At 46.9% G+C, this 69,450-nt stretch overlaps 4 protein-coding genes and 2 long non-coding RNA genes across 6 annotated transcripts; 2 read left to right on the top strand and 4 right to left on the bottom strand.

Moving 5' to 3' along the window:
* Positions 1-11,018: 11,018 nt before the first annotated feature.
* LOC142883416 (cytosolic 5'-nucleotidase 1A-like) lies at positions 11,019-15,576 on the top strand. Its single transcript, XM_076018280.1, has 6 exons — positions 11,019-11,175; positions 12,269-12,436; positions 13,322-13,451; positions 14,219-14,341; positions 14,461-14,645; positions 15,211-15,576. Exons 1-6 carry the CDS (start codon positions 11,044-11,046, stop codon positions 15,574-15,576), a joined length of 1,104 nt encoding a protein of 367 aa, XP_075874395.1. The 5' UTR covers positions 11,019-11,043.
* Positions 14,004-15,400, bottom strand: LOC142883420 (uncharacterized). The gene is made up of 2 exons (XR_012926049.1): positions 15,304-15,400; positions 14,004-14,591 (listed from the first exon to the last, which is right to left on the bottom strand). It is a non-coding gene; the product is annotated as an uncharacterized LOC142883420 (long non-coding RNA).
* A 4,830-nt stretch (positions 15,577-20,406) lies between the features above and the next one.
* LOC142883418 (uncharacterized) lies at positions 20,407-22,942 on the top strand. The gene is made up of 3 exons (XR_012926048.1): positions 20,407-20,652; positions 20,759-21,570; positions 22,411-22,942. It is a non-coding gene; the product is annotated as an uncharacterized LOC142883418 (long non-coding RNA).
* A 5,026-nt stretch (positions 22,943-27,968) lies between these two features.
* Positions 27,969-49,205, bottom strand: LOC142883417 (zinc finger protein DPF3-like). Its single transcript, XM_076018281.1, has 11 exons — positions 49,048-49,205; positions 39,617-39,777; positions 38,262-38,369; positions 34,564-34,691; positions 34,201-34,296; positions 33,398-33,458; positions 32,836-32,877; positions 32,345-32,485; positions 31,639-31,752; positions 30,284-31,183; positions 27,969-29,969 (listed from the first exon to the last, which is right to left on the bottom strand). Exons 1-10 carry the CDS (start codon positions 49,077-49,079, stop codon positions 31,023-31,025), a joined length of 1,044 nt encoding a protein of 347 aa, XP_075874396.1. The 5' UTR covers positions 49,080-49,205; the 3' UTR covers positions 27,969-29,969; positions 30,284-31,022.
* A 231-nt stretch (positions 49,206-49,436) lies between these two features.
* LOC142883415 (zinc finger FYVE domain-containing protein 1-like) lies at positions 49,437-59,726 on the bottom strand. Its single transcript, XM_076018279.1, has 12 exons — positions 59,026-59,726; positions 58,128-58,632; positions 56,903-57,117; positions 56,131-56,237; positions 55,937-56,045; positions 55,720-55,817; positions 55,030-55,147; positions 54,527-54,697; positions 54,122-54,302; positions 53,567-53,680; positions 51,087-52,000; positions 49,437-51,040 (listed from the first exon to the last, which is right to left on the bottom strand). Exons 1-11 carry the CDS (start codon positions 59,572-59,574, stop codon positions 51,768-51,770), a joined length of 2,400 nt encoding a protein of 799 aa, XP_075874394.1. The 5' UTR covers positions 59,575-59,726; the 3' UTR covers positions 49,437-51,040; positions 51,087-51,767.
* A 1,868-nt stretch (positions 59,727-61,594) lies between these two features.
* LOC142883038 (rho-related GTP-binding protein RhoV-like) lies at positions 61,595-62,765 on the bottom strand. The gene is made up of 3 exons (XM_076017612.1): positions 62,506-62,765; positions 62,365-62,423; positions 61,595-62,277 (listed from the first exon to the last, which is right to left on the bottom strand). Exons 1-3 carry the CDS (start codon positions 62,669-62,671, stop codon positions 61,828-61,830), a joined length of 675 nt encoding a protein of 224 aa, XP_075873727.1. The 5' UTR covers positions 62,672-62,765; the 3' UTR covers positions 61,595-61,827.
* Positions 62,766-69,450: the final 6,685 nt, after the last annotated feature.

Genomic DNA, 69,450 nt, shown 5'->3' with positions numbered 1-69,450 from the left:
TGCTAGACTGTAATCGACTGAACCATTGAGAAACATCACAAAGACCTCTGGGGTCGTCCTGTGGCTGTGGTTTCCCAGCTTAACGGATGCATTTTGCTTTGATCTCAGACGGTTCTTACAAAAAAAACAAAACAGACTGCTTTTTAACTTTACCTGCCGGTGGTTTGACTGATCGGCAGGTGATATCCGAACCCCCTGTGTCCCGTTGTTGACCTCATGGCAGGCCTGTGCAAGCCTGAGTGAGTGAAGCTCGAGGGTAAGTCATTTGTATAATACACACAAAGCAACCGTGAAGTTCAAGAACAGCCTGACGGACGAGCCAGGCACACCCTGAGCTCCAACCGTCTCGCTGCTCTCTCCCCTCTTTGTTGCGGCTCGGAATCACTTGCTGTTTCACCTGCTTGTTTGAGGACACAGGGCACACGTTTTCTGGTACGGCGCAAGCACTCCCTTCTTTACCAAACCGAGTGTTTGGCATGGGAATCGGGAGTGGAATCCAAACAAAATCAGTTTGGAATCTTTTTGTTCACATTCTTCTGTCGGAGCTGTTCTGTCCTCTTCTGTCGTATATCAATCAATTTTTATTTGTACAGCCCTCAGCTTTGTACAATCAGGGGAAAAACCAACTTGGTCCACAGAGCAAGTGAGGTGCATCAGTGGCCAGGAAAAGCTCCCCTGTTGGAAGAAACCTAGAGCAGATCCAGACTCCAGAGGGCCGTCATTTGTTGCCGCTATCCATGTAGAATGTATTTGTCCGTGTTTTGGAGGTGTCAGTAAACTGACACCTGAGAGAGAAGGAAATCTTTTTTTTTTTAAGAGTTAAACAGTAACGTCTGGGCCCAGCACCAGATGCTGAGTCATGTTGCATCCGTTGTGCTGGAATGAGGAAGAGTTCGGAGCAAACTCCCATCTTGGTGATAGCATTTCGTAAACGAGGAAAGGGTGAAAAAGTGGACAGAACAACCAGAGAGGAAGTAAAAAAAAACAAAAAAACGCAGCAAAGTGCAATGAAGTGAAAGAAGAAATCAGATAGAAGATCCAGGAAACGCACGAGAGCAACTCGTCCGCCGTGTTTCCCCGCTCAACTGAAGTCCACCTGAAGTGATGCAGCCTAGCGGCATAAAATCGAACATTAACCCACTAACCCAGCCAAGGTTCAAAGATTCTCCACGTGGCAGAGAACTCTCACACAGTGAGGTGAGTGCTGGAGGTGTAGGTTCAATGACTTATCCAACGACATTGTGCTGAAGTTCTGCGACCGCTGCCCGTTTTAAAAAAGAAAATTGGGAGGAGTCGCTCTAAATCAGGGGGAAGGGTCTTTAATGAAAGGGCCTGGTTGGGTTTCATCAGGAAGTGAGGCGATGAATGTAAAGGATTCTGACAGACTTGCCAGACCAGATTTACTGGTCTCCGGTTCACTTCACGCCCACGCTCAGCAACATCTAACATGCACATGCCACACACATGTTTTCGTACCCATGCTCTTTTTTGTTCTCTTCCATGTGCACGCGACGTTTCATTTTCTAAAATTACGAGGGGGGCTTTCGGCCTCAACACAGCTGGAACCTGTTGCTGCCCTCTTATATAGCAAATAGAATGCGCGTGTAAGAGGACACTGCTCTGTGGCTTTTAGCGGCGAGTTCTGTACGTTCCCAGGCCACAGCAATTGGCAGTTTTCGGCGGGACTGTAGTGTGTGATGTGCACGATCGGGCCGGAAACCGTTCACAATTACTGATCCGCACAGCAGCCTGGGCCTTGCTTATGTCTACGCACGCACAGACACACGCACAGTTCTTACAGCTGAACAATTTAGCATGTACTTTTAAAGCCTGACTAACGTTAACACTTTTAGAACACACGTGATAATACAGCATTCAGTAATTTCAGAGTTGACATCATCATCTAAGGCATGATGTCATGGTGTGGAATTCTAATAAAACGTAACCGGAAAAGGTGGGGGAAAAAATAGCAAAATGTTCAGCTGAACACTCAACCAGCAACACGTTTTGGGAACACACCCACCTACAAATCAGACAAGGGGGAGTTTTACCTCAAGGTTTTCACTCGCGCACTTCAGCTCGGCTTGGGTCGGCATGGGTCAGCTCGTGAGCGCTTTCACTGGCCCTGACACGGTACTAACCGTTACCATCTCGGTCCCTGCTCAACTGGGGTTGCAAGCGAGCCGAGCAGGAACCAAAATGTGATGTAAATACAAAGCGAGGCACTAATTGGGTAAGAGTTTTGACGAAGATGATTGCGAGTCCTTCACAAAAACCAAAACTGCCATTTTTTTAATTGCCCTGCTTGCAGAATTTTACATTTTCATCTGTTAAGAACTTAAGAAAAGGCCAAAGGCAAACAAAGAACTCCAGACGCTTTTGTGCTTGGTGGCTGAATACAAAGTTCAAAGGGAGCTGGACACTTTCATCAACCCTTTTGTTTTCCAAATACCTCTGCGACTCTATTACTTTCACTGTTCACTGTTCACTTCCAAACCAGCTGTACCGAGCACTTTCTTGTCACCTGAGAAAAATGCCTCCACCTGATAACAGAGTGAGGAAACTGCCAGAGAAGACCAGACAAGCGAGTCCGGCCTGAGTGCCGAGTCTTCCCTCCTGGCTCCCCTTCTTGTTCCTCTGCCTCGCCGGGATGTTCAAATCTGCCCGGTTGCGAAACGGTCACAGCAATTGCACAACGACCGGACTGACGCGTTTCTCCCTAGAAAGTGGGAGTTTTCACTTTTGTGCCAAGTGCAGATGAAATTGCCGCTGTACGCAGCACATTTTAGCATCTAGTTCCACTGTTACAGCCTTGACCTGCTTTGAGTGACATGTGTGCATTGCGTGTTTATACAGCACGGCTGAGGAGGAAGCGGACCGTAAACAAGCCGCACTGGTTTGTGTTTCTAAGAGCGTGGCTGAACCGACTGCTTATCTCTGACCTACATGTGGGATAATATGGGACATAGGCGCACTGGCGGGCTTATCTTGGGACGACCTTTCGCTCCCGTGCGTGGGAACGATGTGTTGGAGTGGAGAGAGTTTTTTTGTTTTTGTCCGAGCAGTTTCCCGGAAGTGTGTGGCCGGCCGGACGGTCGGGAAGTCTCACTCGCGGCTTTGCTCACTCATCGCACGCCCACTTTTCCGTGTGGCTGACGCTCGGGCACATGGGCGGGAAAAGACGCAGATTCACACAGAACTAGACTCTCTCTCTCCCTCTCTCCCTCTCACACACACACACACTCTCACACACGCGCGCATGTGTGCTGTCCAGAAAAACTTTTGCCGTCTCGCTGCAGACTGACCTGCATTCCAGCGTGGTTGTGTCACCGGGACTCAGCTGAGGCGGTGACTGGCCATCTGACTTTAAGCCTGCTACCAAAACAAACGCTCTTACGTAAGAAATCAGACTTGTTTACATCCTTTCTTTCCCTCCTTTTTCACACCATCTTCCCCAGTGCCTTGTGTTCTCTAGTCCACCGCTCCCACTCCTCGACCCCCCCGACTCTTCCGTCCCCCCCCGGTTCTTATGGCCACCATTTACTAATATAGGTCAGTCTGCTGCCCCCCTTCTCTCTCCGACGCGCACAACTAAAGCCAGTGTTACGTAACAGTGATGATTCAGTCGGAACAGGCTGTATATGTTCCTACAGCTGATTGATGTCACACTATATTTTTTTTTCACTATTGACCTCAGCCAGTCTGACGCATCTGTCCGATCTGGAATCCAAACAAACAGCAGGAGGTGTGAGGGGTTCCTGCCCAGCGCCGCGCCGGAGGTGTTTGCTGTGGCATTGTTTGCGGCCCCTCTGTTGTCGCTCCCTCCCCGCCGAGCACCCTCCACCCTCGCCGCACCTCCTCAGTCTGACAGCTGTCTCGTCTGCCGCCGCCCGCCGGTATCTGAGGTAGATTCGGCAGGGTTAGCGCGGGGCCAGGCGGCCGTGTTATGTCAGCGGAGCGGCCCTTTCAACTCGCCTGACTAATCTCGGGCCTAATCTTAATCCCGTTAGTGTAAACACCGCCGCCATCTGGGGCCAGACAAACCGCGGCGGCAAAATATAATGAACCCATCAAAAGGTCTCCGATCCGACGCTGCGCAGCTCGCCGCCCGTTGGCTGGCGTTGGAACTCTGTGGCCTGGCGTTATGACACCGAGGAAGTGCGGCCGGCCGGTCGGTGGGTAAACAGACTGCCGGCTGGTCAGCTGACCATTAGCTGGCTATGGGGACGGATGAAGTGCGGGTCCTTATGAGTTTTGCAGCGGCAAGCAGCTGCTTCTGTGTGGGCTTGTGGACACTTTAGCCGTGATGATGTAACCACTGCGCTGGTTAATAGATAAGTGCAGGATGAGATGGCAAGGAAAAGGGCCTCAGTTAACTCTATCTATCTATCTATCTATCTATCTATCTATCTATCTATCTATCTATCTGTCTATCTATCTATCTGTCTATCTATCTATCTATCTGTCTATCTATCTATCTATCTATCTATCTATCTGTCTATCTATCTATCTATCTGTCTATCTATCTATCTGTCTATTATCTATCTATCTATCTATCTATCTATCTATCTATCTATCTATCTATCTGTCTATTATCTATCTATCTATCTATCTATCTATCTATCTATCTATCTATCTATTATCTATCTATCTATCTATCTATCTGGACAATAGCCATTGCTGCAGGTCCAATGGATCGTGAGCAGTTGCGGTTGCTTCCGCTTAATGGGCTTCGAAAAAGAAAATCCTGCCTTGCTGATTAAAAGCGTGAATGGATCAATGCCCCAGGGATGTTACACCTATTCGTCCAACTGATTGATTTAGCGTGAGACTGTAGCCACACTGCTAATGCTGTCTTTCTGGCACCGATGGCACCAAGCACATCAGTGTAAGCATGTGACAAAATGTTGATGAGAAATCCACTGATATGAGGACAGTACTTCTCCGTGGACCACCTTGAGCTCATTGTTTTGGCCTTTCCCTCCAAAAGAAAAAAAAAAAAGCATCCATCCAACACTTTGGGACGAGACAGAGATGATGATGATTAGTATTGATGAGCTTAAAGAGGGCCTATAAACAGGCTTTCATCGAGTCACTCTGTCTGTCTCGATATCATGAAGCTGCGAGCTAACCCCGTATGTAGCTGAATTCAGGATGCGATGTTGAACCCATGGAAGCTGTGGGTTCATCCTGCGGAACGAGGCACGTGCGCTCTCGTACAACCAAATGTTGTGATAAAGGGATTAAAAGCAAATGCGGCGTTTATGTCAGTTTTACAAGCCCCGGCTCGCAGGTGGATTTTTAAAACTACTTTGATTCTCCTCGGTACTTGGCGGAGCATTATGTCAAGAGGCAGCTGCCGTCTCAGGACCTGTTGCTGCCGTCGGGGGCTCTCAGGGAGCATTGTAAATCAGAGCCACTGCTGCTCTGGCTGAGCTCCGACCGCTGCCTTTGTCAGCCAGCAGATGTTCCTTTGTTCGGCGCGGCGGTGTAAGGTTGCTTCAGTTGAAGTTGGGACACTTGCTGCATCTTTTGAATTCACCCTCACTCCTCAGTGCCCCCTCACCCCTCAACCTCCAAGCTGGCCGGCTCCTCCCGCCGTTGCTCCTTCAGCCCCCCCGAACCCCCACCCCCCAGCGGACCCTCACGGCACCCCCCCCCCCCCCCCCACCCATGTGATAAGCCAATCTCTAGATGTCCCCTTAAGTGCTTTGCGCTCTTTGTCTCCCCGTCAGTCGGTAATCAGCGCCGCCTCCGCATCACACACAACCATCACCGCCACGCAAGCCCGAGCCAATCAAAAGTCGGCCTAATGAGAGATTACTGCAGTGTGAGAGTGCATGCAGGGCGGATGCGTATGTGGCAACCCGCATTTAAATGCTAAAGAGAGAAATCCACACAGAGGCAGCAACACCCACCCAGTGAGCCTTATCTGATTATCTCTTATCAGATGCTAAATGTTTGCACCTCTCTGCCTCTTCCTGCATTCTTACAATTCCTCTTATTCAGCCTCCGTGCTGGCCGTGAATGGTATTGTTGTGAATGACCACTACTCTGCCGCTTACGTAATATTCATCCCACTTCTACGCGGCAGGCCGGCGTGCGCCTGAAACACAGACGAGAGGGAGAAAACGGAGGTTTTTTTGAAAGTCAAGGAAGCGCAGAAACAGCTCAGACTTCCTGTTTTCGCATTGCGCACGTCGCAGGCAGGAAGTGAGACGAACCGCTGCTCTGCCCCGTTGGCGGGGAATTTTTTTTTTTCTTTGCCTCAACAAAGAAGCATTATTGCAAAGTCAGCCGTCTGCCACTTACATTACGGATTTGGCGCGAGCGAACGGAGGGGCCGATGCCCCTCCCAAAGCCAATAACAACAAATCCAATAAAGTCTCTTCTGGGTGAGGTGGATGCCATTAATGGCCTTCCCTGCCACTTTAGCCAATGACCTTCATACGGCTCCTTTGGCTTTTAGTTTGCCGGCGCTTACCGCAGCAAGGAAAGGACAAACGTGTGAGATGGAAGCGTATGCTTGGGTGTGTGCAATGTGTTTGTCAGTGCGAGCAGAGGATGCAGCTTAGGTTCAGGCAATCGCGCGGAAGAACCCCCCCGAATTAGAACAAAGACTGCGACGGTGGCGAACATGCCTGCGGTGGCTTTGAAGGGCTGATTAAGGTTATAATCGTCAGTCAGCCGCCTTGTTTGAAGCCTCCAGGCTGTGTTGGGGGGGGAGGGGTAATAAGGAGTGCCGGTAGGGGGTTGGTGTTTGGGGGCTGTTCCCCTCTTTGTTCTGCCCCCACCACCCCCAACCGTACTCCACTCATTCATGCCTGCTTTTGTCTCCACCCACAGTCAGCCGCTGAGAGAGCTTCACCCCGCCGTCCCTCCCCTCTTCCTCTTCCCCTCTCTTCTCCTCTTCCTCTTACATCTAAACTAGCCCACAGGTCTTTTTCTTCTTCTCCGGTTGCTATCTGCAACATGACACATTTGCGCCGTGACCCGGTGACTCCGAGCCGTGACGGCGGCTCCTGGCACACAGGGCCCCACTCTACCCTTCCCCTCCGTCTGTTGTTGTCTCTGCAGCATTTCCCGCCACTCTGTAAGCGCGCGAGCGCGGGAGGAAGGGAGGGAGGGAGGGGGAGTGGCGTCGCAGCCGGCTCGAAGAAAGGGCCGGCCCTTTTGGAGCCTCGCGCCAAATGCCGGCGTTATTCAAATCAGGCTGTGTGGGTGCGGCCCAACTGTCTCCGTGTCCTGTTAACCCCCTCAGCGCCTCAGATGAGCACAAAAGACAAAAGGCAACATGAGTGTGAGCCAAGGGATTGGCGGCGCTAATTCACTTGTGCTCACCAGAATTACTGCACGTGCGCTTTTATTTATTTCATTAGATTATATTGATGTTGGTTAAGCAGGCGGGCTGCATGCAAGGCCACTTATTAATTATATAAATAGATTGATAGATAAACGGATGTACTTTATTGATCCCCAAGTGGGAAACCACACTGTTGCAGGGCTAGATAAAGTACAAAAAATACTAAACAGCAATCACAAGAAAGAGTCAAAGTAATTTTAAAAAGAGCAAACAAATGAGCATCTGCATGTGCATTGTTTTGTGTTATTTCTTGTGTTATTCTAGTTTTATGGCAGTGCAATTTTAACACAGTCAAGTCAACGTAATGTCACAAAGTCTTTATACGACCAAACTGTTTCCAAAAACAGATCAACTTTCCAGATCAACTTCTTCTTTCGTGCCTGCGGTTTCTTTTTCATGTCCTCTTTGTCTGAGACCAGCAGACAGAGGAAGCGGCAGGGCGTTCAGGAACAATAAGGCCTGGAGGCTGATCAGTCCTCTACCACGCTCTAGTGGCCGCCAGCAGGAAACACAAGAAACCGCTGAAGGCCTTTATTGCCTCCTGGTAGCGAGAGCCATGAAATTAAAAAGTAAACTCTACTGGGAGAAGAGATCAGAAGTAAATTTTGCAAAAAATTTCATGGGTTCTTATGCTTGTTTTGTTGGGTTCCATTTGCCGATTTCCATCCATCCTTCCATCCATCCATCCATCCTTCCATCCATCCATCTATCTGTTTTCAATACCTGCTTGTTCCTGCAATCATGGTTGCGGGGCTCAGTTGGAGCCTCTCCCAGCTGTCTTAGGGCAAAGGCAGGGTGACACCCAGGACAAGCCGCCAGTTCATCACAGGGCCATGCTGATTTCCCAATATATTCATTAAAAAAACCTGTAACCTAGGATGAGGACAAAACCACCACATTCGATCCTCCTCTGTCTCTGCACTTTAGAGACGCACAATCACTCAGCTGTCAATCGATAAAAGCTCTTGCTCTCCGGAGCCCCTGGGCAGTTGTAGGGGATGGGCGGGGGGTGGGGGGTGGGGGGTAGATGGAGGGGGTGTCTGTGGTCACAGAAAGTACACCAGGAATATTATCCAGACAGATAAATGGCACTTTGCGCTATTGCTTTTGTGTGCCTAATACAGAGGTTTAGAAGGAGAGACAGAACTTGATTTGGTTCCCCGCAAATCTCGTACAAAATGCAAAGGGAAAGGGTGGCAGATTTAATCGCTGATCGTACACATTAAGACTTCAGCTATGATGCCACGTTTCCTCTTTAGTGACCATCGTGGATGCAGCTGTGTTCAGCTTGTGCTTGCTAGCTTGTATCACTGTCATCCTGCATCATCAGTCGCCGAATTGGGACTCTGCCGACTGTCCTGTTGCAGACCTGCTTCTGGTAAAGTGCCTGTTTGTTCTGGTAAATGAGAACACACAACGTTATTTATCGTGTAGTAAATCTCTTTAAAGCAAGAGCAGAGGCTTTCATCTTTGTTGTTTGCTCCTCTCCTTCTTCATCTGCTTAAGTGGGCTTGTAAAATCGTCAATCAATTGGCCTCCAACCACTTGGAGGCTCCTGCGATAATATAAATCATTCACCTATGGTGCCTAAAAAAATCTATTTGAGAGTCAAAATTTGAATTTGAAAAACACCAGAGGTGTTCACCAGGGCTCAGTATCTGGACCTGCGTTATTCATGTAACACATGAGTTAAACTGGATGTAATGAACATCTGGAAGCAGATGATACATTACTGTTACTGCAGACGAACAGATGGCAAGAAATTCCCCTTACCTTTACGATCTGCAAGTTTCCCTCATTAACCATAGACTGGCTATCTGGTATCTCAATGCAGACAAGACCAAATTCGGGGTTTACCCTCAAGCTAATAACGCTCATGACAAGAATCTTGTAATCTCCTCTAAAGTGGTTCACAAATTTAAAGTGTTGTGCTGTTTAAGTTTCTGGATGTGTGGATTGATGGCAAGCTCACCTTTAAATATCTCATGCCAAAGCTGGGGAGTCTTTTAAAAGACAATAACAGTTTTGTTTCTCACATGTTGTAGAGAGACGCCTACAAAGGCAATGCTTTTTTAAATCCCTTTTTTTATCCATTTTATACTGTACATGCATGCCTCAGTTGCAACACCAAAGCCTCTGAACAGTATTTCCCTCTCTGCTCTCTGAAATATTACCGGTGACAGCTACAGGACACATCATTGTGAGCTGTAGGCCAAACTAAGACTTCTCTCTTCCTCTGTAAGGCAGGATGAACGTTTTTTTTTTTTTTGTTGTTGTTGTTGTTGTTTTTTGTTTTTAATTTTAAAGCTATTAGCAGTTTTCTTCTCTCCCTTACATCCCCCTTACTTTTTATTTTTATTTTTTTTTCAATAAGTGCCCCATTTGAACAAATTCTAGTATCTTCAGGATTCTACAGGTGCCACTTGCGTCAGTCAGTCAGAGCGCTGTAATTTAGAGCATCATGCACAAATTCTTAATTTCTGCAGATTTTTTACTGTTATCTGTTCTGCAGTTTGATATTATTCAGTCTATTGTCTTTCTATCCACTCAATTCCGGTCACTGCTTATCCTGCACTCAGGGTTGCAAGCTCCGCACAGAGAAAATCCTGTCGCCACTGTATTCCCCTATTATTTCTTTGGCTGTATCTCAGATGAAGCCTTTGTCTCAATGTAGTCCGAGGACAGATGACTCCTCCCCCGCCCCCTCCCGGCCACCAATCAGATGCGAGACGTGAGTGTCGCGCTCCCCGTCCGTCGCCTAGCAACTGTGGCTGCTGCTCCCGTAATTCAATCCGTCGTAAGATCTTGCAGAGGTTTTTCAAATGGGGAGAGGCAGGCAATATGAAGTCATCATTAGATGCACTGGGGGGGGCTAAACGCGTCAGGACGGACACCATTTCCCACACCGCTGAGCAGAAGTGTGAACGCACCGTGGGTCAGGTGTGATTAGGTTTGAAGTTTACAGCTCACACAATTAAGTACAACTGCCTTTAAAAAAAAACCCAACAACAATAACAACAACAGCTGCTCGTTGTGGCTCTAAATGATCTGGAAATATGCAGTCTGGGGGGAAAATTGACTTTTATGTATAAAGACAATAATCATTGCAATGCTGGTAGGCAGGGTGCATTACAAAGTGTCATGACGCAACAAGAGTGTTGGCCCGACACACACAGGCTGCAGCGACTGACTGACTGACTGTCACAGATGTTAAATCACGTTCCCCCGCTGTCGCTCCAGGGACGTTGATAATGAAGGGGTTAAAAGAAAAGGGGAGTAGAAAGGGAGCTGATGTGAGGTAGCTTGAAGTGGGCATTCAGCGCATGAGATGGAGGGAGAGAGAGAGAGAGAGAGGGAGAGAGTAGTGCTGCAAAAGGCGGCCACGCAGAGCTGAAGGAGGAGTGCGGCGCGTGAGACGATGCTTCAGTTCAGAGGGAGTATTAACAGGTGGGATTTGGTGACTGCATCGCCACTTCATTCATTCTGCCAGGAGCACTTTGCCTCAGATCTTGTCTCCCGACTGCAACGTGGACTGAATTCAAATTGCCAATGATTGAAAACGAGTGAGTGAAGAGTTGTTCCCCCCCCCACCACCACCACTGGGAACTCTTGCCAAAGACTGAGAAGACCACGGCGGCGAAGCCATCCAGGGGAGAGAGTCTGGGAGAAGGGGAGGTAAGATGAGCGTGAACAACAGCCAGACTCTGGCCGTCAGTGGACAGGACCTGTCCAGGAATGGCAGCAGCCGAGCCCCCTGGGAAGATGCTAGAGCAAATTTAAAGCCGTCAAGCCCAAGCAGGAAGCCGAAGCCGGTGAGTAAGCACTGCAGTGCCCTGCCTGTTGCAAGCCCCGCATAGGAGCCGTTCGATCTGGAAGCCGTCCAAGATCGTCTTTATTTTAAATCAAACTCAATCCAACAAAAACTGCTTGGCTTAGAATTTAAATTTGAATTTATGCAAATTGCCAAAGATTTCCCACAGGAACCTGATATTCTATTGCTACTGTGCCTCTCCTGTTTTTTTTTTTTTAGATTATTTCCATCCCAAACTGAGTATGATGTCAAACTCGATATTCATGGAAGTTTGACACATTTTTGTGCGCTCACAACTCACGAGACAAGTGATTCTTTGACTGGCACCACTGACCCTCCAATTTTGGCCAGTGCCCAGTGGAACTGTTCCTGCGTGTGGAGTCTCGTTAAAAAAAAGTTTGTGACGATGAAGAACAGTGAGACTCGCTAAAGAGCCTCAGCCAGCTGGAAACCCTACGAAGAACACAGGGCTCTTGTCTCGCAACAGCTCTCTAGTTCTCTTTCAGGGCCGTCTGCTCGCCACGAGAACGCAATGCATTGCTTTTGGAATTTCTTTGTCCTTACAATTATTATCAAACACCTGCGGGGGCATTTCTATTGACACAAAGTATTCAATTTAAAATTGACATGTTGACAAACAACTATATACCCATATTGGCACCCGTGCAGATGAACATGTTTTAATGTATCCTGCGTCTCTGTCGAAAAAAGTCGGTCCGGGCTGAGAATCAAAAGACCTTGTGCCAAACAATCACCAGGCTGTCCGTCACCCAAGTTACGAGCACGTGTTCCGCTCACCAAAGTGCTGAGTCGGTGCTGCAAATGGTGCCAGCCAGTCTGTTCTAATGGCCTTCACTATTAGAGACTTTTGCAAGGGTAAAGTAATTCATATTCTGCTGCATAGTCACAGGGAGAGGAGCACTTCACAGAAATCTAGTTATTTCTTCATCAGCTTGTAAAGACAAAGAATAACGTGGTGCCGTGTGCTGAAAGAACTCACAGTTCTGAACCTTCCAGGATGACCGTTATCAGCTCGTCTTTGCTGAAGTGCAAAGCAAAAAAGTCAAATGCATGATTTTTCACCTCTCATGTAGCCAAAGCCAGAGAATGCCATTTCCATCGCTGTGTCGGCGCGAGTCCTCTTCAACATGGAGAAGGAGCAGCACATCTATGAGCACCAGGGCATGGAGGAGTACATCAAGTACCAGGTGGAGCATGAAATGCAGCCTTTCACCCCCGGACCAGCATTCTCCTTCGTCAAGGTCAGAGGTTGGAGACACAAATGGTGCATTGAGTTCATATGTTTAGTTGCAAAAAACTGAGCTGTTATTTTGAATGCAAGCGTGTTTGCCATTCAATTTAATCCAACCTATTGAAGTCAGGCTAACACACTCAGATCGTGCGGTTGGAAGTCCAGTCAGTACGGCATTAGTACACCTCACTCGGACCCAGATGGCCATCAGGGAGCTGACCAAGAGGTCGGGTAACAGTAGATGCCAATAATATAGTGCAGATCTTGCAAAAAAAAAAAACAGCAAGAAGTCAGTAGTTGTTGGTCTGTGGCGCTTCACCTTTCAATGGCAGCTCCATCGTAGCAGAGATTTCAATGCTGAAATGTGGCTCATCTAAGAAACATGAGCCCAGCGAGCGCTAAAGGGATTAGCATGGATGCTGCAGCAGCGGCAGCATGCAGAACTGGATGGCACATTGCACATTAAGAGAACACAGGGTGGCAGTGAAGGCTTTTCTCAGTGGAAAATATGTCTTTGGTACGAGTTTGACTGAACTCATGCTCAGGTAGCCTCCAGCTACGGCTACCTTCTCATCAGCTTTGCGTACAGCAGACTGGTGGTCAATCTGATATTCCTCAATTGAACCCTGTCCTGTTACTTGTATAAAAGGACAAGGACGGGCAGGAGCCTCCACCTTAACGGCTTTCTCAAGCTATTACCGCCGCTTCACTGCGCATGCAAACGTGCTGCGAGTCACTGATATGTGTCAGGTCGTGCCATGCGTGGGCGGTGCAATGTGTTATAAGATTTTTTCGCAGCGACCCACCCACACGCGCTTCCATCCCACGGCGCCGATGATAGCGCACTGTCTTTGAAAATAACCCGGGATCTGTTTTTTTTTGGGCGTGTTTCCAGGCGCTGGAGGCCGTGAACACACGACTCAGGGAGATTTACCCCGAGAGCGAGGAGCTGTTTGATGTCGTGCTCGTGACCAACAACCACGCGTACGTTGGATTAAGACTCATCAACACCATCAATCATCACCGTGAGTTACTGACGCACACGCACAGTAAATGCAGTCACTGGTCATACTGTTTTTTTTTAGAAAAATATATATTTTCTCAGGTGTTTGATGATCTTTGATTCTTTTTTCCTCAAACATTATTCACTAAGTTCAACGTGACATGTTTTTTTTTGTTTAATTTTTCATTAGACCTCTGAGCTATGCAGAGTTTGACATTTTGTTTACAGTGTGCTTATGATAAAATTATTATTTAATGCAGTGTATGAGAATTTTTCAGATAAGTCAGGAGAACAACTTGTACTCTTATCTATCAAACTCTCAGGAAGTGGGCATGTTAGTGTTGGTATTCTGTTATAATAATGTGGATCTTTAGCACTGAGGTACAAATGTTGCGTTTGACATACAAAAAAGAGCTATTTACATTGCTGTTTTCACTCATACCAGTTGCTATGCTAGGCTATGTAATAAGTAATGATGTGAGTTTTTAAAAACAAACAGATATAATATAAATAGATGTTCATTCAGGCTCAAGAGACATTTGTCTGTTACATCAAGCAACGGAGGAGGCAGACATGAATAGTGGAAGATTTTTATCATGCAGTCCTTGTATCGCCGCCTCATTAAATCACTGGTGTCACGCTACATTCACTTTCTCCTTTACTCTGGAAGGTCAGTTGGATGTTGATGATGCTTTAAATCTGATATTTTTTTATCCGGTATGTGGCGCAAAATGATCTGCTGATGATCAGCAGCTGCGCCACTGAGCTTTTCTCCCCTCGTGTCTGCAGAGTTGTTCATCGAGCGCTTCTGCATGACAGGCGGAAACAGTCCCATCGGCTACCTGAAGGCCTACAGCACCAACCTTTACCTGTCTGCCGACCCATCCAAGGTCCGAGAGGCCCTGGAAGAAGGTCAGCGCTGCAGACTAGATGAAGGTGCACCACCGCCGTGGCCTGCGAGCATCTCTGTCCTGACCTGCGCCCTCCTCTGTCGCTCTCTCTCTCCCCTTCCTCCTCTTTCTTTTATGCAGGCATAGCAGCGGCCACCATGTTCACTCCAGAGAAGATGACGGAAGTCTCGGAGACTCAGTTGCGCGTCGCCTTCGACGGAGACGCCGTCCTCTTCTCCGATGAGTCCGAGCGAATCTACAAGGCCCACGGACTGGACAAGTTCTTTGAGCATGAGAAGGCCCACGAGAACAAGCCTCTGGATCATGTACAGTATACAACTTGTGGCCATTTCCACCATCTCGATGTCAATGCAACTACTGCATTAATAAAATAAAATCAGAAAATGAAGGGAAAAAATAGAACAGAAAAAAAAACACAATTTTCTTTCCCCTTCCCTACTTTTCCAACTTTAAAGGTCTGTTGTGTAATATTTGGTGTGATTTAGGATTCTTACATTGGTAAAAGCTTCACGTACTGCTCATAAATACACAAATAAAAGTGTATAATCACAGTACAATAAAAGTAATTTGATCTTCGTGGACAAATCCAAATCAGCTGGCAGCGTGTTTCGTGATCAGGGTTTCTGCTCGTATCCTCGAATAAACCAATGAAGAAGAAGGTGGACGAAGTATCAAGGTTCGGGTGAGCTGCAGTGGCGAGAGTCTGGCAGGGAGAGTGAAAGACGCTGCAATCTAAAATGTTACCACTTGATGGCGCTCTCGCTTCCTTCTTCAAAAGCTCCAACTATTGCACACTTGACCGTGAAACTTTTCCCCTTTTATCACTTTTTTCTATTAACATCTGGATTTTAATTCTTTTTTTTTTCCCAGGGGCCTTTGAAGGGATTTCTGGAGGCTTTAGGAAAGCTGCAGAAGAAGTTCTACAGCAAAGGCCAGCGCATGGACTGCCCCATCAGGACCTACCTGGTGACGGCCCGCAGTGCGGCCAGCTCTGGTACCCGAGCCCTGAAAACCCTGCGCTCGTGGGGCCTGGAGATCGACGAGGCACTTTTTCTCGCCGGAGCACCCAAGGGTCCCATGCTGGAGAAGATTCGTCCGCACATTTTCTTCGACGACCAGATGTTTCACGTGGAGGGTGCAGCAGAGATGGGGACGGTAGCATGCCACGTGCCTTATGGGATAGCCCAGAGACTCGGCAAGACAGCAGGACGCGGGGCTCCACCGGCACCAAAGTAGCGTGGATGTCACTGTGCATCGGAGCTTGAAGACAAACATGAGATTTTGGTTTTGGTTTTACCTGCTTGAGGCTGATCAAACTGTACTCGTGACCCCAATAATGTCTCGATGCAAAACTAATTTTGTATGCCGTTATTATTTTCTGCTAAAAGTAGTGAGTTGATTGACTCTTATCTCAGAAAACTATTTCATCCAACAATTGAATCAAAAGTCCCATATACTGTATATATTTTTTTATTTTATTTTAAATGTTTTCATCAATAATATGCCTCCTTCTAAAACTGCAGCCTGCAAACTGTAGTGATGCTGTTTTCAGGAGATTTTTTTTTTCTCAATATTTTATCACGATAAACTGCTCGACTGGGATGAAAAACTCTGCTGCGTTTAGATCTAAAAGTTGCCAGAATAAGAGACTTTCGAAATGACGATGCCATTAGAAATCAGTTACTTTAAATCTCTTAGCTTACAATCAATCTTGTATGTGAGTCAGTTTTTAAAACTCAAGCTACTGTTCTTTCAGTAAAAATGCTGCAGAGGATCAAGACCAAAGAATATCTCATAAGCATTTACTTGGCCTCATATTCAAGTTCATGGCTGAATCATTCAAATTTAGGAAACAAACTACTAAATAATGATATAATTATATTTTCATTTACACTTGTCAACCCTTGTTATTATTTGGCTTGAGTGCAGCCATATCAACCTCTGTTTCTTTCATGTTTACACTCACATCTGCAAAGTCAAACAGCTCTTCGAGAGGAGTGGGACATATTTAACAAAACTGACAGTGACATCTAAGCAATATATATTTAGATGTTGGGTTTTTTGGAAAAACTGAGAACTATTTTTGATACATAGGAAGTCTGAAAGCCACTTAAGGTGAAGCTGTGTGGACAGTCACTTTATGCAGAAGCCTTTTTGGAGTTTAGAGATGTATTATTTCTCTCTGTTGTCTGTTTTGGTCTTGGAGTCAGTCCTGCATGTTGAATGTTGGTGTATGTTTGTATGATGTGCTGAGTTAGTGTATGTGAATGTATCTTGGGTTACATTTTATGCATAATGTGAACCTGCACTATATTTAATGTAATATTTTACACTTTTATTTAAAATCTTAAAATATGCACCATCTGGTCATGGTACTAACTTGTAATTCTCATTTCTGCAGTTTGTCTCTGAAGTGTCGAATGTTTATCTCCTGCTGTTGCCTGTCTGCCATATTAGACCATTGGTGTTTGTTGTTATGACAAACTTGAAGGCCTGAGTCTTGTCAATTCACATGAATGGATTTTTCTGACTGATTTCAACTGAAATAAAAATTAAGATATTCAGCAGGAATGATGGATATTCTCCGTTTTTCATTTAACACATGTCCTCTGTCTTGAAAACTAATATTTCATCTCCGTTTTCAGTGTTGAGCTGTGAAGTGGAAAAAAAAGAAGCAATCAAGATGAAAGCTTGAACTGAGAGCTAAAACATTACAGTTTTAGAAATGCTTGTAGCGACCCGCTGCCTACAACTCAACTCTCTACGACTGCGATGACTGGGATGACTGAGGACCTTCACAAAGATGTGAGTGTTTGTTTGGACTTTATCAAAAATGTTTAGTTACGTCTCATCTATTTTACTTGAACTATTACTGATACCTTCAACATGGCAGCATCAGTCGAAACTGGAATTCCAGCATGATTCTATTTCTATTCTCATTCTTTTGAGGAATTTGAAAGTGTCTCTTGTAAAAAGCCTGTCTTAATACTGACTGGATGTGATGTCTAATTCACACGTTAGAAAAACCTACATTTCTGAAAATGAGCCCAAAATCAGAACTACATAAAATGGATGAACCATCTTGATGTGGAAGTAGAGTTGCTTCCTTCACCAAACAGGTCTTTCATCTGATCTTAATTCTTAAACATGCACTTCCAACAATGTTTCCCCCACAGTAGTGAGATAGCAGCATCAGGTTTTTGTTTTTGTGATTTCAGCTGAGATAGAGAACAGGTTTTTGAAATAATGTTTCGAAACTCATACCGTTCGAATGAAACTTTAATTGAAACTTTTTTTTGATATGCTTGAAAGATTAGTCTTCAATGGTCTTGAAAAGATCTTAAACAAACGTTTAATTTGAAAAACCAACAAACAAAAAACAATTCAGATAAAGTGCCAGATAAAACAAAATATTCATTTTGAGTGTCATATAAAGTCGTTTTAACATTCCGATTGTTAACTTCAATGGGGTTTGTTGGTTCAAAGGAAACGTGGTTATGGCTTTCGGGTGAAAAATGAAGTCACATATCCAACAGCTGCTCCAGCTCCTGCTACCACTGCACCAGAGGTGGCAGACAGGCCAGCTGCACCTGAAGAAAATTAAAAAAAAACAAAAAAAAAAACTTACATATAAAGCACAAAGATCTAAAGGAATTTCAATCCACCAGAAAGTACTGAGTCACACTGTATGGAAGGTTGTTAAATTTCTTGCCAAATTGGCAACAGTAAGTTACTTGAATGTGTGAATGTGGGGCTTCTGCACTGTGTCACCTGACAGAATGACCATCACGTGACAGAAGAATAGTTTTGTTTTGCGAGAATTCTTTTATAGACGCTTTTTTTCTTTGCAGGTCAAAAAAAACAAAACAAAACTTTTTTTTCTTTCAGGCGATACTGTCTAGTATAGGACCAGCATCTGCTCTGTTGTGTCATTGAAAAAATACATTTGAGGGCTCCTCAGAATCTTTTTCATTCATCCATTCATTCATTATTATTACCTGCTGACTGCAGGACGGCTACCAAACTCCCTGCTGCCACCGCTCCTCCGTTGGCAACCGCAGTAGCCGACATCATCTTGGCGGCGACTGATCCTGCTGCAATCCCCGCTGAGGTGAACCCTGCGGCCCCCAGAACAACAGGGGCCGCGACCACAGTACCCACTGTGAAACGGGGATATTTGACTCGGTTACGAGTGTCACAAGGTCGCTTTAAATTCAATTCAATTCAATTTCTCAAACTGGACATGGGCACTTCACTTGCCCGTACTGTTGTATCTTAACATGAGCTAGAAACGTGACACAAAAGACTCACCTGCACCTACTACCATGGCAGCACCAGTAACTACAGAGACACATGGGAGGAAAAGTCGAGTCATTCTATGTTTACCTGTCCGGGTAACTACTGCTGGAAGCAAGTTTATAGTACCGTATTTTCCGCACTATAAGGCGGACTTAAAGCCTTTTTTTTTTTTTTCAAAAAATGACAGTGCGCATTATAATTCAGAGCACCTTATATATGGATTAATTCTGGTTGTGCTTACTGAACAATAGCCAAGTAATGTTTCCGATTTCCATTGGCCAATCATGCCGTTCACTGCAGCTCAGGAGATGTCTGTGAACTCTGCGTTTAAAGGTTTGAAGACCACTGTCTGTTATTGAATCAACCACATGCTGGGGTAAATTGTTCCACACCAGGACAGCAGTGTGGAGAAAGGTTCTGTCCAGTGAGCGTGTGTTGGAGGCTGGGGGCTCAAGAGCATGTTCTGGCGTGGCTGTGCATAGGAGGGTGGTTCGGCGGACCTGTAGCTTGTAATGTAGACAGTTGCTCGGCTATCAGCGGTGAGTTTACTGGCTACTCTCTTTAGTGCTGCCAGCTTCTGGCTGACCCGGAAGATGTTCTTCTTCTTCTGCCGCATTATCCGGGGTCGGGTCGCGGGGGCAGCAGCCTCAGCAGAGATGCCCAGACCTCCCTGGCCCCAGTCACCTCCTCCAGCTCATCCGGTGGGACCCCAAGGCGTTCCCAGGCCAGCCGGGAGACATAGTCCCTCCAGCGTGTCCTGGGTCTTCCCCGAGGCCTCCTCCCGGTGGGACATGCCCGGAACACCTGCCCAGGGAGGCGTCCAGGAGGCATCCGGAACAGGTGCCCGAGCCACCTAAGCTGGCCCCTCTCGATGCGGAGGAGCAGCGGCTCTACTCCGAGCTCCTCACCCTATCCCTCAGGGTACGCCCAGTCATGAGTTGACAGTGGACTATTGGACATGTTTAAAATTTTCCACGACAAGATAAAATCTGTGAAGGTTCGTCGTCATCCAGGTCATAGTAGCACTCAAAAGTTTAAGTTGAGGCAACTGGACTGATATCCGTGAGTCCCTTCTCTACGGCCCAAAACCAGCGGGGTGTCACCCCCGCCGGCAAGCTGCACCCTCTCCCCTCCGCTTTCACCGCTGCGTGTCTGCTGTGCTGACGTCATCTCGCTGAGACGGCGTGGATGAAGTGCGACAGAGTAGGGCGGCGGCCACTGTTCTCATAGATAGACAACTGTTCTTAGTTGTTGGGCACCTTTGGCTGTAGAATCGTTCCGCGTGTCGTTCACGCCAGACTTGAAGCGTTACCTTTCGTGTTTACCGTTCCGGCTTCTTTGATTCAGAACCGTAGTAGAGAACCTGCAGTGGATCGCGACTCGCGTTGGTAACATATTTCTAGCGGTATCATTCTGTTTGTTTGTTTTTACGTGTTACAAACAAGTTTTAGAGTTACCGTGAACGCAGTTAATGAAGTCTGACTGACTGACGGAGTTTTCTCTGACTCTTTTGTCTCGCTTAATGCGCCTTATGATTCGGTGCGCCTTACATATGTCGTAAATTAGAAAACAGACCATTTATTGACTGTGCGCTTTATAATCCAGTGTGCTCTATAGTGCGGAAAATACGGTAGACTAAAATAGATTTTTTTTTTAAAGCAACAGTTTTAGAGAACACACAGCAACACCAAAGTCCCTGGCAATACTTACAGCGATCCATGTTGTCTTTCGCTCTGATGACGCTCACTGGGCTTTTACAGCAGTGCTGGCATCATTTCCGGAGAAACGAAGCTGTAATTAGCGGACTGGACGCTAGGGGGCGCCAATGCGCTTTCTATGTAACGCGCCAAGTTCTTGCTCTTTTAAATTCCCTCGTTACATATTTTCCTCGCAGGCCACCTGGTTTGTTAAACCTTTGAGTTGTGCCTGGTCACATGCTTTGCACCAGTGCTGGGAGTTTAACTTCTGCAGAAGCGAAACTGTGTCATGAGTTGACAGTGGACAATTGGACAGGTTTAAAATTTTCCACGACAAGATAAAATCTGTTAAGGTTCGTAGTCATCCAGGTCATTGTAGCACTCAAAGTTTAAGTTGAGGCAACTGGACTGAGTTCCGTGAGCGCTTTAGACTTAATCAACTTCATCTTCAAGTACAAGAAGATAACATCCCTGACGGTCCAGTCGTCTTAACTGGACCGTCAGGTCAGGAAAACGTCACAATTGACGCATTATGCAAACGCATATCTATTTCCAAGATCAAATGTACAGAAAGCCAATGTGTTGGAGGCTAATACGACCTCAAACAGGTCAATCAAAAAACGAAAATGCAGTGTCGGGTGGATTTAATAAGTTTATGAAACATACACTTCTTTCTTTTTTTCCTCATTAAAATGTGACAATTCTTAATGTTTCTTTAGGATCTTCAGAAGAGGCGTTTAGCGATCCACTCCAATGTTCCTCCAGCACCTGCTGACATTGGTAACAACTGACAGCCCTCCTGCACCTGTGGTGGCAAGTGCATTTAGATCAAGTCAAGTAATGTCACACAACTTTTATAAATTAACAAAAAAAAGAAAATGCTCAGATCAACCTCAGCTTATACTGCTATTGACACATTGTAATTGCAGACGTGTTCTGAATGAGTTGGGTCTCCTTTTCACTGAAACGTAGCACTGGTACTCCTGGCAGGAACCATTTCCATGCTCATGCTGAACTTTGCATACTTTTTTGTGTTACTAGTGTTTATGTCATTTTGTGTAGTTTTTCTATCCAGGCTTCCAGCGGGGCAGACTCATGGAGGGAATTATGATTCAATCTAGAAATCTCAATGAAACAGCCCAAAATTGGTGCTCCACTAAATTTGGAAGGGGAAGAAAATGTGGCTCCAGAGGATGGGACGGACAACAGACATTTCATTTTCAACGTTTCAGAGGTGAATTTATTTTAGATGCACACAAAAGAAGGGTAAAAACAAAAGAGGCACCTTTATAGGCAGACACAATACAAAACACAGACCTTAAGAACAAAAACAAAAACATTGAAACCTAAACACAAACTTTTTAGCATCAGCACAAACATAAAATACAGTTCCCATTCAAATTAAAGCTGCAAGCTGTACTAAAAAGTACGTTTCAGTTACAAAAGTAACTAAAAGTGTGTTTTAGTTACTTTTGTAACTGAAGTTACTTTTGTGACTAAAATGTACTTTTTAGTTACTTTTGTAACGAAAGTTACTTTTTAACTAAAAATTACGTTTTAGTTTGTTGTGGAAAAGAGTAAAGATACCGATGCAGAAATACTGAGTAAATAAACAATTTAATGAACAATAATAAATGATCGGAGCTCTGAGACACAGGCACAGTACAAACAACAGAACAGATGCAACAAGTGCAGGAGCTCAAGTGAATGCGAGTGCGAGTGCCAAGAGATAAGGAGGATGAAGGTCCTTTATACCTTGGACTTTGTACCTTTCCACTAAGTAAATAGGAAAAAATCAGGTTGTAGTACACATATCTTCGTTGTTGTTGTTGAACTCACAGCCGGGATAAGGGCAGTTAAGGTAAAACGTTTCTTGGAACACGTTGACATTAACAAACAGTCTATCTGACCTATCAAAATTACTGTGTGACGTGTCGGGTGTCGGGCAAAAGTAACTCTGTTATTTTTATCTTTTTTTGTACTTTTCAACCTCGGTTCAGATGTCACCACTTTGGGGACTCGGCGTCTCTTATTACCCAAAACTCAAAACCTTTTGTTTACCTGACTTCTGAAGGTAACAGACCAGAGAGCCAATCAGAGGAGGACGTAATCTGAGCGCGCCAGCAAGAACAACTGGATTTTCTTTATCTAAAAAGACTGATCAGGGGAGTCAGTCAGACTTCAGGACCTGATAGCATTTGTTGATGTTAGACTTCAACTCGATCAAGAGAGCTCTGTATACTTGTATTCTGAATTAATTTGTTTACTAAAGACACATTGAAATCAGCATCATTCTAGATTCTTCATTCAACGAACACACGGATCGAGGCGATCCAACACTTCCTTTTGAAATGTTGTATGGGTCCTTCGGTCAAATGTTGCAATTTTTTCTTAATTTGATTAAATATTTCACTGGTTTTGGTGAGTTTTGGAGAACGTTCAGGGGGTCAAAATAGTGCAGATGTCTAATTCACATGTTAGAAAAACCTACATTTCTGAAAATGAGCCCAAAATCAGAACTACATAAAATGGATGAAACATCTTGATGTGGAAGTAGAGTTGCTTTCTTCACCAAACAGGTCTTTCATCTGATCTTAATTCTTAAACATGCACTTCTTACAATGTTTCCCCACAGTAGTGAGATAGCAGCATCAGGTTTTTGTTTTTGTGATTTCAGCTGAGATAGAGAACAGGTTTTTGAAATAATGTTTCGAAACTCATACCGTTCGAATGAAACTTTAATTGAAACTTTTTTTTGATATGCTTGAAAGATTAGTCTTCAATGGTCTTGAATATATGTTAAACAAACATTTAATTTGAAAAACAAACAAACAAAAACAATCCAGATAAAGTGCCAGATAAAACAAAATATTCATTTTGAGTGTAACATAAAGTAATTTTAACATTCTGATTGTTAACTTCAATGGGGTTTGTTGGTTCAAAGGAAACGTGGTTATGATGACTTTCAGGTGAAACTTGAAGCCACATATCCAGCAGCTGCTCCAGCTCCTGCTACCACTGCACCAGAGGCTGCGGACAGGCCAGCTGCACCTAAAGAAAATTTCAAAAAACTTACATATAAAGCACAAAGATCTAAAGGAATTTCAATCCAGCAGAAAGTACTGAGTCACACTGTATGGAAGGTTGTTAGATTTCTTGCCAAATTGGCAACAGTAAGTTACTTGAACGTGTGAATGTGGGGCTTCTGCACTGTGTCAGACACTTTTTTCTTTGCAGGTCAAAAAAAACAAAACAAAACATTTTTTTCTTTCAGGCGATACTGTCTCTAGTATAGAACCAGCATCTGCTCTGTTGTGTCATTGAAAAAAATACCTTCGACGGCTCCTCAGAATCTTAATTTTTCCATTTATTCATCCATTCATTCATTATTACCTGCTGACTGCAGGACGGCTACGCAACTCCCTGCTGCAACCCCTCCTCCGGTGGCAGTCGCAGCAACTGACATCATCTTGGCGGCGACTGATCCTGCTGCAATCCCCGCTGAGGTGAACCCTGCGGCCCCCAGAACAACAGGGGCCGCGACCACAGTACCCACTGTGAAATGGGGATATTTGACTCGGTTACGAGTGTCACAAGGTCACTTTAAATTCAATTAAATTCAATTTCTCAAACTGGACATGGGCACTTCACTTGCCCGTACTGTTGTATCTTAACATGAGCTAGAAACGTGCAGAAGTGACACAAAAGACTCACCTGCACCTGCTACCATGAAAGCACCAGTAACTACAGACACACATGGGAGGAAAAGTCAAGTCATTTTATGTTTACCTGTCTGGGTAACTACTGCTGGAAGCAAGTTTATAGTTGACTAAAGTAGATTTTAAAGCAACAGTTTTAAAGAACACACAGCAACACCAAAGTCTCTGGCAATACTTACCGAGATCCATGTTGTCTTTTGCTCTGACGATCTGATGATGCTCACTGGGCTTTTATAGCAGTGCTGGTGCCCTAGAATGATTTCTGGAGAAACGAAACTGTAATTAACGGACTGGACGCTAGGGGGCGCCAATGTGCTTTCTATGTAACGCGCCAAGTTCTTGCTCTTTTAAATTCCCTCGTTACATATTTTCCTCGCAGGCCACCTGGTTTATAAAACCTTTCAGTTGTGCCTGATTGATTGATTGATTGATTAATACTTTATTTATACCGAAGGAAATTCAAGCACTGTGCTTTGCACCAGTGCTGGGAGTTTAATTTCTGCAGAAGCGAAACTGTGTCATGAGTTGACAGTGGGCTATTGGACATGTTTGAAATTTTCCACAACAAAGTTTAAGTTGAGGCAACTGGACTGATTAACTTACTGATCAACTTCATCTTCAAGTACAAGAAGATAACATTCCTGACGGTCCAGTCGTCTTAACTGGACCGTTAGGTCAGGAAAACGTCACAAAATGACGCATTATGCAAACGCATATCTCTTTCCAAAGTCAAATGTACAGATAGCCAATATGTTGGAGGCGGGTGGATTTAATAAGTTTATTACACATACAGTTCTTTCATTTTTTTCTCATTAAAATGTGACAATTCTTAATGTTTCTTTAGGATCTTCAAAAGAGGCGTTGAGCGATCCCCCCCAATGTTCCTCCAGCACTTACTGGCGTTGGTAACAACTCTCTATGATATGGATCTCTTGGGTCTGTGGAGGATGCATGCTTTGTAGGATGGGTCCTTCATAGGATGCGTTCTTCGTAGGATGCGCCCTTCTTTGGATGCGTCCATCGTAGGATGAGTCCTTTGCAGGCTTTCTCCTTCACAGGATGTGTCCTTCGTAGGATGCGTCCTTCAAATGATGCATCCTTTATAGGATGCGTCCTTCGTAGGATGAGTCTTTCAAAGGATGTGTCCTTTGTAGGATGCATCTTTCGCAGGATGGGTCCTTCAGTCAAATGTTTCAATTTCCTCTTCAATTGATGAAAGTTTTCACCAGTTTCTACCACCATGCAAAATTTGGTGAGCTTTGGAGCATGTTCAGAGGGCCAACTTAGCGCTCAATAAGGACAGAATAATATTAAGAAGAAACGGAGGCCGTGTCCTTCGCAGGATGAGTCCTTCATAGGCTGTCTCCTTCACAGGATGTGTCCTTCAAAAGATGCGTCGTTCGTAGGATGGGTCCTCCGTAGGCTGGGTCCTTAGGTCGGAAGTTGCAATTTTCTCTTCATTTGACGCTGCTTGCAGCTTTAATTTGAATGTATTTTTAATCTCTACTATGGTTTCCCAGCAGCTGCTTCTCAATGTTCGTCACACCCAGCATCTCTACCATACCCGTGGTGATCCCATCCTTGCCCTCGACTGCACAAGTCACCTCTTCACCTCTTCAGGTGACAGCAGCTAATCTCACATCACCACCCCTGCACAGGATTCCAATGCCAAAAACTGAATCCTCCTTGTCTCAGAACCCAGGATGGGAGTTGGGCCTCATGGCGGCAATTCCCCATTAGCCAGTTAAAGCCGGAGGGTGTTCAGCAGTCTGGTGGAGATCTTTAAAGACACCACCAGAGAAATGAGCAGGAGAGAACCATCTGCAGGCAGATCAAGGTGAAGGAATGTCCCAAGATTGTGAAGTAGCCATATAACAGTTTGTTTTTTTCATCCAACTATTATTTGTCCAAAGACGAGATGATGTTACAGCACTAGAGAAGCAAAGCCAGTTGACAAGGAAAATCCATTATTCGGGACTGAGCCTCAGCAAAGGCCTGCTCTCATCAGAGCAGGTCTTCGCAAGGCGAAGACTCGATTGTTATTCGTATGTTTATTCTTATTCTTCCGCCGCCCTTTTTCCGCTCAAATTTGACCCCCTTACCATACAAAATATGTTTTGTGTAACAGCCCTCCAAAGTCGATGCACTTTGAAAATTGACCAAAAATCCCTCAAAATCCCGCCGCAAAAATTAAAAAGCCTCTAGCCGCCCTCTAGGAAGGTCAAAACGACATGGGACAAAAACCCACGCGTTCCTTGGATAGAGACCTACATTTTGATCGCCTGACCTTTGACCCCTGAAAAACCGGAAGTTAGCTATTTTTACTTGTATGAAATCATCCAGCATCACAGAACTCAAAAAACGTGAATGGTGGAAGTTTCAAAACTTTTGTTTAACACAGACTAGACTGCCAGAAGGTCAACATCCAAGGATTGGTCCATAAGTGTTGCACCGTTTTCATTTTATAGCTCTTTAAAGTCTATGTATTTCAAAATTGACAAAAATAAAAAAACGCCAGTAAGCTAAAAATGCCCATACCACCCTCTAGAACCATCGAAAATTCATTCTACAAAAACCCATACGTTCGTCTCGTCAAGCTCTACGTCGTGTATGTTCGTGTATGTTATATCCGGAAGTGACATATTTCAAGTTGTTTAAAATTGCCAAAATTCGACAGATGTCGGCGGGCTTGGGGGGGGGGGGGGCTTCGGCAAAGGTCGGGGGTCATCAGCATGGGACGGCAGAGGTCGGCGGCTCAGTCCCGCAAACGCTGCTTGCAGCTTTAATTATTATTATTATGCCCTTTTTCATCCTTTATATCCTATGAAGGAGGCGGCCTACAAAGGACGCATCCTCTGAAGGATGCCTCCTATGAAGGACGCATTCTCCAAAGCACCCATCCTATGAAGGACGCATCATACGAAGGATGTACGTCAGTATATGGGACAGATTAAAAAAATGTCACACGTACAGACTCAAACCCATTGTCGAAGAGTTATAGCGATCAAAGCAATCCTCATTAAATGATAACAGATTATTTTTCGTTTTTTTCTCTGCTTTGTCTTCTTTTTTTTTAATAGCGGTTGGCAAACGTTATAAAAAGTAGGTGGCCATTTCAGTAGCCACCTACTGATTTGGCTCTGTACGATTAAGCATGCAGCCTTCTAATTTATGAAGCTAGTTATTTTTCCCTCTCCAAAATACATAAAGCAATAAACCGAAAATATACTTCACCAGAAGATCCTTGGGTTGGGGTTTTTCTTGCTCCTGAAAAAAAAATCAATGTCTAGTGAATGTATATTCTGACTCGCCCCCCACCTCCCCCCAATTTTCAGACACGCTGATATTTTGCGTTTTTCTATGCTACACTATCACTACACTTTGTGGTTCACGAATAAAACGGACAGTGTATAGTATGACTTTTTCACAGATTTTCAGGCAGTTGCGCATTGGGGTAGTTTCTACACAGATTGTTATGTATGAGAGAGAGAGAGGGATTTTCATTTGAGAACTCTCTCTCAAATGAAAATCTGGCAAAGTCCACAAGAATAAAGACTTTTATTCTTTATAGATCTCCAGAAAACAGTCTATTTCAGCCCTCTGTTTACAGCCTCCACAACATTTTTAGCCTCTGATTGATACTAAGTTGGACGTCCTTTCCACCTCTCCCTGCAGCTTCCATAAACTTACCTGCGATCAATATGAGCTGTCTGCAGCAGTATTTTTGTTCAACCTGTCCATGTTCCAGAGCCACATTTGCTGTTCACATTCTTTTATCCCTCTCCAAGACTGAGTGAAGGTTACTCCAGCCTATTGCTCCTGTCTGGGATTCCTCAACCCTCATCAGTCAAAAAAACCCAACAACAAAACAAATTAGTAATAAAAACAAAAAACAAAAACAAAAAAAAACACATTGTTCTCCGGCACTGAACAGAACCATTCATTCTTTATTTTTCGCCCCGGAACAATAAAAATAGTTAACAAACAAAGACTTCTTCATTCTCTCCATTTGGACTTAATATGTACAGCTGAAGATGAAACTTAAACGCTGCAGTCCCGTCCCGTTTCATCTCTACTTGGCTCCTGTTCCCGACCCCTGGCAGGCTTGACAAGAGACTCCCAGGGCCTATTGCTGTGTCTTTGTCGAGGTATACCGGCTGTTTGATGATTGGTGACACACAATCCGAATCTTGCATTCCTCCCCTTTTTTTGAAAAAAAAAAATATATATATATCAATTTATTTCCAAACTCCAGCCGCACCAAGACATGTGAAGAGAGGTTTACGGCCGATGACGCATGCTTTTAACATACTGCCGTGACTTTGGAAGGTTTCGTTATTTTGTCTTTTTTTTTTTAAAGAGGAGCCATTTTACAGTGGTAACGCCACCACAGAACGATGAGATAACCGAGGAGCCTCGGATCCATTCTTTGTCTGGAGGAGGACATAAACTGCAGTGAGGATGGTCCCTGAGGGAAGCGAAGAAGAAGAAAAGAAAGCAAGAAAAGAAAACACGGCATAAACCCACGAGCGCACGTTGCACGGGCCGCACCAGCCACTTTGGACCGTCTGTCAAGTTCGGAAAACGAAACAGGAAATGGCTATTATTAGTCTGCAGGCGAGACGCTTTAGGAATCAAACGGAAGGATCTGGACGTCTTACAGTGTGCAACCTTTGATACGCCAGCATCCAGCAGCTTCTGAAATGTTCGGCCCGCTCCGCACATCTCTCAAACGGCAAATACTGGTTTGAAAAAAAAAAAAAATGTATACGAGATCATTTTCCCCCCCAAAAAATGGAGGTGCCCCGACGAGACATAAATGACGACGCTCGTTATTGCCGTTGCTTTTTTTTTTTTTTTTTTTTGTATGCGTGCGTTGTGTTTCCTGCAGCATCCTCCAATCCTCCTCGCGGGAAGTTGATTAGAAATGGCGTCCTCGTGTGATTGTCCCCCTCGGTTTGCCAGCCAGAATACAATCTCGAGAAGAATCGTGTGTGTGTGTGTGTGTGTGTGTGTGTGTGTGTGTGTGTGTGTGTGTGGTGTTGAGGGGGCCGCGCGGCTGAACAATCAGCAGCAGGCGGAGGAGGCGAACACGATGCCTGAGTGCTTGTGGCAAAAGAAACGCTTGCAAACCTGATCAGGGCAGAGGTATCACAGACAGTCCCCAACAACACCTCCCCCCCCCCCCCCCAAAGAAGTCCTACTTAGTTCACACGTTAAAGGTTTTTTTGTTGTTTTTTTTTTTTTTTTTTTCTTCAAAACATAGAAATATTGTACAACGGAGAGAAGGAAGGTGTGCGGGCGGGGAGGGGGGAGAAAAACAACGGAGAGACCGAAGGGGAGAGAAAGAAAGCAAGAGGGGAGCAGTAATAGAGTCGTCCAGAGGTCTGTTTCCAACGGGGAGCACCATTGCTATGGCTGCGGTGAAGGGGGGGGGGGGGTCAGGGGGTCACTGGTCCAATCAGGTTGGAGGGTCATGGCTGTCAGATGTGGTTTCCAGTGCGGAGCGGCAGGCTGGCACAGTGATGAGGATAATGACGTCTTAGTGTCACATCGGATCACGGAGCGCGGCGGGCTGGCGGGCTGGCGGGCGGGAGAGAGGGGTGGGGGGAGGGGGGTCGGGCTGGGGGTCTCCCCTTCGAAACCGCAGAGTGTCTGAAAAGGCATCGGCCCCTTTAGTGTTCGTTGCCATCCACAGTTCGGCGGAGCTCCGGCAAAGTGCAAGGGAGGGGGAGGGGGAAGGGGGAGAGGAGGGAGGGAGGGAGCGGGGGAGGGGGGTGGGGGTCGACGCACGTCGTGCAGTCCGCAGGAACAGCCGTCACTTCCTCTGCCCGGTTGGTTTCCACTTCCTGTCCCCTCAGCGTCGTCGTCCTCCTCCTCTTCACCGGTCGCCCCCTACTGGCCTCCAATGTGCCTGCAGAAGCACAGTAAAACAGACCGGGTGCGCGTCAAACACGCAGCCACGTCGAGCGGCCATCGCGAACCAACCGGCACCAATTACAGCAGGTAGGCGTCGCTGCTGTCCCTTTGTGACCTCACAAAGAGGTGATTTCTGAGACAGGACACATATTGCTAGCGGATTTTGGTCAGTTTCACTTAATCCCAAGATTTTTTATTTGATTTAAAAAAACAAAAAAAACAAAAACATTTACCATCTATTCAAAAAGAAGTGCGTTCAATTCTTTGGACGACATTTTGTTGTGGTGGATGGAAAGTTTTCCCGCTTACCTCGAATTGACTTGAGTCTTCGTAATGTTTCTTCATCTTCCATCGTTTCCTCCGAACGGCTGCGCCTCCTTCCATCAGTTTCTTCATTTTCACACAAGTTTTATCCAGAGCTGAAGGGACCTTCATAGTCACAGTGGCCACTGATTCCAAAAATATATTAAAAAAACAAAAAAACAAAAACAAAAACGAAGAAAAAAAAAATACAGCAGCTCAAGCACGAGTCTGCGTAGACATTCAACCATCTCTCCGGCGAACGGCGTCGTCTTCGCCTTCGACAGTTTTCGCTTCAGTGTGTTTTTGTTCAGAATGTTTATGCTCCTCAGCTCCAGTGAGGAGGGGGGGGAAAAAAACTCCAAAAACATCTTCCGCTTCGCTTGGAGACCAAGCTGAGAAACACTGACTGTTGTTCATTGCCTTAAAAGTTAATATATATATATATATATATATATATATATATATATTTATATATATCGTATATATATATATATATAAAAAGGATTCATAAATTATTCAACAATGTTCAGTAGATAAAATACCACTTGCATTTCTGTCCTGAAATCATCACTTTGTGCTTTCTGCAAACAAAAATACATTGAAAAAGAAGCAGCAGATTTTAGGTTATTCCTTATATATTAAAAAAAGAAGAAAAAGAAGAGGAAGAAGAAGAAGAAGAAAAAGAAAAAGAAACAAAAAAAAAACCCAAAAACAAAAACGTCAGTTTGAGTGCGAGAGGTTCGCTCTATCTGTGACGGCTGGATATTCCGTTGGCGTTTGTGGCCGGTTCCTCCAGCTCGTCGTCCTCGAAGCCGTGGAAGGTGGAGGTGTCGCTCTCCGAGGTGGTGCCGAACAGCTCCTCCGCTCCAGCCAGGGTCCCGTCCTCCTTCTCGTCTCCGCGCTCAGCTGGACGTGGGGGAGGAGGAGGAGGAAAAGAAGGAGGTGTCGGAGGAGGGGGAGGTGATGATGAAGGAGGTGGTGAATAAGGAAGGGAGGAAGAGGAGGTGTCGGAGGAGGAGCAGGAGGAAAATAAGGTGTCGGAGGAGGAGTGGAAGGAAGAGGGTGGTGAATGAGAAGGGGGTGATGGAGATGGAAGAGAGTGAGGAGGAGGAGGAGGAGGAGTAGATGAATGTGGAAGGAGGAGAAGAAGGAAGGTGGTGAATAAGGCAGAGGGGGTGGAGGAGGAGAAGGAAGAGAGGGCGGAGGAGGAGGTGGAGTTGAAGGAGGAGGTGGACGAGGAAAAATAGCAGGAAGAGGAGGAGGAGGTGGAAGAGGAGGTAGGGGGAGTCAGGTGACGGGTGAAATGCATGAAATGAGAAGAGAATCCTGATTGGCTGGTGTGTTGGTGCTGATGGGCTCACTAGTGCAGTGGCAGGCTGGGTAGACGGGCCTCGACCTTCCCATCTTCTTGGTGGAGCCGTGGCATTTAGTACAGTAGTTGTTGGGAATGCTGGCCCCCCCGGCGGCTCTCGCACCTGCAGGACGACGGACGAGGAGGAGAGCCAATATTTTAAGTAACCAAAGGGAAAAATACAACAACCACTCTTGACAGCAAGCAAACGTAAACTAACAGACGCAAACGATAAAAGCAAGCAAAAATAATAAAATAATGCCTGCAAACGCCTGCAAGTTGCAATTGTACTTTGTTGTAATTTTAGAAATATCGCTACTGAAGCTTCGTGTGCGGAGAAAAAGAAAATGATTTGTCCGCATGATACGGTCTGGACTTCATATTCAACTCACTATACACACTTAATGTACATGAAAAATGTGTGGAAGTGAAATGCAGTGAACATAATACATTCAATCCACTGGTGTCCAGTAAGTCGGTTGTGACGGGCTTTTTATGAACCGGTCAGTCAAAATGATTGACAACAAAAAAAGTCTAGCGCGACCTCTGATCATGATGTATATTTATACTTCTTTTTCTCTTAATTAATAAAGTCTTAATTAACACACACACACACACACACACACACACACACACACACACACACACACACACACACACACACACACACACACACACACACACACAGTACCAGAGCGTGACGCGTCCCGTCTTACGTTTGTGTCTTTCAGTCTGTTGCGTTGAGGGCGCTCGGGACGCCACGGCGCTCCTCTCTCCAGCCCGCTCCTCCTCCGGCAGGTGGGAATGGGTGTAGTGGTAGCTCAGCCCCGTGCGGTTCCTGTAGCGCCTGGCGTAGACTGCAACAGAAGGTGCAGAAGTGAAGTGTAACAGAAGGGCAACGACGCCGTCGGAATGTCCTCAAACGCCGAGACGTCGTTAAAAGTTGACAGGAAACAACTGAAGCGTCTGCAGGGACTTTTTTTGTCCCTTGGGGGGTGGGGAGGGGCAATATAAAAGTCAAATCTAGGGAAATAAACGTGACTAATGCTCCGGCGGGAACAGTGGGAAGCGCTCGACGGTTGTAGTACAGAGTACAGCAGCCGTTCGTTTAGAAGCCATCAGGAAAAGCGGGTCGAGGGGAACCGGCATCGTACACACGCTCAGCGAGAGGACACAAAGAGTCCAAAATCCCAAAATCCAAAAGTACCTGAGGTGGAAGATTTTGAGTTCTGCTTCTGTTTGTATCTGTCTGGAGAGGAGAGAAAGACGACGGCGTCAGCATGGCGAGCGTGAAGCAACGGAGGCCACAATGACTCAGTGTGTTTTGAGACAATACAGTTCATCACATCATGTATTACGCAGTTTAACCTAGTTTTTTTTATTTATTATTATAGCGGAAAGAGAGACTGCCTGTAATCTGATTGTGTGTGTGTGTGTGTGTGTGTGTGTTTGTGTGTGTGTGTGGTAATTAAGTTTCGACATTCTTAGCAAAAAGATGCTCCTACACCAATCTGATTTCACTGCAATCATTGTTTCCCCCCTGAAGTCTATTGACAATCTACTCTGTCCAGCACACAGGAACACTTTAACTTTGGAATAGTGCAAAGACGGTCCAAACCTCCACCAAAGCCATGTTGTTGACTCGTGCTGCGGCAGTGTAATGCGGTTAACATGCTAGCATGCTAATTAAATTAAAGGTTAAACGAATAAAACCGTAGCGGGGAGTTAAAGGCTAGAGGACTTAAACCTGGCGTCCCCACTCCACTTACTGTCGCAGATGTATGGCTTATCGTCGTCCATGTCGGCCCTCCGACGGCCTGAACCTCGACCCTGAGATGAAAGAGAATCCAGACTCGTAGTGACTTCTGACTCTGAGATAAATAGTCCAGCTGACGCAAAACAAAGCGGGTTTGTGTGCGGCTTGAAGGCCCGACATTTACAGGGATCAAAGGTCATCGGATGGAATTAAGAGAAACAGAATGTTTGCAGTTTAAGTCGCTGAATGTAAACCGGTTCATAATGCGCATTGACAGTTGTGTGTAGGACAAGCCAATGGTGCCACAGTGCGCCACCGGTAGGCCACAACAGGAGTTTCACCCCGACGTCGCAGTTGGCGTGAGAGACAGCGATGGGGCAAATTCAATACGCTCATCAATATTTTTGGGGCCGATATTGCGATGTCGATATCAATACACTTTTTGGTTTGTCATTTTTTTCAATAAATAAAAAGTTAAAAATCACAAGACATATTTATTACAACGGCAGCGTGTGTTGCTCTAGTGCGACACTCTCTTGTCGCATGAATCACACCGCGCACTGTTATCAATATTGACACCGTTTTATCGATATTTTCTTAAAATCATCAATACAAAATTTAAGTCCGATTAGCAATTTATATATTGGTAAAAAGATTGATATGCATATCACTAGTGAGAAACAGCAAGGTCCACTGAAGAGAACAGGGGACTTGAGTCAACATTGCGATACGCTTTCTGTCCACTAGGTGCTGCTAACGGACATGACGGCCCTTTAAACTCCGGCAGGAAAAGCTTGGGGTCGCGGCGCCGCTTACTCTTCCTTTGCCTCGGTGTCGCCGTTTGGGGGTGTCCACCTCGTAGTCGTCGTCGTCATTGAAAGCATCTTCTGCCGCGTCTGCCTCCAGAACTCGCTGAAACAAATAATCAATCAATCAATCAATCGATCAATCTTGGCAGGGACTAAAAGAGAAAAACCGGTCAGCTAATTCAGAGACAACGGCTATCAATATGCTCATTTTGTGTGCCGCTACATGCGTGAAGAATCCACGTTCTGCGCACATCTGACGTGTGTTCAACAGCCGAGCGCTTTGATTTTCTCGTGCTGGGACGGACCCGTGACAGCTTCCCCACCCAGGTGACACAGGTGGGGAAGCAGAACGTGCAGACCGAAGGCACACCTGGATCTCCAGCAGGCTCTCCTCGTCGTTCTTGGAGCTGTTCCTCTTGTCGAGGCCCTCCCCTCGTAACAGGGCCTCCAGCGTGGTGCTCTGGGTGGGCAGGGAGTCCCTGGTCACGAGGCTGCCATCTGCACACACACACACACACACACACACACACACACACACACACACACACACACACACACACACACACACACACACGAAAATCAGCAAAAAAATTTGTAACCTTTTGGAGGAATTTTGTTTAATTTAGCACATGGTTCCATTTGTGGAAGATGGAGGGAAGGGCTAATTAGCTGTGCTGCAAAAAAGAAAAAGCATCAGTAGCTGCGTTTCCATTATCGCTAGAATTGCACAAAACCTAAATATGTCAAATATCACTAAAAGGCTTTTGCACAATCTCGAGGTGGTTTCTCAGTCGTATTGATACATAGAGGCATATGGTAAAAAAAATGTCATGGAAACACTCCTTTCGCATTTAAGCGTCAGCGGACGTGACGAATGGAGTCACGTGACCCATTCACTTCAAGTTAAAATGGCGCTTTATGTAATTAAGTAATCAAAGAGAAAAATATAACAACCATTCTTGACAGAAAACAAACGTAAACAAACAAAAGCAAACGTAATTCTTGTAAAATGTCGTGAATCGAGAATTACGGCTTATGCGCTTTGCACCATTCGGGTGGAAACACCTGCAAACCACAATTGCACTTTGTCGAAATTTTAGAAATATTGCTTTTATTTTGCGAAAAACTGGAATGGAAACTCAATTATGGAAACTCTATTATGATATCTATAGCCATTATTATATTACTGTATTCTCTTATTCTGTCACTTTTAGACCAACAACTTGCCATGTGCAGATTAGTGCAGCGCACAGGAAGTGTACATCATTGAAGTGCACCAGAGTGAGCAATTATTAGAAACACAGCGTTCCAGTGAAAGTGAAATCAAAGGTGTCGGAGCTGGCGGTTATATTTTTATCCTTCGGGTGAGTCTATGAATCTTCACACACACACACACACACACACACACACACACACACACACACACACACACACACACACACACACACACACACACACACACACACACACACACACACACACACACACACAGTTCGGAGACGTGCACAGTCACTTGTCTGCTTGGAATCTCCGAGGCTCGGCGTCCTAAAGTGGCTTAGCACGCTAAACTCATCACATGGCGTTGGACGGCTCCCGAGGAACTGAGCAAACAAGTGTAGCAGGAGGAGGACGAAGAGGTGGAAGAGGAGGAGGAGGCGAAGAGCAGGTTGGGCCGACCATAGGCGAGAGGGGGGGGGGGGGGGGGACTTGGCGAGAGACAAAAAGAACCCTGCAACGTCTCGTCCGCAGTGACGACGACCTCAGACCGCAGGTGAAGCTGCTCTCTGCTCTCTGCCTCAGAGCCTCTTCACGCAGCTGCTGCTGGAGCTGCTGGAGCTGCTGGAGCTGCTGCCCAGGTAAGAGGTGGAACACCAGCGGTGGGCGGGAGCTTCTGACAACCACCGTCTCCTCCTCCACCTCCTCCACCAGCACCAGCACCACCCTCCATTGTGTCTGCGCGCGTTGACTTTCAACTCTCCGCGACGAGACAGTCCCCCCCCCGCCCCCCTCCCCCACATCACCACCCTCCCCGCTCCCCCACACCCTCCCCCCTCCCTCTGAAACCCATGGGAGCTTGGGGGGGCTAAAAATAGAGCTGCTGCTGCTGCTGCTGCTGCTGCCTGCAGCGGGGAGCTGATTCTGCATGCAGCCCCACGTCTCCGCCGCGCCAGACAGCCAGCCAGTCAGACAGACGCACGTGCGCGTGCACGTACGCTCGCCACCCGGCCACCTCTGGCCAGCTGCACCCTGTGCAGCGGACGCCAGGTTAAATCAGGGGACGTCACCCCCCTCCTCCCTCCTCCCTCCTCCATCACGAGTGACTGCTGGGCGTTCGCAGACAGCCTCTCTGTTGCTGCAGGAGGGTGAGGGCGGGTGGGGGGGGGGTGTCGGGGGGAGGGGGGAGGGAGGGAGGGAAGGCGGCGAGTCTTGGTGAGCTGGGTGGAAAAACAATAGGCGACAGCGGGACGCGTTCGAGGAACAAAGGCTCAGCTCAGTCTCTCTCTCTCTCTCTCTTCCACTTGCCCCCCCCAACCCCCCAACCCCCCACCACCACCATTAGAGGCATGAAGATCGCAGAGATTTCAGAATTCCTAAAATTTAAAAAAAAAATAGAAAAATTAAAAAATTAAAAAAAGTAAAAAAACAAAAGCTGCTAAAAGCTGCTAATAGAGGGAAGCACGAAAACAAAAGACAACGTTTGGACGAGATGAGGAAGGAGATGAACCGGGGTCTTCAGAGAAAGAGGAACACACACACGCGCACATGCACATGCACATGCACACACACTGCAGGGTGTAGGAAGAGACGGCGAGATGAAAGAGCCAGAAGCCACCAGCGAGGGAGGCGGCGCCCAGACAGCAAGATGGAAGAGGGGGGTGGAGGGCGGGGAGGGGGGGGGGGGAGCGGGCCGGGGGTGAGAGGAGGGTTCTTGTGGAGGCGGGTGGGTGTGTGGAGTGAGCTGAGGAAGGCCGCACTCAGCTCGCTAACGTTTATTAAATACTGTCTTCAGCAGGCCGCAGTCTCTGTCTCACTGCTCCCAGCAGCAGAGAATCTAATGAGGTGATTCTCTCCACACACACACACACACACACACACACACACACACACACACACACACACACACAAAAAATAATAATAAAACAAGTTTTGCAGCCCAACTTGAACGCGGCCGCATTTCATCCTGGGAGAGATGAGCGGCGGCGGCAGTGGTGTTGGTGGTGGTGGCGACTTAGTTAGATTGTGTCAGACTGTCACTGGTGATCACATGACCTGAGAGAGGGGGGAGGGACGCAGAGAGGGAAGGAGGACGGACAGGTGACGGGCAGGTGGCAAGGATGGGTGAGGAGGAGAGGAGGAGAGGAGGACAGGAAAGGGGAGGGGTGGAGAGATGGAACAGAGGGGAGGGGGGGAGGGGGAGGAGGAGGAGGGGAGGGGGAGGACAGAAAGAAGTGATGGGGGAGGAGAGCAGGAAGGGAGGGCAGAGAGGAGGAGGAGGGGAAGTGGGGGAGGAGAAACAGGAGGACGGACAGGTGATAAGCAGGAGGAGAGGAGGAGTGCGGGGCGCGGGGGGGGCAGAAGGAGGAGAGGAGGGGAAAGAAGGGAGGAGCGACAGGAGACGAGGGAGGGAGAAGGGGAGAATGGTGGAGGGATGGGGAGGAGGAGAGCAAGTGAAAAGGAGAGGAGGGGGGAAGAAGGGAGGGGGAGGTGGAGAGGAGGAGAGGAAGTGGGGGAGGAAGAAAGGTAGAAGGAGGTGAAGGGAGGAGGTTGGTGAGGGGGCTGAGAGCAGGAAGGGAGAGTGGAGGGGGTGGGGGAGGGGAGGACAGTAACAGGAGGGGGAGGAGAGGAGGTAGGGAGGGTGGAGGAGGAGGTGGGGGAGGGGGAGGACAGAAAAAGGAAGGGGAGGAGAGGAGGAAGGAAGGGAGGGTGGAGGAGAGGAGGACAGAAAGAGGAGGAGAGGAGGACAGAAAGAGGAGAGGAGGAGGGAGGGAGGAGAGGAGGGGAAGGAGAGGAGGAAGGGAGTGTGGGAGGGAGGGTGGGAGGGAGGGAGGGAGGGAGGAGGCGTCTCACCCAGGTGCAGGCCGTAGATGCCCAGCCGGGGGTCGCTGGTGTTGTTCAGCCGCCTCTTCTTCCTCCAGCAGCGGGCAGGGTAGGTGTACATCTGACCAGCCGCCACTCCTGAGGAGGGAGGACGCAGTCACGGCTCAGCAACACGCTCTCCCATTGGTTCACGCTGCTCCTTCAAGGAACATTAAGCTTTGCTTGTTCTATATTATTCAGGTTCAAGCTAAACTTGTCTGGGTCCATATAAAGAGGTGCACCGTTCTGTCTGGAGAACATTAATATTTATTTCCAATGAATATTAACGTTGGCCCGCGACGTTGTCAAGGTTTGAAATTTTGGCCCCACTGCGTATTTGATTTTGACATCGCTGCTCCACGGTCTCTGACCAGTCTGCCCACTCTGACCTCTGACCCCTGACATCTCCTCCTTCTGTTGAACCCCAGCGGTGGTTGAGATGCTGTGTGACTCCCAGTGTGAAACAGCCAGACTGGCACCAACTAACACTGATGATCAGAGGCAGTTTTTCACACTGCCAGAGACAGTTTAACTACCGCTAGTACTAGTTGTAGTAGTAGTAGTAGTACTACTGGGAAATGCCTTCATTGCTGCTCTTTGCTCTTAGTTACAAAGCTTCCCAAACTTTTTCCATTTCGACTGGCAGGCAATTGTAAAAATATATTTAATATATAATGATTAAACAATTATTAGATTATATCTGATAATAATACATGAAAGATAGTTTGATTCTATTGTTTATGTATTTGCATTTTCCAATTCAATTCAATCTGCTGCGGTATCCCTGGCGCCACCTGGCGGCCCACACTTTGAAAACCATTGCTGTGTCACACCGAAAGAAAACACACACACACACACAACAAAAAGCAAGCCAACCAGTTGTGGTGGAAGAGCTGCAGCTGCAGGATCGGCACTAATCTCTTTAGTAGCAGCCATTATTAAGTAGCTTCCTCTTCATCTTCCCTGGTTTTCACGGTCAGCGAGCAGCAGTCGCTCTCTGCCTTCTGAACAAACTCCCAAAACGTTAAATTATTGTCAGGATTATTATGATTATTATTATTATGATTATTATTATTATTCCCGTTGTCTTATACCACTTCAAGTACTACCCACTCAAGTTTTCATTGAATGTCAGGTGAAACATGGGCAAACTTCCACAGCAATTGAAAACAAGAAAAAAAACTGTGTTTCGAATTTTGCAGCAAGCGCAAATGTGATATTTTTTCAAAATGTGCCTTAAAAAAGTTTTTTTATGGAAACAAAGTTAACAACACAGAAAAAAAGATGATACTTTTTTTATGTTTAAATTTCACTGTGCGTGTGCGTGTATGTGTGCGCGCGCGTACCGGGGCTGCGGTGGTGTTGTTCCATCCAGATGTAGCAGTTGTTCTGGGCCACCCCGGTCTGTGAGTCCAGGAACGGCAGGCGGACGCTCCTCTCGGCACAAAGGCGGGCATTGTAGCTGCGGCACTGCTCAATGGCGTCCTTATAGAACTGATCGCCCAACCTGCCAGAGGGGTAACGTCGGGTCAGTGTCTCCGTTTCTCGGAGGGGGGGGGGAAGACCACACAGCTCGACTCAGAGATCGGAGCAGAGGGCCATCCGGTACGGTCGGACCTGTTGCTAGCTGAATGAAAGCAAAAAAGATGACCTGGTCTGACTGCTCAACCTGCCTGTGAGTCCTAGCATGATTGTCCGCTGGCATTCCGCTGGGAAGCCTTACTCAGAATGCGGCTCAGTAACTTCGCCAGGACTCCGTCCCCGGCGTTTGTCCGAGGCACAGGTGTCAAACTCTGGCCAAATTTGGCCTACAGTGTAATTATATTTGGCTACTAGAGCTGTACTGCTAATACTACAAATCCCAGAATGTTCGGCTGGTATTTTGGCACGTCAGTCAGGACAGGACGTTCATTGGGGGATATTATTATGACTTAACTGGTTTATTGTTGTTATTTTAAATGGATTATTTAAAATACGTTTTAATTTGAAATTCATTTGAAATATGAAGTTAATTATTGTATAGTATCAGGCTTTGCTTGATCAATATTCAGGTTGAAACATATAAAAGTTATAATCTGGAGAATTTTTTTTTTTTCAATAAATATCAACGTTGGGCCGTGACTTTGTCCGAGTTTTGAATTTTGGGCCCACTGTGTGTTTGAGTTTGGCACCCCTGGTCTGAGGCCTGTTGGGCCGGGGGGTTGGTTGGGGTTGGGAGTGTGTGTGTGTGTGTGTGTGTGTGTGTGTGTGTGTGTGTGTGTGTGTGGGGGGGGTTGGTTCTGACGGGGAGTCGGTCCTCCGCTCGACGGGGCCGCTGAGACCCTCAACGCACTTTTAGTTCCACTTTCCTTGGCACCGCTGAGGTTTTGGCAGCCCCTCGGGAGGAGGGAGGGGGTAGTGGTGGTGGTGGTGGGGGGGGGGTTGAGGGCCGGGGGTAGGGGGCGGGGCTTCAGCGTTAATATTCTGAGTGAAATGTGGGAGTGGAGTGGGGGGGTGATTTCACATTCAAGCCCTCGATCGCTGCCACACGCCTGCTATGGTAATTAGCCTACTTAATTAATCTCAGCAGAGAGCCTCGCACAAGGGCAGGTTCTAATTTGACTGAATCAAAGATGGGGGGGGGGGGTTACTGCTGCTACTTCCTCGACTGCTGCGTCCGCCCCCCCCCCCCCTCCCTCCCACCCAGGAGTCCCGCCACGTCTTCTTCCTCCTGATTTGATCACAACGTGAACGAGGGAGTCGGCCATTTTGCAGCGAGACTAATGAGCTGCGAGGCTGCCGGCCCGGCCCGGAATCTTAAGCTTGAAGCGGAGAAGGAGGAGGAGGAGGAGGAGGAGGTGGTGGAGGAGGCCAACGGAGCTCCGGCCCTCAGCCATTTCTTTCCATAAGATGAATGTTCCTCCTCCCCCCCGCCTCCCCGTGCGCGAAAGGGAGGATTCAGATAAGAGCGAGCAGAGGGAAAGGTGTCGGGGTGAGGACCGATGGAAACGGGGCCCTGGCGGTGTGAAGAGACGCCAACAACAACAACAACAACAGCTGCGTTTCCATGACAGTTTTCCGCAAATTAAAAGCGACGTTTGTAAAATTTTCGACAGAACACAGCTGCGATTTGCAAGCCATAAATCTGCATTTCGATGCTGTTTGCGGTCAAGAATGATTGTTATATTTTTCCCTTTGATTACTTGTAAAAACAAATGTCCAAACACGACGCGCCATTTTCACTTGAAGTGAACTGGTCACGTGACCCCCCCTACGTCTTGTCCAGTTTCCATGACACTTTTGCGATACACCTCTGTGTCGCTACGTCTGAAAAAAACACCTCGGGAGAGCATAAAAACCTTTTAGCCACATTTGAGAGGTTTTTCAAAGTTTAGTCGTTTCCATCACCAGTTTTTTTTTTTTTTTTTTTTTGCACAATTCTCGGTGTAATGGAAACACAGCTAGTGAAATGGCGTTGACTACCACGCTGGGCAGCTATTATATAAAACACATTCCCTTTCTTCTAGTAAGAGTTTAATACTGTTGATTAAAAACCAATAACCAATTGCTTGCTAACCTCTTTAACAGCTGGGCTCAGCTGCAGTGTTGTTGCTTCAGTTGCGCTGCTGCGGTGTGGAGGATTCGAGGAATTAGCAGTGCATGAGGCTCAGGAATGTGCAGCGCAGGGTAGAAATTCTCTTGTCTTAATGCAAGGTTATGCAGCAAGATGCTGTAGCTGCGAGCTATTACAGGCTAACCTGCTAGCCTCCGGTTCATCTTCAGTAGTAACTCAAAGATTTACAAAATATCTTTAAAAAAAAAAAAATTATTTATTTATTTTTTTTAATCAATGCATCATCAGTCCTCTGGTAAAACAGCACTTCTCAGTCGTGGTCCACGTGCAGGGCAGGTGTGCGGTCGACCACCGGGGTGGTAACGCGCCTTTTCTGGCTTGGCTGCCGTGCCGCGTCCTCGACACACGGCTCCAGCGGGACACCGGCTGACATATCAGTTTACTAAAAGCAGAGCAGCTGTAAAGGCTCCTCGAGGAGTCGGCGAGCAGCGCAGCTCTCAAACACTGACGAGCACGGCGAGAAGGGGAGGGAGAACGGAGGGGGGGGGGGGAGAAAGAAAAAAAAACCCTCGCAAGATCATTCGAGGTGAACGAGCAGAGAGAGAGAGAGAGGGGGAGAGAGAGAGAGTGAGGGAGAGAGAGAGAGGGAGAGGGAGGGATAGAGAGTGAGGGAGAGAGAGAGGGAGAGGGAGAAGGAGAGGGAGGGAGAGGGGGGAGAGAAAGAGAGTGAGAGAGTGAGGGAGAGAGGGAGAGAGCGGGAGAGAAAGAGGAGGGGAGAGAGTGGGGGAGAGAGAGAGAGAGAGAGAGAGAGAGTGAGTGAGGCAGGCTGCCGAGGCGTCAGAGGGGAAGCGAAACAGAACAAACGAGTGGTGAAAGCCTCCCCCGTTTCTCCCCCTTACTTCCCCCCCTCTGTGGTTGCTGGCTGTCTGCAAGGTGACAGGTTCTCCATCAGTGCCCCCCCCACCCCCCACAGCCCACCACCCCCACCCAAACACACCCCGAGCAGCAGGTGCACACGCCGAGGCCGAGGTGAGACGTCTCCCCCAAGGTTTTCTTTTTCTTTTTCCTTTTCCCAATGAGCGACAGGAGCCTCCCCTCCGCCACCGACTGGACCACCGGCTGCCAGTCTCGCTAACGCTAACACACGGCCGACACCTCCGACACCTCAGCAGGGGGTCTGTCCTCCGAAGAAGGAGCAGCACACACGCCGAGGCGCACAGGACGGAGTTCCAATCAAATCCTCCAGACTGTAAATCCACCCAAAAAGAAGTGAGCGGCCCGATGACGCCGCTGCTGACTTGGAAACACACCGGAGTCCGATGCAACGTTTTGTCCGAAGTTCGACGTCGCTATTTTATATAAATCTATTGTAGTTGCTTTCGATAGCGTTTGGTGAAAACACAATCAAGTCCTTCCTTCCATTTGACGGCACAAGAAAAAAAATACAGAAGACGTTTTTGGTCATTTTACATCCGTGTGTGACAGTAAATAAACACATTACTTCTACTTCTCCCGCACCCTCATGACTATCAGTCACTGTCATCTGTGAAAACATGCCTGTCTCACTTCACCCAACAGCATGCGTGAAATTAAAATAATGACACGAAAAATGTACCTGTAGCATAGTTGTAACATAAAACATTGTAGGTATATCACTTCACAATTTAAGGATTATGTGAAATGTTTATCACAGTTAAATATCTGAAACAGATTTCTCATATATATATATAGACAATATTTCTTCACCACACAGTTGACAACTCAATTTTCGCGTCGACAAATTTTTGTGGCCGTAGTGATTGTTTACGTCGACTAATCGTTGCGGTCCTACTGCCAACAGCAAAATAGTTTAAAAAAATAATAATAATAATAAAAAACATCAGCAGCAGCTCTGCTGAAGGCTACAAACAGTGGGCGGCGTCCTCTGGAGACCTCAGCGGGAACGTCTGACGGCTGCTCCGCTGAAATTCCGGGGACGGCAAACAGAGCTCTAAGAGTGTGTATAATGTGGGTCATTAAAGGTCAACTGCTCTCGACCTCTGACAAAGAACGGGAATAAAATCCACTCAAAGCGCCAAACACTCGACCCCGGTGTTTATCCGTCTCATGACCGCCGTGTGTTGCCACCGTAGGACGATAAAGCCGAACTCGACCTGCATTGACACGAGCACAAAGAAACACACACACACACACACACACACACACACACACACACACACACACACACACACACACACACACACACACACACACACACACACACACACACACACACACACACACACACCCCTGGTTTAGGTCTCCCACAGAAAAACCCTGCATGAACTTCAACCAGTGCAGAACCCTGCAGCCCGGACCATCACAAGAACCCCATCCGCTCACCGCATCGCACCCGCACCCGCACCCGCACCCATCCTACAGCAGCTCCGCTGGCTCCCCATCACACACCACATTCACTACAGAATCCTACTGCTCACCTGCCAGGCGGTTCACGAGCTCACACCTCTACACCTGTCTGAACTCTCCACACTGCCAAACCTGCCTGCACGCTCACATCCTCTTTTTGTTCCCCCGAGCACACCTGACTATTAGCTAGTTAGCCGCAATTCCCATCACCATTACCGGTATTAGTGATGGGAATTCTGAATCTTTCCAGAGAATTGGTTCTTTTGGGTCGGCTCACTAAAAACAACGGCGGCTATTTTGGCTCCCAAGGGGCTCCTTAAGTTTTTTTTTTGTCGCATATATTATTTCATGACCAAATGATGTGCTAAAATTAATGACTGGTAATGATATCAAAATATGAAATGTGTATTATTTATAAACTCTAAATGGAACACATAGTATGTACAAGTGAGAGAACAAATTAACAAAAGATCACAACAAGATAAAAATGAAAAATTGCAAAACAACCAAAAAGCAACATTAAAAAAAAAATAAAAATTCTGTTTGTTTGTGTGTGTGAGACCCGTTTACCTGAACAATTGCACTGCTTTTATATACAGTTCTTTTAATGTATTTTAATGTTTTGCTGTTTATTTTTGTTTTATCCCTTTTTTTTGTATATTTATCCCTGGTATTTTGTATTTTTAATTGTTTTCTGTACGACAACCTTAACCTAGTATCGTGAAAGGCACCCTAAGAAATAAAATGTATCATTATTAATATTATTATTATTATTATCAGTCGTTTTGGATCTTTGTATTTCCTGAAAGTGGCTGGAAGGACTTTTCTGCCGGTGCGGCTGAAGAAAAAAAAATCCAAAAAACAAGAAGCTCGGAACGCCTCGGAGAGAGAGCGCCGGTGGGCCTCTGCTGCGTCAGAGTCACATGGCCGCGTCGGTAAGGACGAGCGTGCGTCAGCGGCCGTCCTCGCGGATCTGGTGACAAGCGACTCCTTCCCAGAGCCGCGAGGGCTGAGGAGTGAGCGCGCCGACGGCGGACGAGGAAGCGACGAGGCAGCCTGCGACTTCAGCAGGTGCAGAGCCGCCTCCTCTCGCAGGAAGTCGGGTCAACCACATTAGACAGAGAGCAGAGCGGGGGAGGTGGGGGAGGAAGTAGAGGAGGCGGGCCCTCAGACTGGCTGCTTCCTGACAACAACCTCTGCTCGCCCCCTCCGCCCCCCACCAATCAGAGCGACCCCCGGGAGGCTCCAGCTGTGGCGACACTTTCGTTTTATTTTATTTTTTTTCTTTTAACTGTGCAGCTTTATGAGCTGCTTTAATAACAGAGACCTTCCCGCACCTCGTCTCTCTCACCGACAGCCGTTCGCGCCCTCTGAGGAGCTTGGCCTTAGCAGCGGCAGACTGTCTGCTTCTTCATAATAACAACAATAACAATAATAGTAACAATAATCATGTTTAAAAAAAAAAAAGAAAGACAGAGAGGAATAAAAAGGGGGTCAATATGGTCCACAGGAGCGACATCCAATTAGTGTCAAGTGTGGCTAATTATAATCTGACAAACGTGTGAAATGAAGTCAGAAGCCCAAGACGGGAGGCTAATTATAGCATATTGAAGCACTTCATTGTGCACCTCGGTTCATGGTGAGGAGACATCAGGATGCCGAGACGTCTCGAAATAAAGGGCGGAGCTTGACGAATAACGCAGTCTAGTCGTAAAAACAACAACAACAACAACAATAATAATAATAATAATGATGATAATGATAATGATGATTGTGATAGCCACCGTCTTTGGAAACACAAAAACACGGCAATCTGACGAGGAAGAAAGCAGCAACGAGACGCCAGCGCTTCCCGTCGAGCCCTCTGAGCTCCGCCGAGCTGTTCAGGTGGCGCTGCGAGCCGCTGCCCTCTGGGACTCAGCTCAACTGTGACAAAAGAAAACACGGCAATCTAGCAACTCAAGTGTGACGTTTGCCCCGGCTTTGAAAAAAAAAAAAAAAGAGAGAGAGAAAGAAAAATCACTCAGTCTCTCCACAATAGTCCCAATTTAAAACAATTGACGTTTCACCCATTTCACCAATGGCCAGTACTTGGCATTTCCTGATCTGTGTAACCCCTCTGGAGGTTCACAGTCAGAATGAAACCACACATTAGCTTCCAGGTTAGCCTCCAAAGCAGAAAAACAGGAAACAAAAACAGTCACCTTGTAGTCTAGCAGACTTTGATTAAAAGCGATTGCAACTCTTTCACGCTGCACTTTGTCAAAAAAAAAAAAAACAACAAAAAACAAACTGAACCTTGTGAATAACACTGCCCCCCCCCTCTCACCATCACCACCACCACCACCCTCCTTGCTCATATATTTGGTGGAAACAGGGCGACGTGCTACACCAGAGCATGTTTGCTCAGGTTATGTTTACACAAAGTGCATTCACGCCTCCCCAATTGAACCGGACATTGAATCGAACAGGGCGCCAACTAAGTATCCTGTTCTTTCTGGATTCATGTCATTGGAAAGGGTTTTGGTTCATTTGTCTAAAGTAAGGTGTGAAAACAAACTGTTACCGACTGAATTCAAATCCAGGTGAATGCCGAGAAGATACTGTGGTCCAACCTGACTCAACGAATCCAAACAGCGACGGAACTCGCTCACAAAGTAGATCGATAGCTTCTCAGAAAAAACACTGCTTGTCGTGAGACAAACTGGACTCATGCAGCCCTCCCAGACACTAGGACAGGCAAGGGCAAACTACGGCCTGGGGGCCATATGCGGCCCGTTAAGATTTTTTAATCCGGCTCGCCGAACTTGAAGAAATTATGTTAATTGCAAGTAAGTAATAAAATAGCTGGATTTCATCCATTTTTATTTATTTATTTATTTTTACAGTGTTTAAGGAGTCATTTCAATAAAGAGCTAAATGCAGTGTAGCACACTTTTGTTAATTTTCAATAGACATTAAACCACATGTTGTCTACACATCCCATGATATATTTTTTCCTCCTATGAGGTGGATCACCAAAACACATCCATCCATCAGCTCCTGCTCCGGCCCCCTCTGTCATATTTTAGAACCCATAGTGGCCCCACCAGTCAACAAGTTTGCCCACGACTCGCTGCCAAGGAGGCACTGCCACACTGCACTGTGGGCGCGACTCTCTGCGAATGTGTGTGAAACCCCAGAATGGTCACACGGACCAGAAAACGATCGTTTACAAAGTGGCCGAGCAGCAGCAGCAGCAGCAAACTGGTGGTGGGAGGGCGACCGAGCTACACTGATGACTGCAGCTCACTCAAGTTGGATACAAACTTAGCAGATCACACACACACACACACACACACACACACACACACACACACACACACACACACACACACACACACACACACACACACACACACACACACACACACACACACACACACACCAATTCCTCCTCATAGGTACAGCAAGTTTCACAACAAAACAATGGGCACACACACTAAGCAAAGTGTGCACACGCCGCGTCGCGCGTGTGTCTACTGTCTGCGGTCCACTCCCCTGCTGCGCATGCGCAGTGGCCCGCTGAGGTGCGCGGCTCTACCTCTCGCGGTGGAAGGAGCAGATGGTTGTTGCCCGCTTGTGCCCGAGCAACTCTTCCTCTCTGCCGGAGCATCTCGCTGACAGATGGGGCCCCGGATCCTGGACCGAGCTAATCTCTAGCACTCCTCCGCTTAAAGGCGCAGCGGAGCGGCGGAGCTGCCAACCAACCAACCGGCCGGTCGGTCGCTTCCTACAGCCGTCCCACCGTCCAGCCATGATGCTCTCGACACGCAAAACACACAAAAACACGGCGCTGTGTCACGTCCGCTGACGTGCAGTTTTGAAGAGAGACAATAAGACTATTATTGCTGTCATTATTTGATTTGCAGTGCAAGTTCACCGGGTTGGGATGGGGGTAAGGGGGCGGGGGTGGTTGGCGGAGGGGTACAAAAGAACAAAGGGGGGTGGGTGGTGGTGGAGGTGGAGCGTTTCGCCAAAGTTGCCCGGCGAACGCCGAGCATCGCGCACAGTGGCCACGGACTATTTCCAGCGGGGCGGACTCGGACCGTCTCGCTGTCACCCGCCGCGGAACAAAATGCCTCCCTCCCTCCCGCCGTCAAGTCGCTCCGCCGGGGTTCCCGAACACACACACGTCCGCCCACACCGCCGCTTCTGCCGTGCTCGGCCAAAGCCAAAGTTGACATGTCGACAATTCCGCACCAACTTAAATAAAAAAAACAAAAACAAAACGACTTTCACTCCGTCACATGATAATTCCGCGACCCACACAGAGACGAAGGAGAGGTTGGAGAGGGGGAGGAAATGGGCTTCGGAACAGCGCCGAGGCACCTTGTCGACAGTTTTAGCAAATATATATGTATGTTTTACAGCCCCGAAAAAAACGACACTGTTGTGTTGTGTGCACCGGCGGCGAAGAGGAGGTGGTGGTGGAAGAGGAGGTGGAAATGAGGGGGGGGGAGAAAAAAAAGCTGCTCCGCTGCAGACACATTGTCACGCAGCCTGAACGCTCACGTCCAACACTTGGTGTTGGAAAATGTTGCTGGAAGGCATGATTTCTACATATATGTTTATAAAATAACTATACGAGGTTAGTCTACTTTCCAGCAGCGACAGCCCACCGTGCAAGAAGTACAAGACAAAATGAATTCGGACAGTTCGATCCGCCATATGCAACACGGCCGGAAATCGCATGCGGCGCGAGGGGCGGTCGAAGCGCGCGAGCCGGCCAGCAAACTAACTGTTCGCACAATCTCCAAAACGACTTAAATTACTTACGCTTTTAGTGGATTCTGAATGACAGCCGCCATTTTGCCACAATGTAACGCAATATCGGCGTCTTGCAGTTCTGATGGGGGAAACCTACGACGGCGGACCAATCGCGACACGGGCTGATTTCCGCGGACCAATCGCGTCCACGGCGACTGCCGACGGGGGGGCGTGGCCTCGCGAGGCAAACTGTCAAAAAAAAAAAAAAAAAAAGGAAAGGAAAAAAAGAGAAGATATTTTAAAGGGTTTTCCCCTTGTATTTATATTGTGCACAATCGCACAATAATGGCACTTTAAAGAGCGCCTCGGTGGGCGCCGCGACTCGCTCCCGAGAGCGGCTGCCCCTGCCGCCGGGAGCGCGCAAATGCAAGTGGCACAGGGATATTAAGTCGGGAAGCTGGGGTTTAATTATTTATTAAAATAATTATAAATCATTTATCATCATCATCAATGAGCACCAAGCAAACAATTTCCCTCCTCGCTTTATCAGAGTTAGCGGAGCCGGAGAAGGAATGGAAGCAAAGGCTCATAATACACAGGCGTGCACATGATCTATCCCTCCCACATGCAGGACAAATAAGTGGTTGGGCACAGGGAGATTAGAGCGCACAAACAAACACACTTAAGACATGGAGACAGTCCTACATTAGGTTTCTTCTCTTATTCTTCTTATTTTGTTGTGAAACCCAAGACAGGTTGATTCAACTTTAATCCTACGCATGACTTGAGCGAGTATCTAAACATTATCACTTGGTTAGCTTTTCAAGATGAGTACATGTCATTCCTGTTTTATTCGTAGTGTGTAGGTGGGTGGGCAGCACAATGTTTCAAAGGGAGAAAACAAAAAGCACAGATACAAAAAAAAAATAAAAACACACAAAAAAAAACCCAGATGACCGGGTAAAATCAAACATTTCAAGTTTAGCAGTTCATCATGTGTATGTTTTTTGTTTTGTTCGTTTGTTTTAAACTGTGCAATGTCTGCATCTCTCACAAGGGTTCGTGCGTGATGCAAGTCAGACAGATAAATCTAGTCTGAGGCAAGGCAAACACTCTTCATCATCAGAACCATAAAGTTCGGCGCCGGCAGCAAAAATAATTCACTTTATCGACATAGCTTACAATCCACAGACGCCCCCGTTGCCCTCCGCATTCTCTGAACAATATACAAGCATGTGTGTGTTAAAGGCATCACCTTGTGCTTTCAACAACATCCAGGTTTGAGAGTTTAATCACTCGTCAACTCAAAACAGGTAAGCATACAGGAGTTAAAGCTCACAGGATCAAATATGAGGGAGGAAAAATAAGGTTAAAAGCAAGTGTGAAGACAGGATGGTTCACATACAGTCACATTAAAGTATATAAATATCTATACAGTCACTAATATCCAACAAAAAGAAGGAGGGACTTAAGAGCATTAACTTATCAAACGCAATTAGAGTAACATGTAAAATGACGGAAGAAATGAAGTGTGACCCGAAAACGGAACTGAGTGGGGAAAAAAAAAATGTGTTGACCTTTGTCGGGAGTCTCGATCCTGTTAGACTGCCTACAGAGATCTGAAGGCGTGAATGTCATTTATAAAACTGGTTCCAAGACACGCGTTGAGTATTTGTCATTCCTCTAATACAACTGCAAATATTGATAAAAAGAAAAAAAGTGGAAACAAAATGAATAAAAACAAAACACAAAACGCACATTTCCTGACGTGTGCGTTCTCCGAAATGCCGCTTGGTGACAGACGGACGGTGTCGTTCATTCAGCCGTCCTCTGGTCACACAGAGGAGGAAGAGGAGGCCGTGGGCCTGTCAGACTGTCATGCACGAGGGCCAGTTGTCTTTTCATCTTCGATACATAAATAATTTTCCACATTTAAAATGTATATTCCTCTAACATAGTTCAACGTCCATCCATACGATCACGGATTACATGAGCAAATATAAACATTATATCGGCACAAACACAGTGACCTGAATGATTTTGGCACACCAGATATATATAACTACCCCCCAAACCCAACCAACCCCCGACACCCCACACCACCCAACCCAACCCAACCCCCCCACCCGCCTGGACCTACTGCGGTGCGTTTCAGCTCAGTGTGAGACAGACACGTCGTTGAGTGTATCTGGATTTTGGCCACGGTAGCAGCAGCCTATAACAGCTGGGGGGTGTGGGGGGAAATAAAGGCTTAGTGCAAAAACTGAAAATGTTGCAGCTGAGCATGCGATGGATCCTACGCTGATATAAAATACGTCCTCGCCGTTACAGATACAACATCGGAGAAAAAAACAAAAACATGTTCATCAGAGAAAAAATAAACTAAACTCAACAACCCTCGCAGGGGTTCTCAGCTAATAGTATTTAAATGATACATTTTTTTTTATAATATTTTCCGATAGTAGAAAAATAGCTCGACAGCCTCGCTTAAACAGAGAAACGTACTTGTGTCAGAAAGAATTAAAATATTTACTTTGTGAATAATCAAGAGTGTAAGTTCTTCTTATTTTTTTTCTTATTTTTTTTTTTTTACACTCAAGTCAAGTAACTCACATTGTTTCTGGCTGTTCTAAAAAGGCCACAGGAACTCAGAAGTCCTAAATCTGCTAAATCTGACCTAAAACTTCCTTTCACGGGCGCGAGGCGGACGCCCCGGCGTGACACGAGGTAAAGCGGCAGCGGCGGCGGCGGTGGCCGGCGGGCCGTGCAAGGAAGACGGTTCCCCTCTGTTAAAGTTCCCCGGGCTTCTGGTCGCAGGTCTTGCACACGCGCACGGGGTGGTCCCAGCCCCGCGACGGGACGGGGCGGCGCTCTGGCGAGCAGTCGTCACACACGCCCTGGCCACAGGCCCGGCAGTGGTGCTTGGACAGCTTGGCGGTGAAGTCGCGCTGGCAGCCGTGGCAACACAGGATGTCCTGGTCCGGCACCCAGTAGGCAGGACGGGCCGCGTCTTTCACCAGGCCTGCAGTGGCGGCGGCAGTCGAGCACAAACACACCAATTAGCTGCGAAGTCTGGCAGACTATGAGAACTGAGACTGCGGCGGAACAGTTCAAACGGTGATCCAGGTCTCCGGCCGGTCAGTGAACTTCGCAGGGATGAGGAAAAATTCTTATGCTTTTAGAAAATCAGCCCGTCTGTGATGTCACAAAGGGCTCGGATAACTCACTGACGGACGGATTTCCCCCGGTGAGAGACAACAAGCCCAGATATTCTTACTGTGACATCATCACAGCTGCCTTGTTATAACAACGGAAGATCAAACTAAGGAGGAGGGCAGCATCCAGCATTTTGTGGCAGGCTGTAAACAGAGGGCTAAAAGTACACAAGTGAAGCTGTAAGCCTGCTGCCCCGAGCCAATACCGACATACATGAATGGTGGTTATTATCAAAATACATGAATAGGCCTTTCAATAAATTAAAAAAATAAAAAAATAAAAAATCTAATATTATATTTCTGTTGGCACTTCCTGAACAATCCAAACAGGAAGTTGTATCTTAAGGATTCTTAATTACACCCTCGATTGCACAGAAAAAACAAATATAAAATAAAAACAAGTGTGTCTCAAGGTATTATCTTCAAGACATTTTTCAACAAGAGGAAAATCTGAAGACCTTTGCACATTTATAAACAGACAACTTATTGATTTTTAAGAACACAAGACTCAAATAAGTATACAATTAAAACTTAAACAAGCAAGAAAAAAACTGAAGGGACAATATGGTCACAACTTGAGGCGTGTAATTAAGTCTACACAGAATTGACCAATTGTGTTTATTGTCGTTGTTTTTTTGTTTTTCCTCGGTGGCTGTGCAGATTCAGAGCTGTTTTCCTCAGTCTGAAACACCCAGAGACCAAAGCACAATATGGACAATGGTGCAGCACTTCAGCAAAGTAGAGCTGACTCACCGACTCATGCAGACAGGAATGGCGAGTTTACAGATGGAAGCATTGTAAAATGAAATACCAGATCACCGGTCATCTGCCTCACCTTTGCACCCAGAAAAAAACTGCCTGACACGGTCTGAAGACACCAGAGTCACTGAGCCGAGGGGGATTTTAATTTCTGGTTCTAACAACTGGAGAGTTTAAAGTAAAAGAAAAAACTGCAACTCAACCTTCGACTGTGTTTTCAGATCAGCTTCCACCTTGAAAATGACATGTGTGTAATCTACAGTGACTCAGCAAGAGACACGCAGCTTGGCCCAGTCTCCGCCACAACTAGGCCACTATGACATAACTCGTTTGTCATTAGGGAGGCCTCATTGATTGACCGTCGGTTCAGAGAATCATTAGATAATTTTGATTCCTAAATTAGGACACAAGCGGCAGAGCATATTTTACAGCCAGTAAAACCCACTGGGTCACCGTGCTAGGTCATTTTTAGCTTTATGGACGTGGCTGAACGGGGGGAGTGTGCTTCATCTCTGCCACTAGAGGGCGTTGGGGTTCACTGGCTCATGTTTACTGGGCTGCTTATTCCTGTTACATAACGTTCCTCTTTAGGTCTTGTTTTGGGCAACACTCACCGAGCGGGATGTCAATAGCCGTGACCACAGCCCCGATGGTATTGGTCACCGCTTCGCCAACCTTCCTGGCCAGGTTCCCGCCCTCTTCCTCTTCCAGCTCCGCCTCCAGCATCTCTGCGACAAGGAACATTTGTTTGTTTTTTTAAGCCATTTTAACGCAATGTTTTTTTGAAAATGGTTCAAAATAGTTTGCAAAGCAGCAAAATGTTAAAAGAAAATAATTAAAAGATTCCTTGTTGAAAAGAGACATTGCTGTTCCAGTTAGAAGCAAACTTGAATTTTAAAAAAGATACTGGTCATTTTTTTCTGTTTTGTTGTCATTTTTCTTTGATATATATATGTAGTCTTGGTCTCGTCTCGATCTCGATACTCTCTAGTCTTGATAATGTCTTGGTCTCGGTTGGTGAAGTCTTGACTACAACACTAGTTTTATGTGAACGAAAATGACAACCTGTAATGTCTTAAATCGGCCCTTGAAGGACAAAAAAAGCATTTTGAACTTGTGCAAGGGTGGAGGGGGGGCAACGCTTGACGTTATCCCGAGTGTTCGTTCACCTGCGTACGACGCCCTCTGCTCGAAGCAGACGTCGCACACCCTGACGGGGGCGAGACCCCAGCCTCTCTCGGGGACGGGCGCGGCCCTGGAGGAGCAGCTGTCGCAGAATCCCTCCCCGCAGGCACGGCAGTGATGCTTGGTGTCGTTGTCCTGGAAGACCGCGTGACACTTATGGCACATCTATCAGGAAAAAAACAATAACATGTTATTGACCATGTGCCAAGTTCAAGAGGACACCATGTGAGGGGCTCCAGAGCGTTATCTTGTGACCTGCAAACATTGGATTGTGTAATAGGCGCTGCTGCTACTGCAACGCTGGCCAGTAAACATCCCTCTGGACGCCAAAGTGTTGACTTGGCTGGTGGTGGTGGTGGAGGGCGGCAGAGGCTGCGTGTGTCACTCACCAAGATGAGGGAGTTGGGTTTCCAGTAGGCCGGGGCGATTTGATCCGTCAGCCAGGAGGTGACGGCCTTGGCAGGCTTGACGCTGAGCTCCGACATGGACTGGGCCACGAGGTTCACCCCGTCCAGGAGACGCTGCGCCGCGTTGCCGTTGTCCTTCAAGAAGCCGTCCGACTGGAAGGAGCAGATTGAAATTTGATGAGCGGACGGACGGAGGGACGGACTCTGGAACTCTCTCTCATCAGACATCCCAGACGTAGACTCTCTTCCTTTATTTAAATTCCAGACTCAAAAGCCATCTGTTTAAATGATGCTACTCCACCTAACTGTGTTGTTTCATTTTACTTTAGTTTTTCTTTCATTTATTTATTTCGTTATTTCTCTTTCTGTGTTTAGCTTTTAACTGTTGCTTTACTACATTGTGTTCCTGTGAAGTGTCCTTGGGTGCTCAGAAAGGCACTGAAAAATAAAATTATAAATAAAAAAAATTAACATTAGTTGCTCACCCCTGGCCAGATGTGCTGGATCTCGGTGCGTACAGCTGTGTCCACGGGGTCCTGGTTCCCGTACCAGTACTGACGACTCCGGTAAATCACTCCACAGTGGGGGCACTCAATGACATACCTGGTGAAGGAGGTATGTTTGAGAACCTGGATTTCAAACCCTCAGGATACCAGCCAAAAGTTTGGACACACCCAATGAATTGAATGTCTTTTCTTTCATTCTCATGACTATTGACATTGCAGTTTTTCATTGAAGGCATTAAAACTAAGTATGAACACACATGTAATTATGTAGGAACCAAAAAAAAATGGAAAATGACTCGCAAAATAACAGGTTTTCTATTCAAATTCTTCAAAACAGCCACCTTTCATAGAGCATATTTAGAGTTATTTAAAGTGTTTTTCCTTGCTACGTAGTTACACCTCCTGCCTCTTTAACTGTAAAGTAAGCCGACGGATTACGGCAGCCGTGACAAAAGTCAAACTGAAAAACGCTTTGTGTTGGAGGTTGACAAGATGGATGAGCGAGACTAGAGAGGTGAAATCGGAGAAGGTCCAGCTGCCGTGAAGGGTTCAGGATTTTAGGCCAGAGTGAAAAGCGCAGGAGCTAAGATTAGGCCGCGTAAAGGTCACCTAAGCTTAACTCTGGCCGGGGTGCACTTGACCTCCGCTGGTCAGTCGGCTTCCACTCACCCAGACCAGGCGTACTTGGCGAGGCCCAACCACGGAGAGTCCGAGGAGGCGGAGGTCTTGGGAACGACTATCACTTCCTTTCCACCTTCGTAGCAGGCCTGGAAGGATGTGTCACAGTCAGTGGGGAGGGCAAAAAGTCAAAAGCCTGAGCCCAAGCATCACAGCTGGGCTGCAGCAGCAGCAGCAGCAGCAGCAGCAGCAGCAGCAGCACGCCTACCTTACAGGTGTAAATGCGATTATCGTACTGGACAGAATACCGACAGCGGTGCTTTGCCTCATGAGACTGTCCTTCACCCAGGTGGTTCATGCTGTTCCTGCAGCCAGACCTGCAGCCAGCGATCGTACAATCATGACGACGTTCAGAATAGCTTGGGGTTTTTCTTTTGGAGAAAGGAAGAAGAGGCCACTCACCCACAACTGAGGCACTGACTGGAGCAGGTGAAGTACTCGTCGGGAAAGAAGCAGCTGTTAGCCACAAGATCTCCCGAGATCTCTCCATTGAAGCGCTCGCTCAACGCCTGAAAGAGACAAACATGAGCTCCATGTGGGCCCCAATCTGTCCTGAAGTCTCACAAAAAAAACACACTCATATCACCGTCATTTAATTCCGCTCAAAAAATTATGAGATTCAAATACTGCAACACATTCGAGACAAGCGCAGTATGAATGGGGAGAGCGAGAAAATGATCAAGAGATACCCAGCCACTGTAACAGTGACTGGATACTCTGTGAATAAAGTGCTAATGCTATAGCCATAACATTTGGTGGCGACTGAAGGTGGAAGTGTTTTTGCTTTGCTCTCTACTGAATGTCTGAATAATTTCTCTTAGACTCACAAATTTTCAGCATGTCTGCTGTTGGCTCAAAATACTAATAATTCTAGGAATGCTGTTCATCAGTCCACACATATCTTGCGTGATTCTGTTGCATTCTGTCTTTTTTTTTTTAAAAACATTCATATTTTCCCTCTGTATTTATTTTTACATTGCTTTTATTTATCGCTGCAGTAACTTCAACCTCAGTCAAACGCTCTGCGTGACATTTTGATTCCTTGCGGTTTCCATGATGCTGTTGTCACGCACAACATGAAAATAACAGAAGAACCAAGCCATGACACAGGTCGCTGGAGACTTTTCACAGGGACAGACATGCAGGTGCGATGCGGGTCGGCCTTTACACGTACCTGCAGCGCTTTGAAGACGACCGCGGGGGTGCGTGGCGAACGGGTGGCGTTGTTATCCAGGAGCTGCTCCAGTTTGTTCTGCAGGCCGCAGAAGTCGGTGGGGGGGCTGAGGGTCTGGGTGCCCCAGTACTGCACGGAGCTGAAGGCCTCTGGGAAACGGGAAAGCTTCTTGAAGCGCTCCAGCAGCAGCCGGTCCACCGACTCCGACGACTTGTCTGGAGACAAGCGCAGATGGAGAGGCTCAGCACGGTCACGATTCGCTGCCAGAGACGTCTCTCAAAGCTGTTTAGCGCTTCAGTGTATGTGGTCTAACGCGTTGCGTCAGGAGTCAGCGGCCAAACACGCCGTCTCTCTCTTCACAAGCAAGGTACAAACCACCAAGCAATTTTTATTATGCCGTTTAGAACGCTGTGCAAAGTCACAGAGGCTGATTTCAGACTGTTCTCCAGTGGCTGAAATTGAGCTTTTCAGGAAGACAAGATTCTGAACATGTCATCTTTGTAAGGGGAAGCAAACTGCTTTATGTTGTGGCTCATGGGGTCGGATTGCTGTGTGCAAACAAAGTCAACTTCCATATTGCAAATTCCACCTTTTGCTGCACCATAATAAAGCACCAGCTTAAAAAAAAAAGAAGAAAAAAAAAGTCTACAATAAAGGGTTTCGTATTCCAGAAAATCTGTTCTCTAACAATGGATGTCTATAGCCTGTCAATCAACTGGCTGTTCTCTTGCACAAGGCCCCAGTGACACTCTGGATGAAGGAGAACCTGATGTGAAAACACCGGCTGCTGTGGTGGTCAAAGTGAACTAAGCAGTTTGAAAAGTCTAGTCAACAATCGCACTCAATGCTGCTAAAACATCATCATTCTTCTGAGACATTATATGGGACCAGCAAGTGCGAGCACAGCTATAAAAATGTCCAGTTTTTTCTTTAAAACCAGCGCTCACACATTTCACCAATAGTCGAGGCCCTCGCTCAGAGCTCCTCTAACACAGGGGGCGGAGCCAGGAGACACTGCAGGCTCACATATTCTAAACATGCAATTATCTGCAGATGTTTGACCCTTAGTTTACTTGGCTCGCTCCACCTCTCGTCCTCTCGGGTCGCATTCCCGGCGACACGCTCGGCGCTCGCTCCCTCTGTGAGAGGCCAGAAGCTTTGAACGAGGCCGACGAACGCACGAGGGGAGGGACTTAATTACTCGCCCAGGGCTGGATCGGCCTACCTGCGCCCAGCAGCTTGGTGTGCACCGTCTCATGGAAGATGACCACGGCGGGGCCGAGGGTGGACAGCGGGACGTCCAGGCCGCAGCGGGCCGTCGTGGCCTTCAGCTCCTTGGTGAAGTGCCTCAGGTAGGCGTCAGAGGCGTCGCCCAGGAACTTGAAGAGGTCGTCGTGGAGGCGGTCGGCGTGGGTGCGGTAGATGATGAGGTCGGAGACGGCGAGCACCTTGAGCAGGAGGCGGGTCCTCTGGCCCTGCTTGGAGCTGTTGCCCAGCAGGCCCTCCGTGTCCACCACCACCACCTTGCGGACGGGGTCGAGGGCGGCCCACACGCCCACCGTGCAGGACTCCTGCGTGGGGGACGTCTTGAACACCTCCCTGCCCGCGAAGAAGGTGTGGTTGAGGGTGTGGGACTTGCCCTCGCCCGTGTTGCCAAAGATGGACACCACCTTCAGCAGCTGGCTGGGGTCGCAGCCCAGGCGCTTTATGAAGGACGCTTCATCTTTTATCTTGGGGGCGGAGAGAGAAGTGAAGATTAGCTTCAATTAATAATAAAAAGAATGGATTGAACTTATATAGCGTTACTCAAGGCAGCCAAAGCGCTTTAAATTGGAGCAATGATTCATTCACACCACATTCACACTGGTGGTGGTAAGCTACATGAAGGAAGTGTGGTAGCCAATCTACACATCCACTCATATTTGTACAAGGCAAAGTGGGTTAAATGTCTTGCCCAAGGACACAATTACAGACTGGGATGGAGAGGGATTTGAACCGGCAACCTGTCGGGACAACCCACTCTACCTCCTGAGCTACAGTCGCCCGGGAAATTCATCAGAGACAAGATGATACGGCATTTTGAGTGACCAAAAAAAAAAAAAAAAAAAAAAACCCCAGCATACCTGCATGTCTTCATTCTCGTCCACCAAGAGGAAACTGGCGACCTTTTCCAGCAGCTTCGCCCTTTGGGCCATGATGTCATCGACTGTTGACCGGACCGGGCCGGCGGGCGGGGCGGGCACCTGGACATTGTTGACGGTGGCGGTAGCGGTGGCAGCAGCAGGTTTGGGTGGTGCAGGGTAGGACGTGAGCTGGTGCTTCTTCTTGTTGCCGCCGCCGTGCGTGCGCTTCTGGCAGTCTTGGCACAAGTTGACCTTGCAGTTCTGGCAGCGGACCACGGACCTGTGCCGTCTGCCGCCGCCGCCGCTCTCTGCGTGGGTGCCCCCTTTGCAGTTGTCGCAGTAGGGGACGTGGCCCGGGCCGATCGGAGCCCGCGCGTGGTTCTTCAGGCGCTCCTGGTTGTGGAGCTCGAGCTCGCAGCGGACACACTGCAGGCTCCGGCACTCGTCGCACTCGAACGCAGCCTCCTCGGAGCCGCCGCAGGCGTAACTCTCCTGACATATCAGACTGGTGTTGACTCCCTTTTCTGAAGATGAGCCATGGCCACTCATTGTTTCGCACCGGATAAATACTGAATGGAGTTTTTCTTTGTTTCTTTTAAACACCTCTAGGAAAGAGCACCGGTATTTCCAAATATCAGCAGGTATCAAAAACGCACAACTTGAGTGAATACTGACAATAACAACGAGCAAAATAATAATAATAATAATAATAATAATAATAATAATAATTAAAAAACAACAACACAGTACTTAAATGATGTTAACACACATCTGCACGGTGGCAGAGCTGGCTAAAAACAGAGCAACAATCCGCTCAACGGAAATGATTATCTCAGCGAATAACTTCAATGGATTTATTGCGCCGCTCAGTGCGATAATAACGAGGCAATAAAACAGTAGCTGCCGTCTCCTTGAGTAACACCTGATACCGCTTCCCCACCCACACTTAGCCAGTTTGTGAAGCCAACTCGACTGAAAAAGCTGCAGCACGGCGAGAAAACAGAAAAAATGCCGACAAAGTGGACGTTTTTCAAACACATAAACAAACAATGAGCTCTTCCCTGACGAGATGAATGTGCAAATGTTGACGCTAACAACAAGCTAGCTTGCTACTGACTGACCCGTCTTGGGTTCACGGACGAACTCGGTGGCGTTTTCTCTCCTTTTTTGGCAACAAAGCAGCAAATATTGCAAAAAAAGAAATAATTTCAGCCACTTTACGTCGACGGGCAGCTTCAAGTCTAGTTTCCCTTGCGGAAAAGATGTGCATTTAACAGACTCCCGAAAGCCGTCCGACACAAGCAGCTAGCTTCCAGTCTCTCAGCTGTGCTTCGACAACACATCAGCGAAAACAACAGCCAGCCGATGTCGAAAACACGGATATCCCCGCAATTGTTTGCTCCTCTTTTTGGTTTGAAACGGGAGGGGAATCCGCGCCGTTTGTCCCGATAAAAGTCTCTACAAGTGCCTCTGCGCTGTCACCCGTAGCAGTGTCATTGTTTTGTTCCTCGGCCCCCCTCCTCCCTGGCAGTTCACTGTGCTGTGGCTACGCTATTTTGTTGCCAGGTCAGATCAGCTGATCAGATTATTTTTCACTCACAGGGTCAGAGGAGGCTGCCGAAGCGGTTGCATGACGGGAAATGAAGTCCGGCCCGGCAGACGGGCTGGCTGAAGAGGCTTCTCTCTTTTTCTTCCGTGCAGCGTCAAAAGTGCTTCTAAACAAACAAATGAACAAATGAAAAGATATATGAGTAAATATATATATATCTATCTCACAGGATTGTACATTTATAACGTAAACTGTTTATGTGGAGCATGAGTATTATATAATTAAGAGGGTAGGAGTGAATAAGTAGTTACTTCTTCCTATTCCTTTTTTTTTTTTAATTTTGTTTTGTTTTTTAAAAATGTTTTCCATCCATTCATTCATTCAAAACATGAGTTTGCAAAATGTGACAAGTGACACAAAACAACTGCACAGTGGGAAATGATGTGAGAAAATGTGTTTTTGTGCCCTTTTGAGAAGTTTAAAAACATGACACTTGTTGTAATTATGTTGACCCTGATATAGAACAGAGATATGTTTAACCGGATGTACTATCCCCATTGAAATCAAACCACTTAAAATGCAAATGCTGACATTTTGAATTAAAATATATATATATATTTTTAAAAGATATTATAGAATTGCAACTGGACCACAAAATTCTATTTCTGTTGTTTAATATGTGCCGTTGCCGCACGAATCCATGTCTTTATCTGTCTTCTATTCACTTCTTTTGATAATTCCTTTTTTTCACACGCTGCCTCCCCCCAACCCTGTTTCTCTCCCCTTTAACCTCTTCTAATCTCTCAATCAGGGGGGAGATTTAAATGGCTTTTGTCTTTAAAATGAGCACTTCAAAGAATCAGCAGGTGACCATTTGTCTCAAACGGCCCTTGGTGTTTTCCCTCCAATTTCTCCCTGACGGTAGCCTGTAGAGAGTAAAAATGTAGTCACTGTTTCCAGGGAAGAGGGGCTTAGTTGACAGGTACATAAAATAAAAGTAAAATAAAGAGGGTCAGCTAGTTACAGTAGTGCATTTATTACCAAGCAGAACAAATAAAGAAACACGCACACACAAACACACACACATATAAAAATAAGGGTGGCAGAAAAATAAAAGGAGAGCGAACTTTGAATCTTATGGTTTAGGATTTTCTTCACTTCTGACAATCAAAACATCAGTGCTAATGTTGATGTACACACTCAATGTAGCGCCATAAAAAAAAAAAAAAAACACACTTGTCCTTGATCCTACGTCAGGTCAAACTGAAGATTTCCCTCCATCCAGAGTTGCAGAAGGCCTTCAAACGTTTAAGCGGGCCGAGCCTTTTCGAGGTCTTGCCCGAGTTCTTGTGGCTGATGGCGGCGTGAACGGCGCCGTCAAACACGTCTTTGAGGTTGCGTTGCGTCAGAGCGGAACACTCCACGTAGTCCTGGGCTCCGATCCTGCGAGCCAGCCTCCGGGCCCGGCTGTGGGCCACCGGTTTGGCTCCGCGCTCATCCAGGCGGATGAGGACGTCCACGTCGTGGCAGAGGTCGGACTGGGTGCCCACCAGCACGATGGGAGAGACGGGGTTGCCGGCACGGATCTGCGGGATCCATTTGGAGGTGACGTTGCGGAAGGAGACGGGGTTGACCAGGCTGAAGCACAGGATGAAGACGTCCACGTGGGCGTAGCACAGAGAGCGGAGAAGGCCGAACTCCTCCTGTTGGGGGAAAACCAGCGGGGTTAGAACTCAAGGAAGGTGAGCATCTTTGGGACAACACAAAATCAACCAGAACGGAAAATCTACCTGCCCCGCCGTGTCTATCAGCTTGATCCGGGTCGGAATCCCGTTCACATGGACCAAACCTGGATCGGAAGGAGGAGAAGCTGGATTACGGGTGAGCCGAGGCGGAGTGCGAACCTCGAAAAAGGAAGTTGTGCCACTCACCGGTGAAGACATCGAATGCTGTCTGCCTGTAATCACTGTTATATCCGTTGAAGATGTAGCTGATGACCATGCTGGTCTTGCCCACAGCGCCGTCGCCCACCAGCATGCAGCTCAGTTCCTCCCTCAGCCGGGCAGCCTTGTCAGATCTCAGACAGGCCTGTGCCATCTTCTTCTTCTTCTTTTTTTTTTTTGCCAGGTCACTGTCCCATGATCCGAGCAGCAACAGCAGCAGCAGCAACAGCAGCAGCAGCGTCACTGTAAAAACGTCTCCTCTCCCTCCAACGGAGACCAACTGGGGGGGATCAATAAAGGCGAGAGAGGACACCTCGATTTGAAAGAACAAAAGCGGCCAATCAGAGGAGACGTGACCCCGGCACTTTTACTGAGGGACTTCCGCTTGATGCAAATTTGATACAGTAACCCCCCCCAATCAGTAGCCTAGCGCATCGCTAGTTATTATCAGCGAGTTATTAGCAAACACTCAACACGATTTCCGGTGGCTGTGAAAAAAAGCACCATGTCAACTGTATCCAAAACAGATAGAAAATGATTTAATCGGAGATAGTGTTAACATTATGTCTTCTTTTTTTTCAAAGTAAGAGGGAATCGGGTAACACGAGGCAGCAAATTAGTCCAGAAGCTTGTCACCCTGCTTATCGAGGGTGTAATATTACTTTTGGCCACTGGAGGGAACCGTCGCTCCACAGATTTGTCGTTCGCGCTCCACCTTTGAGACTCAACGCTGCTCCTCATCCACTGCCTGCTTCCTGCTGCTGCTGCTGCTGCTGCTGCTGCTGCTGCAGTACGGACAAAGTACACAGGCTGTTAACGCAGTGTAGATATACAGTGATTGTATATTGTGTATTTTACTGGTTCTAAACGTTGGGCAGAGATTGATCAGCTCAGCTCAGCTCAGTTTTATTGACACCCACCCACTGCAAAGCCCACTGCCAACCCAGCGTATTGTTCTCATTAAAAAAAAAAAAAAAAAAACAACAACCATAGATTTATAAAAGCGCAACCGTCCAGGCTCGTTCCCTCGTGCAAAAAGGGCAAAGGGCACAGCTGAGGAGGGGGTGCATTGTTAGACTGTCAACAGCTGCGGTTTATGGCAGAAACTTTGTGAGCCATGTTTCATCCTGTCTCATTCCAGGGTGAGCGGGTTCAAAAATCCACCAAAAGCAACCCCTCTCATCTAAGTAATAATAATAATAATAATAATAATAATAATAATAATAATGATGATGATAATAACAACAACAACAACAACAACAACAACAACAACAATAATAATAATAATAATAATAATAAATCGGACGATTGGAAAATCATAGTCAACCGCTCACTGCTACCGCCACCACAGCTTAGCAACAGTTTGGGACGTGCGCTGCTGATTGGTGCAGAGGAGGACGTGCCTGATGACGGATTCATTGTTCTCCCCAGGACAGTCAGGCTGTCAGGGAGGAAACTTAATGTCACACGCACGCACCAAAGACGTGGAGCGTCTATTTCCCCGCTCGAGATCAAAAAGACGTCAAAGCACCGGCGGCGACTAAAATACCGGCCCTCGGACCTTGAACCGCTTCTTATGTGCCTGACTGGACCGCAGCCAGCTGAACAGCTGTAAAACGCATGATAGTGAAGGCAACAGGAAAAGGCGCGCGTGCTGATAGCTTTTTGTTCGAGGCCCGAAGATCATTGGGATGCAGCTCGGCTCAACATCTGGCTCGTGACCTCACGGACCGGGCCTCCGCTTTCATCACGACGCTGCTGGCACCGAGCACTGACTTTCAGCTGGAATGCGCAGGTTGTGTCACATTCATCGGAGATATTTGCACTCGTTCGTCTGTTAATTGCTCGTCAGGTTCAGATGAGGAGACCTGTGAGATGTGGTAGTAGGTAGTGAATGGGGGCCGGGAGGTGGTGGGGAGGGGGGGTGGTTGGTAGGAGAAGGCCGGGGGGGAGAAGTGTGGGGGGGTGGGGGGGGACGCAGCGTTGTTCCTTATTTATCTGAGGCTGCAGGAAACTCTGGCTGCATTGTGTTGTAAGGTCCCTGCTTCCTGTTTGCCGTCGTTTCTCACCCGTTCTCCTCTCCCGCTCTCTTTCCCACCACCTGCGGTGTGAGTGATAAAGTTTATTCCCCACGGAAGGGGGACAACATCTGGTCCCCACACCACTTGCCTGCACTCCCACCGACACACACACACACACACACACACACACACACACGCACGCACGCACACACACACACACACCCATGTTGCAACTGTGAGTCACAATCGCCTGTTCCTTACTCCAAGGTAAATGTCAAACACAGGAAACGCTCTTTAAATACCTCCAAAAGATTCTTTATTTCCTGGAACGGGCACTTTCATCATCATCATCATCATCATCATCATCATCATCATCATCGCCATCAACATCACACATCGCCCTTCTCTTCAGATGTTTTGCACCGAGCTGATGCCGCGAGGCAGCAGATGTCTGCAGCTCGCTGGGCGACCGAGTCGAGCGCGCGCCCGGGTGGGGACGCGCGCGCATCCTGTAAACGCGGCGGCGCCTTTTGTGTCCGCATTCTCACGCTCCGTCTTTTTTTGCATGACTAGACATGCGGAAATGTATTCTGACACAGATTTGTGGGTGTAATCTGCTTAGTAAGGGTCTCAGTGTGCACAGCTTAAAGCGAGACACCTCTCTTCCCTCCCCCAGCTCCCTCCCTGCAAAAAAAACCCCCAAAAAACAGCCATATGAAAAACTCACATCCGACGTTCACCCCCCAGTCGTTCGCATCACTTCGTAAAGAGGAAACCCAAAAGATAAACTTGGGTACCGCATCCATAGGCGGCGGTCGTTTGGCTCTCATCCCCGAGCGGTTGCCATGAGAAACACAAAGCGAGTGGGGACAACAATAGAGATGTTTGGCAGATAGGTGTTAAGAGATTACGCTCCTCGCTGTAAGCCCCAGATAAGCTCGGCACGAGGCAGACAAGGCCGCAAAACAAGCGAAGTGACACGGAGATGAGGCGATAAACAAGGCATTTGCACGGCATTCCCCGCATAATGTCTCTTTAAGTCGATCTGGCCGAGGCTCTTAAGTGGTGGGGATTAGAAACGGGTGGGCGCCTCCATCACGCCAAGGCCTCACATGATGGAAACGTTTCCACCCCCCCCCCACTTTCCTCTTCTCCCCAAGGTGTGACTTTGAGGGTCACGGTCAGGGCAACCCCTCACTTTCTACGCACATACACACATTGGAGCATAATCCTCGTCGTACTGTTTGCACACTCGTGTCAAAGGTGACGACCTGCTTGTTAGGATCTGACACAAAACATAGACCGACGGTGGATTAGGTTGTCTCGCTCCCATTGACGACTCGCAGTCGCAACTCTCGGGTCGCAGAGTTAGATTTTGAACCCCCCCGTCCCCCCCTCCATTATCCCCGGTTAATCATGTTGCACGTGGCATGTGTTTGGCCGCGTCATTAACACACATTAAAATGCCCAAGTGCTCCAACTCGCAAAGAAATGCTAATAACGAGCACGAGGCGCTGCCTTTAGCATCTCCATTTATCTTGTTAGCGTGCTAATCTTTGCTAATTAGCGACAGACCACTTTTTTAAATGTTGGTATAACTTTCCTTTGCTGGTGTGAAGGTAGTGTTGGCTAACTTTCATTCAGAAAAATAAAGGAGGCCTCCCGCAGTGCTCGGGGCCATGACCATCACAGGCCAGTGGCTCGCCAGTAGTGGTAAATCATAACTTAAAATAGGGTTTCAAAAAAGTATATGCTTCACATAGTTTGAACTGCTTTGTTCCCAATAGACATCAGAATTAAGATGAGTGTTTAAATTGGATTGAAATCTTTTAATTGAACATATTTTTTACACAACAATCAATTGAGTGCAGAGTGTGCAAATTAACAAAGGAATTAAATAAATGAAGGTGAAACGAACAAGCGATCCTGACTCTACGCAAGCTAGCTACGCAGCTAGCACACAGTTGTTGTGAATAGGTTGCACAATGGTATTGCCTGTAACTACATAGATAATGGTTTTGAACGCAAACTCTATGAAAATGACCATGAGTTTTCATGGAAAATAAATTTACATTCAAGACAACTCAGAAATATGGGACAAACCCCTCCTCATATCGATTCAAAACGGGACGCACCATTTCATTGTCAAATACGGGACAATTCTGTATTCTAAGGGACGGTTGGCAGCTCTATGTGAAGGTGTTGCAACAGAGCTTGGCAAGAGTCGTTGATCCTCGTTTAAAGGGCCGACCCGTATATTGTTTCTTCTATATAGATTTAGGTTAACTGAGGTGTTTTATTTACCTTGATAGTTTCCAGGGAGACTTCTGTTCTTCGGCTTGGATGCTTTTTGAAGAAGGAGGGAGGTAAATAGATGTGGCTGACGAGAAGAAACAAAAACATCTCTGATTACAAACAACAAGTCATAATGAAAGTGTTTTCCAGATCTTTATTTTTCAATCCGGACTCCAGCGGAGCAGCCTGCTTCTCATCAACGGTAATACTAAAACAAAGCGGCCACAAGGTGGTCTCAGAGGGCTGGGAGTGCTGCCGCTAACCTTGGGAGAGGTGTCTGTAATGCCCTTTGTGACATCACAAAAGTTGTGCAAGTTGATTTATTTTCACACACAAAAAATAATGGATAGAAATGAATTGGTAGATTAAAGTCATTTTCTGACAAATCCTTTAAAAAAAAAAAAAAAACCTGCTGTTTTTATAACTTTATTGCCTTCTAGAATGACATTTGACTTTCCAGTCAATGCCAGCTCACTGTATTCCCATCATCTATTGAACTAACTCTGCCACCTCATTGGAGCCCTGCTTAAAGGTCTGTGTTTCCATGAAAGAGAGTCGTAGGTTGTATCTATTAGCAACAGGATACAGCCTGTTTCCTCAGGTCAACTGAAATTTTAGCATGTTGCACTCGTTTGATAAAGCGGTTTTTGGGAATTTGGGCCTCAGCGGACCCCCCCCCCCCACACACACACACACACACCTCCTATCTGATCTCTATTTTTTTTTTTTTGTTTGTTTTAACATTCTTGACTTGTGGCCAGATGATGAATGAATCTATGAGTCTCTATGAGTCTCTGAGTCTATGAATGCCTCATGTGAGTTCAGGATATACGCACTTTGCTTTTTTTCCCCCCTGGCTGGATCAGTGCATTAAAGTTAATCTGAATTAATGTCGTAACATATAGCCTAGTATCATTTGGGTCCTAACCAGCTTAGGGTAAGTCAGTATGTCCCAATTTTTAAGCAAAGCCTGAGTCTTTGGGGGGCTTTTGTTGTCCGACGAGCATCCCCGTCAATTTAGTTACTCCTGCTCCATTAAACCCTGGCAGGGGTCCAGCAGCAGCGGACTAATCCCACTTTACCCTCCAGAGAGCATTACGGGGAGTCCACTGCGCCTCGTGGCTCTGCTCCCGAATAGTCATACAAAAGTGTCCCTGTCAGCTTGGGAGTCAACATCATGGGAACATTACCAAAGAAAAAGAAACCAAAAAACTCCATTCCATTTCCATATTTTTAAGGCCGACGCAGTATAATTGGACTGTATTTTTTTTAATTTTTTTTTAATTTTTGTCCATTACGGATTTGGATCACATCATAATTGGGAACATTTCGAATAAATTATATCATCCAAATAGGAAGATCTTTTCCCCACATTCAAAAATTTCCAACCCAGCAAGAGTCAGCTAATACCTCAGTTAAAAAAAAATATCATCAACATAACTGGTTGGCCTTAAGGGGATCTGACGAACTCTAATTGTTGCACAGCTCTGAGGACCAAAAACAAACTCAGCAACTTGAAGCAACTTGCCAGCCAAGCTCGTTACACATCGAGATAAAAGAAAAACCCCGGCATGAGGACACGGCACCGCAAAACGTGTTTATGATGACGGAGGTTTTCGTCATGCCTTCGTCACAGCGAAGAAGATAGTTCCACGTTTTTTTTTTCTTTAAGGTGGAAAAACCCAGAGGCAAACGTCTCGGAAGGTGGCTCCGTCGTGAGAATTCGAGTGACGTGAATTTTTTCGCGCCTGTCCCTCGTGGCCTCCATGTTTGATGTGACGCATCGCAGGGGAGCGATAACAGCGCCAACGGGGGCGTCTCACCCTTTGACCTTTGAAGCATCTGTGTGCTTCAGTTTTAACTGGCTCCACATCAATCCGGGGCCAGCACTGCATGTTCCTCACAGGGTGCGATTAGAATCTTTGTAAAACAGGAAACTCTGGCGAATTGGCTGATTAACATGAGAACAGCTTTTTTCTTTTCTCAAGAAGTTAATTTTTTTTTTTTTTAAAAAAAGTACCAAACAAACAAACCAAAAAAAAGTGTCTCAACTTGATTTTACACGCTTTGGAAATAATTGCTTCTCTTCAAGATCTGTTCGGTTTGTGTGTGTGTGTGAGAGAGAGAGAGACTGTTCATGCTGAGAAACATTCCCTTCAACCGTAGATGTTAGGTAACATTTATTGAGAAGTGCTTTTTCAGCCAAAATCCAAGCGGATGTTTGTGAGAGGAGGAGACAGCTGACAAGCAGGCTTCATTGCAAACAAGAAAAAGCATTAATAGTCGAGGGCCGTGCCGGTGCGAGCGAGGGTTTAGGGGGGAAAACCTCTGGAGCAGATCGATGCCGCAGCCGACGTGTCGCTTTTCAAAAGCGGCACCGTTTGTTCGGGCGCGAAAGCGGCAGCACAAAGACGACCTGGAGCGGGTGGCGACAATGACTCTGCAGCTGCTCGATTGTGCATTGTGGCGGTTTGCACTGTTAGGGCCGCATTGATATGGAGCCTCTGTGAGTGTGTGGGAAACGGAGCTGCCTTTCCTGTTCTTTGAGAGAAAACACTCCAGAGAAAAATGGCAGGAAGCCTCCAGGGCCTTTTGATTCGGGCCTATGAAAGTGAGT

Source organism: Nelusetta ayraudi, unplaced genomic scaffold, assembly GCF_046127955.1.
Source record: "Nelusetta ayraudi isolate G7.1 ecotype Tasmania unplaced genomic scaffold, CSIRO-AGI_Nayr_v1 ptg000007l, whole genome shotgun sequence".
Classification (NCBI taxonomy): domain Eukaryota; kingdom Metazoa; phylum Chordata; class Actinopteri; order Tetraodontiformes; family Monacanthidae; genus Nelusetta; species Nelusetta ayraudi.
This window is presented reverse-complemented; position numbering and strand designations above follow the sequence as displayed.

What these genes read in the sequence shown, in the direction of transcription:
- LOC142883038 (XM_076017612.1), bottom strand. Translation starts at nt 62,671, where the DNA reads ATGGCACAGGCCTGTCTGAGATCTGACAAGGCTGCCCGGCTGAGGGAG. An exon ending in AGCATTCGATGTCTTCACCG is followed by an intron (nt 62,424 to 62,505) that starts GTGAGTGGCACA and finishes CTTCCGATCCAG; the next exon opens with GTTTGGTCCATGTGAACGGG. An exon ending in TGATAGACACGGCGGGGCAG is followed by an intron (nt 62,278 to 62,364) that starts GTAGATTTTCCG and finishes TTCCCCCAACAG; the next exon opens with GAGGAGTTCGGCCTTCTCCG.
- LOC142883417 (XM_076018281.1), bottom strand. Translation starts at nt 49,079, where the DNA reads ATGGCGGCTGTCATTCAGAATCCACTAAAAGC. An exon ending in AGAGCCTGCTGGAGATCCAG is followed by an intron (nt 34,297 to 34,563) that starts GTGTGCCTTCGG and finishes TATTTGTTTCAG; the next exon opens with CGAGTTCTGGAGGCAGACGC. An exon ending in GACACCGAGGCAAAGGAAGA is followed by an intron (nt 33,459 to 34,200) that starts GTAAGCGGCGCC and finishes CTTTCATCTCAG; the next exon opens with GGTCGAGGTTCAGGCCGTCG.
- LOC142883415 (XM_076018279.1), bottom strand. Translation starts at nt 59,574, where the DNA reads ATGAGTGGCCATGGCTCATCTTCAGAAAAGGGAGTCAACACCAGTCTG. An exon ending in ACGAGAATGAAGACATGCAG is followed by an intron (nt 58,633 to 59,025) that starts GTATGCTGGGGT and finishes TCCGCCCCCAAG; the next exon opens with ATAAAAGATGAAGCGTCCTT. An exon ending in GCAGAGGGCGTCGTACGCAG is followed by an intron (nt 53,681 to 54,121) that starts GTGAACGAACAC and finishes TCCTTGTCGCAG; the next exon opens with AGATGCTGGAGGCGGAGCTG.
- LOC142883416 (XM_076018280.1), top strand. Translation starts at nt 11,044, where the DNA reads ATGAGCGTGAACAACAGCCAGACTCTGGCCGTCAGTGGACAGGACCTG. An exon ending in CAAGCAGGAAGCCGAAGCCG is followed by an intron (nt 11,176 to 12,268) that starts GTGAGTAAGCAC and finishes CCTCTCATGTAG; the next exon opens with CCAAAGCCAGAGAATGCCAT. An exon ending in CAACACCATCAATCATCACC is followed by an intron (nt 13,452 to 14,218) that starts GTGAGTTACTGA and finishes TCGTGTCTGCAG; the next exon opens with AGTTGTTCATCGAGCGCTTC.